Source organism: Acomys russatus, chromosome X (genome assembly GCF_903995435.1).
Source record: "Acomys russatus chromosome X, mAcoRus1.1, whole genome shotgun sequence".
In the NCBI taxonomy this organism is placed as follows: Eukaryota; Metazoa; Chordata; class Mammalia; order Rodentia; family Muridae; genus Acomys; species Acomys russatus.
In genome coordinates this window covers 93,653,219-93,725,115 of record NC_067169.1, presented here as the reverse complement: position 1 = coordinate 93,725,115, position 71,897 = coordinate 93,653,219, and the positions used below count along the sequence as shown (strand labels likewise).

The 71,897-nt window shown below is 45.4% G+C and overlaps 2 protein-coding genes and 1 pseudogene across 2 annotated transcripts; all 3 read left to right on the top strand.

Annotated features, from left to right (window-relative positions):
* The first annotated feature begins 36,780 nt into the window (after positions 1-36,780).
* LOC127185720 (rhox homeobox family member 2-like) lies at positions 36,781-40,607 on the top strand. The gene is made up of 4 exons (XM_051142243.1): positions 36,781-36,847; positions 37,010-37,427; positions 38,062-38,107; positions 40,557-40,607. Exons 1-4 carry the CDS (start codon positions 36,781-36,783, stop codon positions 40,605-40,607), a joined length of 582 nt encoding a protein of 193 aa, XP_050998200.1.
* A 6,226-nt stretch (positions 40,608-46,833) lies between these two features.
* On the top strand, positions 46,834-50,720 carry LOC127185660 (rhox homeobox family member 2-like; annotated as a pseudogene).
* Positions 50,721-57,218: 6,498 nt separating this feature from the next.
* Positions 57,219-63,130, top strand: LOC127184978 (homeobox protein Rhox5-like). The gene is made up of 4 exons (XM_051141468.1): positions 57,219-57,285; positions 57,454-57,862; positions 61,843-61,888; positions 63,080-63,130. Exons 1-4 carry the CDS (start codon positions 57,219-57,221, stop codon positions 63,128-63,130), a joined length of 573 nt encoding a protein of 190 aa, XP_050997425.1.
* The last annotated feature ends 8,767 nt before the right edge of the window (positions 63,131-71,897 follow it).

The window sequence follows — 71,897 nt, the reverse complement described above, 5'->3', positions numbered from 1 at the left end:
ATTGTTTATCCATAAAGACAGAGAAAGAAATCACATAAGGGTAGTAACATGGGAAGGAACTTTCAGGCCATAAACACGACATATATGTAAACTAAAGCTATTTGATATGTGTATGTGCAATGAGGCATTGTCCTGCATGACACTTTGACATTATATTATGAGAAATAGGATGTAGGGATGATGAAATACTTAGTGACTGAATGCTGTGATTTGTAGATTCACCTAAAAATAGTCAAAGGGTAAATGTAGGGTATTGGCAATTTTTGGTAGGGTACTGGTCCAATTTGATTGGCCATGAATGTTAAATGAATTGAACATAGACAATGGAGTTCCGCGAGAGTGCTAACATGATCACTCCTGCTTGTCCATGGGTGTGGCATCTTCTATAATGGAACAGCCATGATTCAAACCATTTGCCATTTGAGGTAAGTAGACAAGTAAGATATGAAGGAAACAAGGGGGGGGGTTGCGATGTGAGAAAGACAATGCTTCCTGCAAGCTCAGGGATGCTGGGAAAAGCAAGAGTAAGTTTGGATGATTTTCCAGGTTCTCAAGACTAGCTGGAGAGAGACGCACTTTATAAATCCTTCCAGCCATTAGATGCTAGCAGGGATGTGAGACTTTTCAGGGAGAGTGTGCTGGACATTAGAAAGACATCTGGGGACCAGAGTCAGAGGGCAGCTGCCCATGGACAATTTGTTTCTGAGACGCTGGCAAAGGGCCACCCTCTGCCTGCTGCATCCCATGTCCTGATCCGGTACATACTCTGTCCTCCAGCTCCACTTCTGCTTATGAGGCCCCTGATGCCATCCTTTACCCTCTTCACCCAGCTGTGCTGTAACCCTAGCCACCGAGTACCACCACATTGACTTTGCAATGCAGGAGCACGCAGGGCTCAGGGTGACAATTGAGGTTTTAGGGCCCCAGCTGACTTAAAAACCCCTTTCTTGCACACTTCATGATTTTTTTTGGTCAAACGGGGAGCTTGAGGGTATTTAAAAAAAAAATCACTGCAAAAGATAAAAAATAACAGGTAGCAGGCTAGGGAGAGCTAAGAATCTCAAAGAAACAAAGGATGCTTCATGGCTGCAAGATACAGTTTTCCAAGTTCACCAGTTCCTTGGATCTCCTTTTTATTTCTTCTTTTTCTTCTATTAGAAATTTTACCTTTAGTTTTTTTTTTTAATTTCAAACATATGTGGAAATTTTCTGTGTCATGCAGTTTTCTAGGCACACCTGCATCCTGTTGTTATGGGAACATGATCCAATCCAGCAAGCAAGTCACCCAAGCACTCAGAGAACACAACAGAAATTCTTTAGCCACATGACGAAGACCCTAGGTAGTGCTTAAGGGGGACAGGGTCAACCAAAAGATATCCACAGTTTAGAAAAGGAGAGCTCTAACAGTGTTCTCTTACACAGAAATGTTCACCTACAGCTGGCTCTAGGACCTCACCTCAAGTTACATTTTCTGAGCAATTTAAGCAAATTTTCCCCCATAGTGTCTTCTCCACCCCCCTGTATTGAAAATAGATTTTTTTCTCACGTAACATATCCTGATTACAATTTCCCCTCCTTCTATTCTTCCCAGTTCCTCTCCACCTTCCCGCCCATCTGGATCCACCTCCTTTCTGTCTCTCATTAGAAAACATACAGGCTTCAGGATAGAACAAAACTTACAAAAAGAAAGAAAAGACACAAGGAACAGATATAGACACAGAGGTCCATTCATTTGCACATTCAGGAACCCAATAAAATCACTAAACTGGGAAACCATAATATGTATGCAAAGGACCCGTATGGTAAAAGAGAGAGAGAGAGAGAGAGAGAGAGAGAGAGAGAGAGAGAGAGAGAGAGAGAGAGAGAGAGAGAGAGAGAATAATAAATTTTAAAAATTAAAAAGATAATTAAAAAAAAAAAACAAAGAAGAAAAAGCTCTAACATGACCTGATGAGACAAGGAACCTCCAAAGATACCTTTGAATTCCTTTTCTCTTGACCATATACTGCTGGCCATGCAGCCTACCTTTAAGAGTACCCTGCCTACATGGATAGGGGCCGGCGGGGGGGCGGGGCTGCTCAAACTACTGCACTAACCAAGGACAATACAAGTAGTAAACATCGAACCTCTACTCTGATCTACCCAATGGACAGGACGTTCTCCACAGTTATGTGGAGAGTGTGGACTGACTTTGACATGAACTCTGGTGCCCCTTATTTGACCACCTCTCCTTGGTGGGGAGGTCTGGTGGCACTCAAAGAAAGAATAAGCAGGCTACCAAGCTGAGACATGATAGCCTATGACCATATAGTAGGAGAGGAGGTCCCCCTCTGTCCTAGACCTAGGGGAGGGGAATAGGGTGAAAGCGGGAGAGAGGGAGGAACAGGTGGATACAAGTGATGGGATAACAATTGAGTTGTAATCTGAATAAATTAATTAAATAAAAAAGAGTACCCTGCCTACAAGACATGCAGGGATAAAGAGAGAGCAGACAGAGCAGAGATTGAGGGACTGTCCAAACAATGCCTGGCCCAATCCAAGATCCATCCCATGGGAGAGAGCCAAACCCTGACACTATTAATGATACTCTGCTATGTTTGCAGTCAGGAGCCTGGCAGAGTTGTTCTTTGAGAGGCTCCACCCAGCAGCACCTCAAAACACATACTGGGATTCATATCCAAACATTGGGAGAAGCATAGGGAGACTTGTGAAAAAGCGGGGCAAGGATAAAAGGACCTAGAGGTGACAGGAGCTCCACAAGAAAACCAACAGAACCAACTAACGAGGGCCCAGAGGGGCCTGTGGAATCAGAAGCACCAACCAAGGACCATGCATGGACTAGACCTAGGCCTTTTACACAGATGTAGCTGATGGGCAGCTCAGGCTTCATGTGGGTCCTCTAGTAAGGGGAACAGGAGCTGTCGCTGCCCTGGGCTCTCTTCCTTGCTTTTTAATCACTTCCCCCTGACAGGACTGCCTTTTCAGGCCCCAGGGGAAGAGGATGAACTCTGTCCTCATACAACTTGACAATCTGGGGTGGGTGGGTAGGGGGGCTCCCCTTTTCTGAGGAATAGGGGAGGGGGAAGGGAGGGAGCATGGGACTTGGAGGGGAGGAAGGAGGGGTTTACAATATGGATGTAAAGTGAATAAATAAATAATTTTTTAAAGAGTAGTTTATTTCTCCAATGATACTCCTTTAGAGAAAACTGAATTTTCATTTGCAAATGGTTATCAATTGAGGATTGATTCTAAGTTAGGGGCGGGGCACAAGTCCACTTCTCCTTTCAGCTTGAGGATCCCATGTGATGCAGACCCATGCAGGCCCTGTGCATGCTCCCTTGCTCTCTGTGAGTTCATCTATGCATTGGTCATATTTATTTAGATTGCCTTGTTTCTTTGGTGTCCTCCAACCCCTCTGGCTCTTACAGTCTTTTGACGTCCTCTTCTGCAGGGTTTCCTGAGCTCTGTGGGGAGGGATTTGATGGAGACATCCCATTTAGAACAGTGTGTTTCAAGAACGTTCTCTCTCTCTCTCTCTCTCTCTCTCTCTCTCTCTCTCTCTCTCTCTCTCTCTCCTCCCTCCCTCCCTCCCTCCCCCTCCCTCTCTCTTATTTCTGGCTGCGGGTTTCTGATTTATCCCCATATGCTACAAGAGGATACTTCTCTGAGGATGACTGGGTAAGGTACTAATACATAAGTATAGCAGACTATCATTAGAAGTCATTTCATCACTACTTTTATTTTTTACTAGTATTATTTTATGGTACCCTAGATCCCTGGGATATCTAGTCTCAGACTCTTGGACACCCAAGCAGTATTAGGTATGGGATCCATCTTGTAAAGTGAACCTTAAATCAAGATTGATATTAATAAGAATTAAATCATAAAGTTCACATGCAAATGTGAATGGATAGAACTAGAAAAAATAATTTTGAGTGACGTATCCCAGACCCAGAAAGAGAAATATGGTATGTACTAACTTATATGTGGATAGTAGTTGTTGAGGCAATGATAAGAAAGCCACAATCTCTAGAATCACAGATGTTAGGTATAGAGTAAGGGACTAGTGGGGACACACAGATCTTCATAGGAAAGGAAAATAGAATAGTTATGGATGGGGGACTAGAATAGGATGATCAAGTTGGGATGGAAGAGGCGCACTGAAGAATCTCCATATGAAGTTTGCTTCAAATGTGGCAAAGTAGCCACTGGGCAAAAACCTTCCTTTACCTTAACTGCTGACAGCATGGTGTTCAAGCTTTGGACAAGCAGGACATGGAAGAAGTCGACTGCCAAATTTTGCCATGACAAAATAGGCTAGTTCTTCATAATTCCTGCTTCACAGAAACATTTGTAAGATATTCTGGGCCTGTAGGCCAAAGATGGGTGCTCCAACCTTGTAGAGGAATCTTGGGTAACTGACCAAGCAGCCAGCAGTCTCTATCATTTTTATTGTATTGGAAGATGCTTGCTCTGCACTTCCTGTTTACTCAAGTAATATTTATCCTTCTCAGGTCTCTGGTGGGGTTGAAGACTACATACTTATAGTCTTACATACAAGCTTAAGTTGTTTAGGTTTTAAGAATATTTTACTGTCTAAAAGAAGTTTTTAGGTTGATAAATTCAAATTATGATAGAAAGTGATTTAGGTACAGAACTTTGGACTCACCATGATAGGATAATTGATTGCTTTCTCTAAGATTGTGAACGCAATTCTTACCTGATAGTTCTCATAATTATTCTTATTGTATATATTTGTTGATGTTAGAGAAAGAGCTTTTTGTTGGACTAAAAGGGGGAGATGTTAGTATAATCTCTTGTGCATGTGTAAAGATTGCCTTTGTATTATTTGAATGTTGATTTCTGTTGATTTCCACTCAACCAGAGAGTTGAATAGAGGCTGGACTTTGATAAGTGTTTATTTTATGAAGTATCACCTGTCACAATGTTCTGTAAACATCTTTTCCATCACCTTCTTATTGTTTTAATAAAGAGCTGAATGGCCTGTAACAAAGAGAAGAGGATAGATGGGACTTCTGGGCAGAAAGAAGAACTCTGGGGAAAAAATCAGGCATGGGAGATTCACCAGCCAGATGTGGAGAAAGAGACAGGTGCCAGTACTGAGGAGAGTTAACAAGCCATGTGGCCAAATAATAAATACATTAGTTTAAGTAGTAGTAGTAATAATAATAATAATAATAATAATAATAATAATGATAATAATAATAATAATAATAATAACATAAATAAATAAATAAAGCATTAGTTTAAGTTATACAAGATAGGTGGAAACAAGTCTAAGCTAAGGCAAAGCTTCCATATTAATAAAAAGTCTCCATTTTCATTACTTGGGCAGCTGGTGGGTTAAGATAGTCCAGTGATAATTGACACCCAACGTGGTGATAATTGGATCCCAATGTGAAAAAACAGGTCATAGTGTGATGTCTGTGGCACAGAACCATACAAAACAGTTTCTCCAGAGCCATTAGGCTATTCCAGTTTCCCAAAGAAAGTTTCAGTACCTACTTATATTAGCATATACACCAAAATGTTTGGTAAAGCTGGCAAATTTCAGACGATTCGGTGAATTGACCTGAGGACGATGAAATGACCCACTTGGGGGTGTATTGTATTCTGTGTATGTGATGTTGTAAGTCCTTTTCAATCTTGTCAACAATTGCCTAGAATGGACTAAAAGAGGAAATAAAAGGCAGACTTTCATCATTTATTTGCTTATGAAATGATCTGAATGATGTGTTTCTCATGTAAATACTTTTTAGCTTGTAGGCTTTGACATGCTACCTGCTTCACGCTTCCCAGTAATTGGTGCCTTGAGTGGCTTTAGTTTCTGATGTTCATAGCAAGAAAGCAGAGTGTTCTAGAAGCACTGAGGAATACATACTTCCCAAGTGATGATAATGATAATGCCTAATATTTTCCATGCCCACCTTCATCTGCGATGATAACCCACTAGTGCCACCTCGGAACTTAAGAAATTTAAAGGACATATACTCTGAAGCACAGGAAAGCACTGAGGAGACCACATGGTCTTGGAGTTGACCTGACCCTCCAGGGCTCCTGGCTGGCAGAAGAGGCAATAGGCAACTCACATCCTACTCCTCCATCCCTTTGCCTCAGCGCAGCACCTGGCCTGGTGCACGCCCTCTTGGCTTGCTCTACCTTCTAGGTACGAACGTCTCCAGTGCATTTCCTTCTGTGGCAGCTGAGCCACAGGAAAACTGACTGCTTCCCTTACTAGCCTGAGCCTGCTCAGCTTCCCTAAGGTGCCCCATGTGCTGCCTCTGTAATTGCACAGATGTTGCAGGTTTGAGAGCACAGGCTGGCCCTAATTCAGAAAGAAATCCTGTGGTCCTTGATGCTATATAGGTTGTTGAGGCTGAGTTTAAGGCGGGCCAATAGTCAAAATAGCAGTCGCTTTGTGGACTAAAGAGAATGACCAAGTCAAGTGTGCCTGTTGCCCCTCATAGACTAATAGACAAAAGGTTTGATGGGCACTATTGACTTTGTCATTTGCTTTTTGTCTACAAGGGGGCCAATAAGCTTTCTTTATTTTTTCATTCCTCTTTAGTCCTGGCTGGGGCAGACAGTCTTGGCTTTGTCAATCTCTTTTGTTCATGAGGAGGCAACAGGCATTCTTTATTTTATTTTCATTACTCTTTAATCCATGATAGGGTGACAGGCACTACTGTCATTGACAGTGCTGTTCCCATTTAATCCATGAGGGGGCGACATGCATGCTTGATTTTATCATTCCACTTTGGTCTAACAGGTGTTCTCTTGCAGCAACTGGGCTGAACTTTCACCAATAATATCTCTTGGAGTCTTCTTGGGGACTTCACCTCTGCCACACAGTGCCAAGCCTCAGCTGCTTTCCATGACCCCCACATACATTCAAAGCCACCGATACCTGGGATATCTGGCTGATTCTGACATAACAAAGTTCAACGTCAGAATGAAGTGCAACCTTGGCACCCCTGGAATGCAGCTTGCAGGTGCTGAAACATTTCCTCGTACGTTGCACTTCAATGAGGTTGGTCTCTTTTTAACCACTGCTAATTTCTCAGCTGTAACTGGCTAGCTGCAACTGTCTCCCCCCCGCCCCCGAAAAAAAAACAAAACAAATCAAAAAACCACCACCAACAACAACAAAGGTAGTGGTCTGCTATCTTCTTAATCACAGTGATTCTTTAGCCACAGCTAAACAGAACCACAGATTCTTAACTCAAAATAGCAAATGGTCCTGACTGAGTCACTAAGGGACTCTCAAATGTCACTCTGAAGCATCACAAGGCATGCCTCCACCATCTGCACTACTTTCAACATTGTTATCATCCAAGCTCATGCAGAAAAGCTCACCAAGCTTTGAAAACTCAATGGCTTTTTTTCTTTGAACCAAAAGTTCCAAAGTCCTAACACCATTGTCCCCAAAATATAGGTCAGGACGTATCACAGCAATCCCCCATTATCCTGGTCTCTGTCCTATTTAGGGTTACTATCGCTATGATGCAATGCAACACTATGACCAAAAAACTCCCACATCAGAATCCATCAGTGAAAGAAGTCAGGACAGGAACTCATGAAGGGCAGAAGCCTGGAGGCAGGAGCTGATGCAGAGGCCATGCGGGGTGGGGTGGGGGGTGGGGTGCTGCTTGCTTGCTCCTCATGGCTTAACCTGCTTTCTTAAGAACCCAGGACCACCAGCCCAGGGTGATATCATGTACAATGGGCCAGACTAAATAGGAAAGACAATGCTGAGTGGTTTTCACCCCGTCATGGACAGAAGGTGAAAGGCAAAGTCAGGAGTGCTTGTTGCCCCTTCATGAACTAAATGGGAACAGCAATGTCAAGAGTGCCTGGCATCCCCCTAGTGGAAAGGGGGAGTGACAATGTGAGGCATGCCTGTTGACTCTGGGGGGGGGGCAGTAAAAAGGAAAGGAAACATAAGTGCTCCTAGGTATGGTGGAGGAGAAGGTTTATTGTACGTAAAAGGGAGATGTAGCCAGAGTGGACATGACCAGACTGAGAAGAAGGGGGATGGGGAGGGAGATGGGAGCTAGGAGAGAAAGGGGAACCAGGGGCAGCAGCCGGAAGGCCCAAAGGTGCAGAAAGGGTGGTAACCAAAATGGTTGGATTCAAAAAAAAAAAAAAACAAAAAACAAAACAAAACAAAATGGTTGGATTCTATAGGGAAGAGCAGCCCAGCCCCCTGGACTGGACAGTTTAAGATAGGGGGCAGGGTATGCCAGCCAGGATGGCCCTATTCCAGTAGGTCCTGAGGAATACTGGGAGAACCTGGCAGGCAGGGTCCCCTTTGATATGTTTAATAGGCACTTGGGCCCTTTGTCCCAGGTTTTAAAGCCAACAGCCTTCTCCGGGATTCAAGGACAATGATGATATCCAGTGCCCAGGACAAAGGCAGAGGTGGAGCTGGGATTCTTGCGTCATAAAGGACCCAGTTTGGAGCATAACAGGCCTTAGGTGGTCACTGCTTTGTTTGCCCCTCACCCCACCTCCACAGCTCCTCTGAGCCACCTTATTAAGCGCGCACGTCCATCGGTGCCAAGTGCCTCATTGGAGAACCCCTCCCCACCTCCCAGTCAGTTACAATGTTGTAGTGGACTTAGACATAGTAGTGGAATTCTGCCCCACCCGGGATCACAATGATTCTTAGCAGGAGGTTACCCTGCCCTTCCTTGACATACAGTGGCAGGCGGCACAATGACCAAGAGACAAAGGAGAAGGTGCAGGTCAGTGGGACCCATCACCCCAATACTTGTGCACCTTCTGTGATCTGTAGGGAACACCGAAGGTGACTCAATTGTGACATGTTATGAAAGGGTACCTTTTTGTCATTCTGCTGAAAGGGCATTTCCATAATACTAGAATCACTAAGATACTTACACGACTATTTTAATCATCACAGAGGCAAGGGAGCAAGCATATTGAGAATCCACCTCTTTATTGCTGAAAGAACTGCAGAGAAGTAAGGGTTGTCCCGCCAGCAAATGTGACCTTGATGTTGGTAGCACAAGAAGCACTTGTTCTAGGACAAGGATGGCACTCAAATGCTGCTCCAATACCTTCAGAGAAAGATGTTCCTGAGACCAGATGGTGCACGTCTGATCCTCCTCCTCCTCCTCCTCTTCCTCTTCCTCCTCCTTCTCCTCCTCTACCTGCTCAATGGAGGGGTGGTCCAGGACAGCAGTGGTCAGACTGATGGAGATGGGACATGCAAATGCCTGCTCCCTTGTTTATCAGTGCTTGGTAAAGCAAGGTAATGAACGGCAGACCTGAATTTAGGTTGCCTGGTCCATCTTGCTGTGTCTTCCTGACTTATAAGGAGTCCACAGATGATGGGGGTTGCCTATAATGCCAACAGCCTGGAGGTGAAGACAGGAAGATCAAGGCCAGCCTGGGCTACGTGAGACCCTGTCTCAAGTAAAAGCACACCCACACCTCAAACTCACACATTCATGTTTTTGAAACTACCTAATGTGACCAAGCCCTTAGAAACAATGGAGCATGCATATGCACGTCCCGTTCCCATCAGTTTGTTTAAACACATGCTGGTGACACTAGTGTTAAGTTCAGCCTGTGAATTAGTCCCTTCAATGGCTAAAGATTTAAAAATTCTCTCCTTCATCCTACAATTTATGCTTACATTTACTATTGAAAAATAATGCCATAAGGTTGTAAATATATAAATTTGAGTGACTTCTACATCATACTTTACCTAAACATGGTGTTATAGGATTTGAACATTTTTAAAAAATACATCTGTGCATATACTTTATGCAAGCCTTTCATATAAGGTGTAAATGTATAATTTGCACACATGCATTTATATTTTACTAAGACAGATATGCATGTGAAATATGGATATATGTGAAGAATAAAATTAGTTCCATAATATTCTTTGTCCTTTTAGCAAGTCGTGCCTTGATATGCCAGGGATTTCTGAGCCTATTTTATACCCACAGACTTTAAAGATCCTCCAAAAACCAAGAGACTCGAGCCCAGCACACCAACTTCAAGGTATCTAGGACAAAGGTGTCCAAGACCTCAGACGAGTTTTAGAATGGCTGTCCTTCCAAATGGCTTTTTTTTTCACATTACATACCTGCACTCTGGACTGACTTATACCCATCCATCTTGCAAGATCCTTCCTAAAAGGAAAATTTGCACAAGTTCAGTATGTGGCACCATGGGTGAAATAAAATTGGCAAAGCATATTTCCTATTCATTTGTAAACCTTTGCCCCATGAACCCCTTCCTGCCCCCCGACAGTGTAACATCCACTTTGAGGCTTAATTTACCCAGAGTTCTCCCACCACCACCATCCCCATAAAAAATCACTAATCAAAACAAGTCATGGTCTGGCATAACTAAAACTACACAAAACAATCAAGAGATGAAAAGATGCAGTAAAATTTCAAACAAATCCCAGAATTCTAGCCTGCACTTTGCCAGTCAGATCTCGGGGTGCCCAAGTCTTCCCTTGCATTGCTCCAGTTTCCAACTGGACTCACTTAAATATAGCAAGAAAATAGCTGTCATTCACTGTCACACCCATTCCGTTAGAGTCTGTGTGACATGCGACCTTATCGGCTCGGAGGATGCTCGGACATCGATCAGGTGATGGGCAACCAGATTTGCGAGGGTCCCTGGCAGAAGCCCAGGGATTTGTTGAGGCGTGCATCTTGAGTCTTGGGTGTACAGAGCCTGGTTATTGGCCTACTTTTGTTTTTTTTTTTTTTCTTTTTTTGTTCTATAATCACTTATGCATTTTTATTAATTCCACCTCTAGGGCAAGGCCGTTCTTACCCTCTGAACATTTTAGTAGCTGAGAAACCTGATGTGAGCCCATGGGGAAATGAACCAATGGTGGCCATGGATGAAGTAGTTCCGCAGAAAGCTGAACGTCTCATATTAAACAGTCCCAGAAGCATGACTGTAAATGAAACTACACCTTGGGGTGAAGGTGTTTGTGCTGTTGATACAAAAAGAAAATGCAACTGTGCAGAAGGCACTTGACAAATGGCAACAGCTGGAATATAGGCTAAAGGATTCTAGGAAGAGAAGGCATATCCAGGAATGCGAGGATAGCGAGGAGAATGAAGCAGTCCCGGGAGTTCCCAGTAAAACAGAAAATGGGACAACTTAGGACTGGATTGAAGGGAAATGGTGGCAGAGACCCAAATACAGAGGAGCACAGCTCTAAGAACCACTCCCTACCCTCCATTACCATATATAGGAGTGTATGATGAGGATTTAACACGATGGGTTACTAAGGATGGTAAAAGGATAAGATATTAGGACCTGAGTCCCTGGGAAAGAATCTTGAGGGCCAGACCTCCATGGTGCACTTTAACTGTAACAGAGAAAAATGACATAACTACAGAACTCACCAGGGTGGTAGTAAAGTATGGCACCCCATGGGATTGTTTTGGTTTACAATGTATGGGACTACCAAAAATATTAAGATATGTAAAGGACTATAACAACTTTATCTAAGTATGGGCTACAGATGTGCAGACTTGTACTTCTCTCATGGGTAAAAACTGTTAATAATAACATGCCTGAGAAAGGAGCCAGCTTCGCCTGGCTGACTGCGAATTTTAAGAACAGCTCATGCCACCTTCTGAGGTGATTAACCGCGGTCTGTCTCTGGCCCTTGTGCATAGCCAGAGGACCTTGTTGTACTTTTAGTTTCTGATTATTGCTGTACTTTGCACTTTGCAATCTGATCTGTATCTCTTAAACTGTGGTTTGTAGCTAACAGAAGTTCCTGTCATGACTGTATAAACCACTGAGCTCAAGTAAAGATTTTGGCAGCAGCATTGAACCTCCCTTGTGTTCACGTCTGTCTGTTGTGCCAAATCTGTCCCCACCTGATATCCTAGGACCCTTGTTCTCCACTGCTAGAAGCCCCCTTGGTGGTCCGTGGCAATTCACAGTTGCTATGGCCTTCAGCATACCCTAGATGCCACCTACAGAAGGGGAGGCTTAGGCAGTCTAGAGTCCCCCAGTGCCTGGCTCAAGCTGCAGCCTTTCACCAGGCCTCCCCCTTGCTGGAGGCACAGATGCTGAATGAGTCTCTTTGTAAGATTTATGTATTATTATTATGTATACAATGCTCTGCCTGCATGAACAACTGCAGGCCAGAAGAGGGCACCAGATCCCATTATACATGTTCCTGGGAATTGAACTCAGGACCTCTGGAAGGAGCAGTCAGTGCTCTTAACCGCTGAGCCATCTCTCCAGCCCGAATGATTCTCTTTGTGTCTCCTCTTGTCCAGCTGGGAACGCAGTAGTGGTCTTGAAGGCCAGAGAGGAAGACAAGAAAGGTGTGCAGTATGAGCTTGTGTAAGGAGCTGGAACAGCGGCAGAAGCAGGGAGAAAAAGAAAGAGAAGAAGAGAGGAAGAAGGCCATAATGGCTCACCATTGACAACAGGAACTATGAGGACAGTGGCCCTAGCACCAGCAACCCAGAGACAGCAAAAGGAGCCAAACACTGAGGGCATAAAGAGACTATACCCTATGGACACACAGCCGCCCCATCACTATGCTGGTTTCAGCCAGTCACATCCTCAGGAGTTGGAAAAACATTCTCCAAGAAAATCACTGATCACAGCATGTGGGCACCTTTAGCAGGCGGCAATGCCTGGTACCCAGTCTGCAGAGAGCATGCGCTGGTCCACCATGGCCTTTAACTCTGTATGTATCCCTCTCCCTTGCCCTGAAATAAAACCACCCGAAGGACTCTAGGCTGCCTGCCCACCTCCTCTAGCAGTCGGGAGCTGGATTCAGAATAGGAGCCTTGTCAGCTTGGAATATGGGTGCTTTCTTTTTGTATTTTTGCCAAATCAAACTGGAAAGTCTGCTATTATGAATAATACCCTATAAAATAAACCGGCATGAGAAACCTCAGGAATGGGTAGCTGGGGAGGAGGGCGAGTAGGGTCTGACTTTGTTTTAAAGTTTTGTTAAATCTTTTAATACGCACCCCTTGGTGTGTGTGTGTGTGTGAGAGAGAGAGAGAGAGAGAGAGAGAGAGAGAGAGAGAGAGAGGAGAGACAGAGAGAGAGAGAGAGACAGAGACAGAGAGACAGAGACAGAGAGAGAGAGAGAGAGACAGAGAGAGAGAGAGAGAGAGAGAGAGAGAGAGAGAGAGAGAGAGAGAGAGAGAGAGAGATGCCCTTGGGATTAGAAGAGGGTATCAGATACCCTAAAGCTAGAGTCACAGAGAACCCCCGACCTGTATCCAGTGAGCCTACTAACTTGGATACTGGGTACCGGGAACTGAACTTGGGTCCTGTAGAATAGCAGCAACCAGTGCTCCTGACCGTGGAGATATTTCTCCAGTTCCCTGTTGCTGTTTCTAAGGGCTTCGTAACGTCCTACAGAAAACGATAGATGTACACTTTAATTGTCTGCCATATGTGTGTTGTGTGTGTTGCAGCAGAAAATGAAGGAAGGGTGTGAACTTTAGACGTCTACTAAGAAAGGCAAACAAGGCCGGCAGGATGGCTTGCTGTACAAGCCTGAGGAGCCGAGTTCAATCCCTGGAACTCATGGTAGAAGGGGAAAAAACCCCGCTCCTGAAAGTGGTCTCTAACCTCTACGTGTGCACCACAGCAGGCACGTATGTGCTTATGTGAGTGGGTGTATGCATGAACACACACACACACACACACACACACACACACACACACACACGAAGAAGAGGAAGAGGGACATTTTTTAAAAGACAAAAACTGAAAGAACAGTTTTGAGCAATTTTCTACTTTGTTTTTTAAGACAGGATTTCTCTCTTTAGCCATGGCTGTCCTGACTCAATTTTTAGACCAGACTGGCCTCTAACACACAGCGATCTACTTGCCTCTACCTCCCCGAGGGCTGGGATTACAGGTGTGCACCACTGCACTTGGCTGTTATTCCCCACTTTTAAGGAAGATAAAACTCCTTGCTAAAAATGCACCATCTCCTTGTGTGTCCCATTACATGGGGGGTAGGAGCTGCCTCTGGCCTGGACTCTGGCCCCCACGCCTTGATCACTTCCCCCTGGTGGGGCAGCCTTGCCAGGCCACAGAGGAAGAGGAAGCAGGCAGTCCAGATGAGACTTGATAGGCTGGGATGAGAGGTTAGGGTAGGAGGGCTCCCCTTTTCTGAGGACTAGGGGAAGGGATGAAAGGAGGTGAGGGAGGAAGGGTGGGACCGGGAGGCAGCGAGGCAAGGGAGGGGGGGCTACAATCAGGATGTAAAGTGACCAAATTAAAAATGTTTAAGAAAAAAAAAAGATCTGAACATTAAATATGTACTCTGAGATGAGTATGCTGTATACACTTATAACCCTGCACTCTGCACACAGACAAAGGAAGAGTTAAAGACCAGCCTGAGGTTCATGCGACCCTAAAAATTAAGAAATAAAACCACCATGTGCGCACTCCTATGTTGGAGTCTGACAAATGCCTTAGCATGGATTTCTTTTCCTGGAGTCAACAACTGCGTTCCCTTATTGTCGTACCCTATTATGAAGAACTGTGTTGCATCCCTGGTGTTGGTGTTGGGGGAGGGAGAACGAACCTCAGTTTGGGCTGTATCTTCACCTCTACTGATCTGCAATACTTTTCCATTTGCTTAGGCATAGGGGATCAATTTTTAGTGCCTTTACTCTCCAAGTTTGCTATATGAAGTGATAGACAATTCCAGGTTATATAAGAGCTGTTTGGGTGTAAAGGCAGAGCATCAGAATGATGGCCTTAGCTGTGCTTTTAAGTGCCCTCCCAAGGATGCAGTGACTGCTAGTTATTCCACTGTAAAGAAAAAAATAATCAAAGTATGAAATTTGCAAATAAATGTATGGAGGTTGAAAACCATCTTGAGGGGGCTTGAGAGATGTCTTAGAGGTTAAGAGCACTGACTGTTCTTCCAAAGGTCCTGAGTTCAATTCCCAGCAACCACATGATGCCTCAAAACCATCTATAATGTGATCTGATGCCCTCTTCTGCAGATAAAGCACTCATATACAATAAATAAATCTTTAAAAAAAAAAAAGAAAGAAAACCATCTTGAATAACGCACACCCAGAGGGTAGGGACAGATGGTAGTTGGACATGAGCCAGAGAGCAAGCTAGTCGGTAAGCTGCACTCTTCCCTGGGCCTGCCTCCAGTGCCTGCCTGCAGGTTCCTGCCTTGGCTTCCCTGGATGATGGACTGCATGTAACCTGTAAAGCAAATAAAGCCCTTCCTCCCCAAGTTGCTTCTGGTCACTGTTTTACCATAGCACCAGAGAGGCAAACACTGGATGTAGTTATCTTTCCTACAGGGATTTCTTTGCAGTGCTGAAGATGAAACCCAAGGCCCCACACACCTAAACGTGTTCTGTATACCTCTGAGATACACCGCCAATTCCTTATCCTATTAGAATCATAATAAAGTAGGTTTTCTGTAAAACAGTAAATATCAGTGGTTAATTATGGAAATCAGGATGGGGTTTTCTCAAAAAAGAAAAAAAAAACTCTAAAAGTTAAAATTAGAACAATATGACCAATCAACACCATTACTGGTGTCTACTTCAAGACCTCTATCAGAGGGATAGTTTCATGGCCTTGTTTATTGTTTTACTATTCACAATAGCAAGAAAATAGAATACATTTGGATGTCTACCAATGCAAGTGCTGCGACCCTGGGTGGGGCCAGGTGGATGGTGAGAGGGCTTCCATCCCGCTATAATAGTACGAGTGCCCATGTCCGCTGGCATACCGTGTGACATAAAAGGAGGGTCCCAGCACACTGGTAGAGCCTCAGAAGGGGCCAAGAACAGGGCCGTGGTTGCTTGCCCTGTCTGCCTGGAAGTCTCCTCTGGTGCTGGCAGCCTGGCACCTCCCCATAGTGACCGTGGGATGGTGGACTACCCCAGAGCTCACGTCGGTTCCCCATTGGTTCAAAGGCTGTATAAAAATGCTTGCTGCTGCACAATAGAATAGGTCTGCACCTCAACACTGGTCTCCAGAGTCTGTTTCCCACCTCATGACTCCATCTATCTCATCCCCTCCTGGATCCCGGTTCCCACATACCAACTAATAGATAAATAATGAAATTTTTGATGTATTGTTACAAAACTGAACTTTTATTTTAGTAATTAAATCATACAATTAGCAGGAAAAGGACAGAAATGAAAAACATGTTAAGTAACACAGGCTTAGAAACAAAAGCATTGCAGTCTGTCTGTCTGTCTGTCTGTCTGTCTGTCTGTCTCTCTCTCTCTCTCTCTCTCTCTCTCTCTCTCTCTCTCTCTCATAGATCCAATTTTTATGTGTATTTACTTATGTGGGAGTGAGTAAATATATAGATTAGAAAACAAAGGAACCAATGAGAGAAGAGCAAAATGACTTTAAAGAACACACGTGATTTGGAAAGGAAAAGAGATGCTGAGAGTGGGAGGGTTTAAGCAGGCATGGGGAGCAGGGAGATGGGCAAGAGAAAGACATGGGAGAAGGACCAACCAAATCTAAGTGTTATGAAAATGCAGACCCAGCCATGGTGGCACATACCTTTAAGGGAGGCAGAAACAGGCTGGTGTCTATGAGTCCGAGGCCAACCTGGTCTACACAGTGAGTTCCAGGTAAGCTGACACTACATACTAAGACTCTGTCTCATAAAAAATAAATGAGAAAGGAACAAAGGAAGGAAAGATAGAAAGAAGGAAGGAGGAGAGAGAGGGAAACAGGGAGGAAGGGAGAAAGAACAGAAGGAAGGAAGGAAAGAAAGGAGGAGACAAAGAGGCACAGACCCTCACTCCAGACCTTTAACCACAATGTATCACAAGATAGAACCAGAAGATCTATCTTCTTTGGGGCTGCAGAGATGGCTCAGTGGTTAAGAGCACTAGTTGCTCTTCCATATGGACCTGGGTTCAGTTCCAAGCACCCACATGGTGGCTAACAATCATCTGTAACCCCCGTTTCAGAAGATCCAATGCATTCTTCTGGCCTCTATGGGCACTACAGGCATCCTACACAGATACTTGCAGACAAAAAAAAACCCATATGCATAAAATAAAGCTAAAAAAGAAAATGTCTTCGGAGAGGGAGGAGAAGTGCTTTGCTAAGCAAACATGAGACACTGAGCTCAGGTCCACAGCAGGCACATAATAGCACATAGCTGTAACTTCAGTGCTGTGCAGTGACAGGCGCTGGCAGACCCCGAGGGTTGCATCCTCTGTGCTGTCTCAGAAACGAAAGTGGAAAGCAATGGAGAGAGGTCTGAAGTTAACTACTGAGGCACACATGCACACACAGGCACGTATATACACGAGGAAGGGGCAGGGAGGGAAAAGGAAAAAGGAGGCCGAGGGGAAAGGGAGGGAAAGAAACTTGCTACTGGGACTGGAGAGATGGCTCAGCAGTTGGGAGCACTGGTTACTCTTCCAGGGGACCTGAGTTCAGTTTCCAGAACCCACATGACAGCTTGCAGTTGCCTGTGACTTCAGTTGCAGGACATCTGGCCCCCTCACACAGACATACGTGCAGGCAGAACACCGATGCTTATGAGATAAAAAGTAAATTCTTTTTAAAAGAATTTTTAAGAAAGAAACCTGCTACCTTGCAAAGTTTTTTTGTTGTTTGTTTTTTAATATTTCTTTATTTATTATGTATACAGTGTCCCGCCTACATGTACACCTGCAGGCCAGAAGAGGGCACCAGATCTCTTTATAGATAGTTGTCAGCCACCATGTGGTTGAGGGGAATTGAACTCAGGACCTCTGGAAGAGCAGTCAGTGCTCTTAACTTCTGAGCCATCTCTCCAGGCCCCAGACCTTACTCTTAAATTAACAGCAACAGAATATAGTGCCTGCCCATCACAGATAAGGCTCTGGGATCAATCCTCAGGATCTATGAGAGAGGAAAAACCTCAGTAAATTGGTTTTGGCATATAAATTTGCGTATGTGTTTTTACATAACACTAAATGTTTATTATTCTAGACCAGTGCTTTCTCCCGATTGCATGGTACAGGGTTGGTTTAATTCTAGGAAAATCAGACACAGGAAAGACAGGAAGGAATCAGTGTTCAGTGGTACATTACCTGGTAACCAGGATACCTTTTGCTGAGTACTTTGGAATATGCCTAGGGTCCATCCTTGCCCTGGAGACAGATAAAGATTATTTTTTCACATAACTAATAAATTAGCCACCCATGCTGTCCATAAAAAGTTTTCTTCTCATGATTTCATCCAACAATTGAGGTAGATTCTACTTGCCTATCTAAAAAGATCTATATGAATTGTGTGTATGTGTGTGTGCAAGCACACATGTTTGTGTGTGTGTTGGCATAAGTGTGTGCAAGTGCATGTGCACATATGTGTAGAGACTAGAGACCAACCTTGGATATTTGGTGTTTTCAATTAGAGGCTGTTTTCCCTCTTCTTTTATTATTTGTGTTGTTTGGGTATGTGTGTGTGATGTTTTGTGTATGTGTGTGTGATGTTTTGTGTATGTGTGTGTGATGTTTTGTGTATGTGTGTGTGTTGTTTGTGTATGTGTGTGTGATGTTTTGTGTATGTGTGTGTGTTGTTTGTGTGTGTGTGTGATGTTTTGTGTATGTGTGTGTGTTGTTTGTGTATGTGTGTGTGATGTTTTGTGTGTGTGTGTGTGATGTTTTGTGTATGTGTGTGTGATGTTTTGTGTATGATGTATGTAGATGTGTGTGCTGTACGATGTCTGCGATATGTGTGGGTGTATGTGCACTTTCATGAGCGGGAGAACAGACCCACATTTGCCACAGAAAAGGCACGAATGTCAAAAGACAATTTCAGATATTGACCTCACCTTTCACCTTGTGAAAGTCAGATTCTCTCAGACTCAGTTGAACAGAGGGCCTCATCAGCAGCTACAGGAAGCACAGGGTCAGAGGTGAGAAGGCAAGAATACAGAAGGAGCAGACACATGAATGGAGGGCGGGGGGTTAGCTTTAGGGCACACTAAAGGAGTGTGAAAGCCAGAGAAGAAAGGAATGAAAGCAGCCAGAGGAAGAAGGAGGAGCAGAGCCAGAGGGGAAGGACAGGAAGTGATGTGGCCAATAAAGTGACACCTTCAGTGTCCCAAAGACCAACGTGAAAATTCACGTGACTACCTGGTGACACTCAAAAAAGAATAAGCAGGCTACCAAGAAGAGACTTGATGCCCTATGAGCATATACAGGGGGAGGAGGTCCCCCTCAGTCACAGACATAGGGGAGGGGAGTAAGGGGAAAATGGGAGGGAGGGAGGAATGGGAGGATACAAGGGATGGGATAACCATTGAGATGTAATATAAATAAATTAATAAAATAATAAAAAAAAATAAAATTTAAAAAAAAGAAAAGAAAATTCACATTACTGTCACGAACAGCAAAACAGCTTTAGAACTTCATGGAATGTGACCCACCAGTTAGCACAACCATGATAGGTGTGTGAGAGAGGCAGAGCCCCAAGGACTTCGTGTCCCGAGGACTTTATGGTGTTATGGAACATCGCTCTGCTTTTGCCCTTTGTGGTCTTCACATCCTTCGTAACTTAGAACTGTATGAAAACTCTAAGGTCTTCCAGCCCTTCCCTGGGCAGTATATTTAGCACTTGCAGTAATAGTGCTTGGTCATTTTCAAACGTTGCTGCTGGAGCAGATGAAGGACTCGACGATCACCCTTCTTCGAGGTGTAGAGTGATAGCAATGGCCACCACCCTTAGAAAGAATTTAGAGGAATAGACTGTTCGTAAAGGTGGGTTAAGATGGTTCTGTTAGGGGCTCTGATGTAGAAAAGCTTAGGAGAAAAATTGGGGTGCATAAAACATACTGTTAATGGTTGACCCAGGGACTTTTTGAAGTTAGGGAACAAGAACAATAGCAAACTCATCAGCACTGGCTGGCGTGACTCTCTTGCTGAAGCTGGGGGTAGTCAAGGGGATGATTATTATTTTTATTTTTATTTTGGGGTTTTTTTTTTAGAACGTATGTGGGTTCTTGGGAATAATTTGTTTTCTTCGCCTGTAACATGTGAACTGTTTTTCGTGTAAAGGTCTTGGGGAACATACTGTTTTTCATAATCATTCACTAAAAAATATATAATGTAATCACAGGGTAATTTTTATACTGTTTGGAATATTTTACTGGGATATATAAACTGTGGGAGAGGTGAGCACACCTCCCAATCTCCCAGATCTCACGGGGTTAACTGCAGGAATGGAACCTTCAAATAGAAGCTAAGGAGCAAGGGATGGGAGGATACAAGTGAGGGGAAAACAATTGGGTTGTAATCTGAATAAATTAATTAAATTTAAAAAAATTAGAACGGGACACTTGTAAGAAACCCAATTCTATTGTGTGTTTTCCAACTCCAAGCTCAGAGCAGTGCTACCTTATGGAGGAGCTTAACTGAATTCCTGTTGATGCAAAGGGTGCCACCTTGTGGAGTGTTCACACATACTCCGTGTAAGGCCTGCCATTTTCATCCTTCACTGCCCAAGTGTTCAAAATTTGTGGTGATTCTACCCTGGAATGTTTCTTAAGTGATCGGTGTCCTTTGCTTTCTGATGCTGTGATAAAAACACAAACTACAAGCAATTTGGAGGAGGAAAGGGTTGACTTACTTGCCTTACTTACAACTTGCTATCCATCTGCTAGGGAAGCCAAGGCAGGAAGCTGGAGGCAGGAGCTGATGCAGAGAACAGGGAAGGGGTGCTGCTCGCTAGCTTGCTCAACCTGCTTTCTTCTAGAACCTGGCATCATCAACCAAGGAGGCTTCACTCACAGTGGACTGGGACAATGGGACTGGGCACATGCCTGTGATCCCAGCACTAGTGAAGCAGAGGCAGATGGATTGCTGTGAGTTCGAAGCCAGCCTGGTTTACAAAGGAAGTCCAGGACAGCCAAGGCTGCACAGAGAAACCTTGCTTTGAAAATAAAATAAAATTAAATTAAATTAAAATAAAATAAAATAACATCCTCCCACTGGCAAGCCCACAGAAGGTGACTGCTCGGCTGAGATCCTTTCTTTCCAGGAGACTCTTTTTCTCTTCCCTTCTTTCATCATCATCATCACCATCATCATTTTATTATTATTATTATTATTATTATTATTATTATTATTATTATTATTATTATTATTATTATTATATTTTCGGTGTTTTGAGACAGGGTTTCTCTGTGTGTGACCCTGGAACTCACTCTGTAGACTTGGCCGGGGTTGGTGAATATAGATTCACCTGCCTCTGCCTCCCTAATGCTGGAATTAAAAGCATGTTCCACCACTGTCTTGCCTAAAAAAAAAAAAAAATTTTTTTTAATGGCTAGCAGGGCTGGAGCGATGGCTCAGTGGTTAAGACTGCTTTCAGAGGGTCTAAGTTTAATTCCTAGCACCCATGTCAGGTGACTCCTCACGCACCAGCACACAGAGGTGACAGAGGTGACTGCTAGGTTTTGGAGGGTGCATAGGCAGCTCAAGGTGACACTAGGGGTTACTAAGTTTACCAGAAGTTACTAATGCTATGGAGAGGAGTATGGGGGGTGGGGGAGGAGACAATGGACAATGGTGTGACAGAGATGCTGAGGAGAGTTCAGGCTCTAAAATTAGAGCCAGGCAACAAGGCTTTGTCTCTGGAGAGGATCAGAGCCCCTAAGGCAGAAATGAGTGTATCTACTTGAGAACTGGGCAGGTGGCACATAGCAGAAGCCTGCAATCAGGCTCTCTGACTCATAGGCAGGAAGCACACATTAGAATGCAGGATGTGGAAAGCCTTTAACAGCACACCTGTCCATCAGCTATTTGGGGGCTCAAGGACAGTGTTCCAGTAGGAGACCTGTCAGTATCTGAAGGAGAACGCTTAAACAGAGGCTGGCTTATAGCATTACGTTCTTATACAGTGTAAATTTGGCCAACTTGCTAAAAAAAAAAAAAAAAGATGGAACTAAACAAACAAAAACCATGAGACAAACTAAAAGAACAAATTTACACAATTTTCCACTGGCCAGAGAAAGGTGGAAGGCAAGCATTCGTGAATACTTCCTTGAGCAATTTTTATCGTGTGGAATTTTTTTGGTTTGGTTTGGTTTTTTGTTTTGTTGGGTTTGTTGTTGTTGTTATTGTTTTCTGTGTAACAGCACTGGCTGTCCTGGAAGCACTCTGTAGACCAGGCTGGCCTCAAACTTACAGGGGTCTACCTGTCTCTGCCTCCCAAGTTCTGGGAGTAAAGGTGTGCAGGTGTTTTGGGGGGTTTGTTTTTGTTTTGTTGTTGTGGTTTGGTTTGGTTTGGGGGGGTTGTTGTTGTTGTTTTTGTTTTTCCCTTAATTTGTCTGATTCTATTAGGAAGAGCTATGTGTTATGTAACTTGAAAAGTAGGGGACAGTTCTCAGGCCTAGCTACAAGCTCAAGTGGAATCTGAAGACTTTCTCATTTACTCAGTCAATAGTATCTGATTTCTGGGATTTGGGTTACAATTAAGGTCACTTTAGTCTGTAACAGTGGCTCTTCACCTTCCTAATGGTGTCACCCGTTAATATTCTGGGGACCCCAATCATAAAATTATTTCATTGCTATTTTATAACTATAATTTTGCTATGTTGGACCCTCACGCCCAACTCGGGAAGGGGGTCGCTGCGAGAGACCACTCGAAACACGGAGCACTGATGCAAAAGCAAAGGTTTATTTCTGATGCATCAGGGTCCCTCAGCACTCGGGAGGTGAAGGACCCCGAGTAGCTGTTACAAGCAACCCCACCTGCTTTGCGGTTTTTGCCTTTAAAACTAGCCTGTAACAGCTACTCGGGGCCCTGCACCTCCCGAGTGCTGAGGGGCCCTGACACATCGACAATTGGGACTTCTGATGTGTCAGTAATAAATTTTACCTATACCTCCAGCCTGTGTGACTTGAGTGGTCTCTCGCGGCGACCCCCTTCCCAAATTGGACTCCAGGATCCAACAGAAGTGCAGATGACACCAAAGTCCAGTTTGGTGAACCAAGAAGTTTTGGGGGGATTACTTACAGGAGCAGAAATGACTGAAAGACAGTTGTATGACAAAAGCCTAACCCAGCCTGGGTGACAGACAGCTTACAAAGCTGGGAACCTAGGAGCACACTGCACAGCCTGCAGGCAGCTCAACAGGTTGGAAGAGTGTCCTGGTGGTGCCTCACTTGGTCTAAACTCCCTTCCAGAAACCTCGACTGCCTTCTGCTTCTTCCAGACAGCTGATCTGCTCTCAGAGTCTTCTTTAGAGCTCAGTTTGTCTGAGTCTTCTTGGCAGCTCAGCTCCTCTGCGACTTGACTCTGCTTACTGTGGCAGGAAGAGACCCAGTGGAAAGTGTCAGTTTCTTGAAGCTGTTTTGAGTTGTTTCTCGTCCTGTTTAAGGAGTTTCCCTGCAGGGTAGTATGTTTGAATCCCAGAGGAAGCTGCTACACAGCACTCTGCCCCTTCCTCCAACTCTTACATTCTTTCTCCCCCTTATTCCACAATAATACCTGAGCCTTGGAGGGGTTGACTATAGATGTCCACCTATGACTAAGAGTAGGCCACAATGCCACAATTAACAGTCACTTGTTCTCAGGAGCTTCGCCAGTGGTTCTGAGTTGAAGCTGATAACAGGGACCTATGAATACAGACATACATTTAGAAGGCAGTTGGACAGACACAGCCTATCCATCTTTAAAAAAAAAAAATACAAATTAATTCTCTATTGGAACCTATGACCTCTTCAGCCACAGGTTTTTTTTCCCTGGATTGCAGTATCAGATATGAACTCTCTTTTGTGGAGTGGAACTTAAATCCAACTGGAAAGCTGTTGGTCTTACCTATGATAGGTACATAGGTGGAAACATAGGCAGATGCATAGGCAGATGCCTCCTGCCTGCTGTGTAAATATTTCAGCAAGTAGGGTCCATAGCCAGGCAGGAATGTTGGTGAAAAATCTCCCAGCAGCCCACATTGCCCCTTCTGGCACTATGAAAGCCAGCCAGCAGGATGACAGTTTCCAGGTCAGTCCTAGCTTAATTTCTCCATGCCTTACAGCCAAAGCACGGACTGTGGTGCTTTGAATAAGAATGACCCCTCTCCCCCATGCACTCATAGACTTGAATGCTTCGTCACCAGGGAGTGACACTTTTTGAAAGGATTAGGAGGTGTGACCTTGAAGTAGATGTGACCTTACTGGAGGAAGTGTGTCACCGGGGGTGGGCTTTGAGGTCTCAGAAGCTCAAGCCAGGCCCAATGGCTTTCTCTTCTGGCTGCCTGCAGAACCAGACGCAGAATTCTCAGCTCCTTCTCCAGCACCATGTCTGCCTGTGTGCTGCCATGCTTCTTATCACGATGACAATGGACTAAACCTCTGAACTGTGCACCAGCCCCAGTTAAATATTTTCCTGTCTAAGAGTTGCCGTGGGGCTGGAGAGATGGCTCAGTGGTTAAGAGCACTGACTGCTCGTCCAAAGGACCCAAGTTCAATTCCCAGCACCCACATGGCAGTTCACAGCTGTCTGTAACTCCAAGATCTGAGACCCTCATATAGACATATATGCAGGCATAACACCAATGTACATAAAATAAAAAAATTAAAAAAAAGAGTTTGCCGTGATCATGGTGTCTCCTCACACTAGAACACTGACTTTGACAGCCAGTGCCACTCTTTGCCACAGGCTTGAGTTGGTAGGCACAATGGGCCTAGAGAAGGCAACATGCTGGCTTCCAGAAATTGAGTTTGTCACAAAAACCTATGTGACCCCCTCGGAGATCCTTTGAGAAACCGCCTCTCAACCAGGAACTGAAGTTAATCAGAGAGTACGGGCTCCAGAACAAATGTGAGGTGAGGACGGTCAAATTTACACTGGCCAAGATCCACAAAGCTGCCCAGGAGCTGTTGATACTGGAGAAAAAGGACCCACGGCGTCTTTTTGAAGGCAAGGCTCTGCTGAGGCGACTTGTTCGTATTGGGGTATTGGATGGGGGCAAGATGAAGCTGGATTACATCCTGGGCCTAAAGATTGAGAATTTTTCAGAGGCGACTGCAGACTCAGGTTTTTTTGATTTTTTTGAGACAGGGTCTCTCTGTGTAGCCTTGACTGTCCTGGACTCACTTTGTAGACCAGGCTGGCCTCGAACTCACAGCAACCCGCCTGCCTCTGCCTCCCGAGTGCTGGGATTAAAGGCGTGCGCCACCACGCCCGGCCAAATATGATTGAATTTTAAAAACCACATCAGGCCCATTGCTCACAACTTGACAGAAAAATGAGAAATGAGAGATGGGATTTTTTTTTTTTTTTGAGACAGACTGCCACAGGTAGAACTAGATCTCACCCTGCAACCAAGAATGGCTTTGAAGTTATGGCCTTCCGGTATCACCTCTTCAGTGCTTAAGCTACAGTGCTTAAGATGAAACACCTTGCCACTTGATGCAATTTGGGGGACCCTAATGCAGGTTTTTATGCATGCTACACAGGGACTTGGCAAAATGAGCTATACTCTCAGTCCAGAAATGAATGTCTTTATAATTACAGCCAGAAACAGAAAAAAAAAATCTTAGGGTCTCGACACCTCGCCAAAAGGCGGTTCAGTTTATACAGCAAAGACGAGAGTCAGGAAATATAAATGTGTAGACTTAGTGATGAGGTAGCTATCAGAACCGTGACGTAAGTCTTATCCTGGGAGAACTCCAGGACCAGGCCTCCAGGACCTACGACAGTACAACAGGGCCCCTTCTATTTTACGAGTGGCCAGAACGTGTTGAGAATTGTGGCTGCCATAGGATCAGAGAAGCCACATGGCAGGAACACGGCTGCTTGACTGGCAGATGTGGGATGGAAACCAGGGAATAAAGATCTGTTCTTTACACTGACTATTCAGACACGATATTAGTAGCAAGTGTGCACATGCGCATGCGCATGCGCGTGCGCGTGGATGCCTGCCCGTGAGCGTGCATGCGTGCGCGCATGCGTATGCCTGCCTGGTGCGTGCACGCGTGCGTGTGCGTCCACGCGTGTGCGTGCGCATGCGTGGCTGCCTGCCTGCGTGGCTGCCTGCCTGCGTGGCTGCTTGCCTGCGTGTGTCCAAGACAAAGGTGAGGAATCTCAGCAGAGGTACGACAATTCTCACAGCTTTCCCCAGCATTTCTCAGATCATAACTAAACTCCTCCCCAGGAGCCCCGCTGAAGATGCTGCCTCTGCTCTGTCTGCTGAGAGCCAGCAGGCTCACCTCACCTTCTGTGAATGCCCGAAGGAAGAGCCTCCCAGACAAACACATTAGCTTAATATCCGTTCTGTGCCAAGTACCAGGGACCCAGCGTGGAGCACGAGGCCAAAAGGCATTGCCCACACATTTCTGCAAGGCCTGGAGAGTTACGACGCGCGGGGCGCGGGGGAGGGGCGCATATCTTTTCTTACTCCTTGCAAATGGGTTCATGTAGTTGATCGCCACATCTTCCCTAAGGAGGTGGAGTCATTTGAAATACAAAACGCAAGGCCCCCTCTACACCCTACTTGCTCGAGAGCCCAGGCCTTCACTTCAAATACATCCCTCTCATTGCAGTTCGAAACTATCCTCAGTTTTGCAGCTCCTGATCTCAGCGCATAGAAGCCCCGGGATCAACCGGAAGTGAGGATGCAGGCCCCAGAAGATAGTCCTTGCTGGTTGAGCAGCTCTCCGGACGGAACTGTAGGGGGCTCCAGCTCAGAGACTGAAGATCGGTGAACTCCAAGGCTCAAGCGATTTCGACAGTGTTCAGGTCATGGAGCATCGAAACAGCAACAATCCGCCTTTTGTGGGACCTGATGAGGAAAATTGTGAAGGTCAGTGTTTGTTAAGAGTGGTGAGTTGGCCGCATCCATGAGGACAAAGTGTCCCTCAGAGCTGACACAACATGTGCCATGCACTGCCGGCTTTGCCTGCCTTGATATCATGGTGTCTTCGCAACCCCCACCCAGGCCCTGTCACCCGATATTTTGTATGTTTCCCTCACTTTAGGTGTGAAGGCACAGATGGCCTTGCCGGCTGGAGAGGAGAAAAACGAGGGAGAGAGTGGACTGAGCCCTCTTGGGTCGGGAGCCGTAGCCTCCGAAGGGGAAGGCGCAGATTTAAATGAAGGTCCTTCTGCTGCTGGCGCTGCAGGCTTCATGGAGAACTGGAACCAAGTGGGCCAGGGTGCCGGGGCCGGTGCCAGTGGCCAGGAAAAAGAGAAGCTTCCAGAGGAGCACGTCCCCAAGAACACGAGGGGTACCGAGAGTGTGCAGTCTGCACGGCCACTGTTAACGCATGTACAGTATATGCCACATAGACTGTTTCCTGTACAGCCTATGCCAGTTAGAGTTCCCCAGGAAGTGCCTATGCCACCTATGGTGCCCCGGGCACAGTCTATGCCAAATGTGGTGCCTCGAGCACAGTCTATGCCCCCTCGGATGTCCCGGGCACAGTCTATGCCACCTGTGGTGCCCCGGGTACAGTCTATGCCACCTGTGGTGCTCCAGGCACAGTCTAGGCCACCTATGGTGCCCCGGGTACAGTCTATGCTAAATGTGGTGCCTCGAGCACAGTCTATGCCACCTGTGATGTCCCGGGCACAGTCTATGCCACCCGTGGTGCCCCAGGTACAGTCTATGCCACCTATGGCTCCCTGGGCACAGTCTATGCCACGTGCGGTGCCCCGTACACAGTCTATACCGCCCATAGTGCCCCGGGCACAGGCTGTGCCACCTGTGGTGCCCCAGGTACAGTCTATGCCAAATGTGATGGCCATGGTACAGTCTATGCCACCTATGGTGCCCCAGGCACAGTCTATGACACTTATGGCACCCCAGATACAGTCTATGCAACCTGTGGCGCCCCAGGCACAGTCTATGCTAAATGTGGTGCCCCAGGCACAGTCTATGGCAAATATTTTGCCCCAGATAAAGTCCGTGCCACCTATGACTCCCCGGGCAAAGTCTATGCCACCTATGGTGGCCCAGGAACGGTTTATGCCACCTGTGGTGCCTCGAATACAGTCTGTGCCACCTGTGGTGCCCAGGGTACAGTCCATGCCACTTATGCCCCCCCATGTACAGTCTTTGCAACCTGTGGTGCCCCAGATACAGTCTTTGCCACCTGTGATGCCCCAGATACAGTCTATATCAAATGTGGTGCCCCAGACACAGTCTATGTCACCTATGGTGCCCCAGATACAGTCTATGTCAAATGTGGTGCCCCACACACAGTCTATGCCACCTATGGTGCCCCAGATACAGTCTATGTCAAATGTGGTGCCCCAGGTACAGTCTATGCCACCTGTGAGGCCCCAGATACAGTCTATGTCAAATGTGGTGCCCCAGGTACAGTCTATGCCACCTGTGAGGCCCCAGATACAGTCTATGCCACTTGTGGTTCCATGGGCACAGTCTATGTCAAATGTGGTGCCCCAAGTACAGTCTATGCCACCTGTGAGGCCCCAGGTACAGTCTATGTCAAATGTGGTGCCCCAGGTACAGTCTATGCCACCTGTGAGGCCCCAGATACAGTCTATGTCAAATGTGGTGCCCCAGGTACAGTCTATGTCAAATGTGGTGCCCCAGGTACAGTCTATGCCACCTGTGAGGCCCCAGATACAGTCTATGTCAAATGTGGTGCCCCAGGTACAGTCTATGCCACCTGTGAGGCCCCAGATACAGTCTATGCCACCTGTGGTTCCCTGGGCACAGTCTATGTCAAATGTGGTGCCCCAAGTACAGTCTATGCCACCTGTGAGGCCCCAGATACAGTCTATGCCACCTGTGGTGCCCCAGGTACAGTCTATGTCAAATGTGATGCCCCAGGTACAGTCTATACCACCTGTGAGGCCCCAGGTACAGTCTATGTCAAATGTGGTGCCCCAGGTACAGTCTATGCCACCTGTGAGGCCCCAGATACAGTCTATGCCACTTGTGGTTCCATGGGCACAGTCTATGTCAAATGTGGTGCCCCAAGTACAGTCTATGCCACCTGTGAGGCCCCAGGTACAGTCTATGTCAAATGTGGTGCCCCAGGTACAGTCTATGCCACCTGTGAGGCCCCAGATACAGTCTATGCCACTTGTGGTTCCCTGGGCACAGTCTATGTCAAATGTGGTGCCCCAGGTACAGTCTATGCCACCTGTGAGGCCCCAGATACAGTCTATGCCACCTGTGGTTCCCTGGGCACAGTCTATGTCAAATGTGGTGCCCCAAGTACAGTCTATGCCACCTGTGAGGCCCCAGATTCAGTCTATGTCAAATGTGGTGCCCCAGGTACAGTCTATGTCAAATGTGATGCCCCAGATACAGTCTATACCACCTGTGAGGCCCCAGGCACAGTCTATGTCAAATGTGGTGCCCCAGGTACAGTCTATGCCACCTGTGGTTCCCTGGGCACAGTCTATGTCAAATGTGATGCCCCAGATACAGTCTATGCCACCTGTGGTTCCCTGGGCACAGTCTATGTCAAATGTGGTGCCCCAGATACAGTCTATACCACCTGTGAGGCCCCAGGCACAGTCTATGCCACCTGTGAGGCCTCAGATACAGTCTATGTCAAATGTGGTGCCCCAGGTACAGTCTATGTCAAATGTGGTGCCCCAGGCACAGTCTATGTCAAATGTGGTGCCCCAGGTACAGTCTATGTCAAATGTGGTGCCCCAGGTACAGTCTATGCCACCTGTGAGGCCCCAGATACAGTCTATGCCACTTGTGGTTCCCTGGGCACAGTCTATGTCAAATGTGGTGCCCCAGGTACAGTCTATGCCACCTGTGAGGCCCCAGATACAGTCTATGCCACCTGTGGTTCCCTGGGCACAGTCTATGTCAAATGTGGTGCCCCAAGTACAGTCTATGCCACCTGTGAGGCCCCAGATTCAGTCTATGTCAAATGTGGTGCCCCAGGTACAGTCTATGTCAAATGTGATGCCCCAGATACAGTCTATACCACCTGTGAGGCCCCAGGCACAGTCTATGTCAAATGTGGTGCCCCAGGTACAGTCTATGCCACCTGTGGTTCCCTGGGCACAGTCTATGTCAAATGTGATGCCCCAGATACAGTCTATGCCACCTGTGGTTCCCTGGGCACAGTCTATGTCAAATGTGGTGCCCCAGATACAGTCTATGCCACCTGTGAGGCCCCAGGTACAGTCTATGTCAAATGTGATGCCCCAGGTACAGTCTATGCCACCTGTGAGGCCCCAGGTACAGTCTATGTCAAATGTGGTGCCCCAGGTACAGTCTATGTCAAATGTGGTGCCCCAGGTACAGTCTATGCCACCTGTGAGGCCCCAGATACAGTCTATGCCACCTGTGGTTCCCTGGGCACAGTCTATGTCAAATGTGATGCCCCAGATACAGTCTATGCCACCTGTGGTTCCCTGGGCACAGTCTATGTCAAATGTGGTGCCCCAGATACAGTCTATACCACCTGTGAGGCCCCAGGCACAGTCTATGTCAAATGTGGTGCCCCAGGTACAGTCTATGCCACCTGTGAGGCCCCAGATACAGTCTATGCCACCTGTGGTTCCCTGGGCACAGTCTATGTCAAATGTGGTGCCCCAGGTACAGTCTATGCCACCTGTGAGGCCCCAGATTCAGTCTATGTCAAATGTGGTGCCCCATATACAGCCTATGTTATCTATGGTTCCCCGGGCACAGTCTATGTCAAATATGGTGCCCCAGGTACAGTCTATGCCACCTACAGTGCCCCAGATACAATCTGTGCCACCAGTAGTGCCCCGGGCACAGTCTATGCCACTTATGCCCCCCCAGATACAGTCTTTGCTACCTATGGTGCCCCAGATACAGTCTGTGCCACCTGTAGTGCACCAGGTACACTCTATGCCACCTGTGGTGCCCCAGGCACACTCTATGCCACCTGTGGTGCCCCAGTTACAGTCTATGCTACCTATGGTGCCCCGGGCACAGTATATGCCACTTATACCCCCCCAGGTACAGTCTTTGAAACCTGTGGTGCCCCAGATACAATCTATGCCACCTGTAGTGCCCCAGATACAGTCTGTGCCACCAGTGGTGCCCTGGGCACAGTCTATGCCACTTATGCCCCCCCAGATGCAATCCTTGCAACCTATTGTGCCCCAGATACAGTCTATACCCCCTGTGGTACACCGGGCACGTTCTATGCCACTTACAACCCCCCAGATACAGTCTTTGCTACCTATAGTGCCCCAGATACAGTCTATGCCACCTGTGGTACAAAGGGCACAATCTATGCCACTTATGCCCCGCCAGGTACAGTCTTTGCTACCTGTGGTGCCCCAGACACAGGCTATGCCACCTATAGTACCCCTGGCACAGTCTATGCCACCTGTGGTGCCCCAGGCACAGTCTATGCCACCTGTGATGCCCCAGATACAATCTATGTCAAATGTGGTGCCCCAGACACAGGCTATGCCACCTATAGTACCCCTGGCACTGTCTATGCCACCTGTGATGCCCCAGATACAGTCTATGTCAAATGTGGTGCCCCGGGCACAGGCTATGCCACCTATAGTACCCCTGGCACAGTCTATGCCACCTGTGGTGCCCCGGGTACAGTCTGTGCCACCTGTGGTGCACCGGGAACAATCTATGCCACTTATGCCCCCCCAGGTACAGTCTTTGCAACGTATGGTGCCCCAGATACAGTCTATGCCACCTGTGGTGCCCCGGGCACAGTCTATGCCTAATGTGGTGCCCCAGATACAGTCTATGCCACCTATGGGGCCCCAGATACAGTCTATGTCAAATGTGGTGCCCCAGATACACTCTGTGCCAAATGTGCCCCAGGTACAGCCTATCCCACCTATGGTGCCCCAAGTACAGTCTATGCCACCTGTGATGTCCCAGTCACAGTCTTTGCCACCTAGGGCACCACAGATACAGGTTATGCCACCTATGGTGCCCCGAGTGCAGTCTTTTCCACCTATGGTACCCCAAAGACAGCCTATGCCACCTATGGTGCCCCAGGTACAGTCTTTGCCCAGAGTCCAGCTTATGCAACATTCAGTACACCATGTACAGCTTACTTCAGTAATGGGGCCTGGTATACAATCTATGCCCATTCCTGTGTCCCATGCACAACATATGCAAATCATTATGCCCTGGGGACAGCCTGTGTCCATTTTTATGCCCCATATACAGCCTATGCCAGCCACTGTGTCCTGGACACAACCTATGCCCATTCCTGTGCCCCATGCACAGCATATGACAGTCACTGTGACCTGGGTACAGCCTATACCAGTTAAGGTGTCTAGCATCCCTCATATGCTAGTTCCTGGTGCACAGCCAGTACCAGTCAGGGTGATCTGTGTGCAGCTTGTAACACTTATATTGCCCAGTGTACAGTTCATGCCCATTGTGCAGCCTGTGCCAGTTACAGGACACTGTGTACAGCCAGTGCCAGTTATAATGCCTTGTGTACAGCCTATGGCAATTACAATGACCTGTGTATGGCCTATGCCAGTTACGCTGCCCTGTGTATGGCCTATGTCAGTTACCATGCCTCATATTCAGCCTGTGCCAGTTAGATTGCCTCCTGTACAGCTGATGCCATTTTCAGTGTCCAATGCACGCCCTGTGCCAGTGCTGTTGCCCTGCAACTGCCACCTCCAGCGCTGCCACCAATGCCACCGTGACTGCCACTGCCACGACCACCACAACAGGTTTACAGGACGGTGAATCACTACGTCAGTGCTGAAGAAGGGTAAGCAGGTTGCGTGGCCACAAGTCCTTTGTGGATCGAACAAGCTCGTGTAGAGAGGCCTCTGGGTGTCTGGCAGCTGTCCTGGTCTTCATTGACTTCACAGGATAAATGACATGTTCAAGATTGCTTTTTATTTTAAATCTGGGGGTTTCTTCTTAGGGCAGGATCTGTGCCTCATGTTTGGAGGTAGAGGACAGCTTTGAATGACTCGGTTCTCTCCTCCCAAGGTGTGTGGCCTGGGATGGAAACCAAGCTAGCAGGAAACACGTCTATCTGCTGAGCCATTTGCCTGCCTCTGCTTTGCCCTCTAGAACAAAAAGCCACCCACAAAATCCCGCCTGCCAGACCCCTGCCTTGCTGTCCTGGGCTTCTGGGATGGGAGTGGGAGCCATGAAAATTGGACGGGGAACACTTGTTCATGTAGTGACTAGGTAGACCAAGTAAACATCTCTGTCAGTGTCTGTAGCTCTAAGGCAGGTTCTCATAGGACAGGCCTGAGAAGCTGAGGTGCGGTTGGGATAACAGCGGTGACATTCTGTCTTTGCTTAAAACTTTGATTAATTTGTACCTGGCAAATAGTGTTGCTTTACGTTTCCTAACTGTAAACATGTGAGCACATTTCTCTTAATTGCTGTTTTTGGCATTTTCTGAACATCTGACAACACAGACACTTGAGAACTTCCTTCAGGTTTTGGATGTGTCTTGTTTTGGCCATGACATATCTCAAAATGACATTTTAAGTGGTGTGTGTGTGTGTGTGTGAGAGAGAGAGAGAGAGAGAGCGAGAGAGAGAGAGAGAGAGAGAGAGAGAGAGAGAGAGAGAGAGAGAGAGAGAGAGAGAGAATTCCAGGTGTGTGTGAATTCCAGATGCGAATGATGCACACATACCTTTGATGCGGCTTTGCTGGAGTCACAGGTGATTGTGAGCCACGAACGAGGTGTGGGTGCCGGGAACCTAATTCAGGCCCTCAAGAGTAGCAAATGCTCATAAGCCTTGGGGTGTCTCTGCAGTTTCCTCAAAGTAATTTTCAAGCTTCAGGGTCACTGTGAGTAGAAAATAAAATCCAAGGGCTCACTGAGCAGAATGGGCACATGTTGCATGGACCATAACTCACAGAGACAGTTGGAGTGTGTGGTGGTTGACAGGCAGAACTCATAACGCTGGTGTAGTCTTGGTTAAACAGAGACTGGTGGGGTCGGAAATCCTAGAGTCCAAATGCGCAGTCCTGCTGGCATTTTCATGTGCCCAGTGAAGCCACACAGATAACGGCACCCAGCATTTTAATTCTCTGGAGTGCACAGGGGCCTCTGCCTAAAAATGCTGCTGATGCTCTCCAGACTGTGGTATGGGATGCAGTGCGATGGGATGGGATGGGATGGGATGGTAGGGTAGGGTAGGGTATCTTATGGGATGGTATAGCATGGTTTATAGAGAGAAAAAAGAGTTACAGTGCTGTACATCTGCCCAGCGACTATTTGGCAGTGTTGGGGACACAAGCCCTGTGGCCCCCACATTCTAGACACACACTGGGTCCTATGACAACAGTCAGCCCCTCACAGAGTTAGAGCAGTGAGTCCCCAGGCTCTTCTGGGCAAGATAATGTTAATATAAAGTATATCGAGATAAATTACAGAGGGCAACTAATGTGACACCGTGTGTTTTCTGGTCCTAATCCCGATCCCTGACACTGCACAAATCGGTCTTCCCTCTCATTGTAGAGATGGTTTAAGAAGAGGAGACAATACTTCTGGCAAGAACAGGGTCTGCCAGCGCGTAGTGGCGGTGCTCCTCCTGGGAAGAACTCCACCTCTCCTGAAGATTGAGCAGGAACCCTAGCGCCACCCTTGACCAGGAGCCACTTGTAGATGCAGGTGTTCTTCAACCAGCATGTTATTCTGCCTTTATCCCCTAAGAACCTGTGTCTGAAATAAATGCGTTGTCTGCCTGCCTCGTGTGTCACTGGATTCCTATGCTATGTGTGGCAGTCGTCAAGGGAATTGCCACTGAAGTACAATGACAAGGTCTCCCCTCCTGTGGGGTGACATCCATCCCTGAGCGGCCACCGGTAGGCTTTAACTATCACGGAAGCTCGTCAAGTGACACGGTAGAGTTGTGTTGACCATGCGTTCCTCTCTCCCCCACCCCCGCCCCCTTGTATTTTGACAGCCTTCACCCTGGCCCTGACCATACTGCACTACCGATGTGCATGGCAGACATGGAAAATATCTAGGGAAAGACAGCCTTTATCCAGACAAAGCTGGTTCCAGCCACACTTGGGACTTCATACTCAACATGCAAAACTACACTCGGGGTTTTTGGGAAACAACAGAGTGCACTGGTTTGTTTACTGCCCTCCATTTCTGTGGAAAGTACAAGGCATTGGCAACCACTGTGTCAGCGGTCCTTGTTGCTTCAACGGGGAACAAGGACCTACTCAGACCAAAAAGAAGCTTCTTTCTTTTGTCTCCTATTCCCAGAACAATTTCTCCTTCTAAGGAGCTGACACTTTAAAAGCTGTTTTTGTTGTCTTTTTTTCTTTCTTTCTTTTTTGTGTTTTTTTGTTTGTTTGGTTGGTTTGGTTTTTTTTGGTTTTTTGTTTTTGTTTTTGTTTTTTGGTATTTTTTGTTCCTTCCTTTGTTTGTTTGAGACAGGGATTCTCTGTGTAACCTTGCCTGTCCCGGACTGCTTTGTAAACCTGGCTGGCCTCGAACTCAAAGCAACTGGCCTGCTTCTGCCTCCCAAGTGCTGGGATTACAAGCGTGAGCCACTGCACCCTGCTAAGAGTTGTATTTATTTTATTTTATTGTTTTTGTTTTTCGAGGCAGGGTTTCTCTGTGTAGCCTTGACTATCCTAGACTCACTTTGTAGACCAGGGTGGCCTTGAACTCACAGCGACCTGCCTGCCTCTGCCTTCCAAATGCTGAGATTAAAGGAGTGTTCTCAAGGTATCAGAAACAGACTAATACTTAAAACATTTTTCCACTCTTGTAATTTGTTAAAACAATTCCTGATTAAGCTAGACAACACTTAAATATTTCAAGAAACACCCAGTGCACTACACTATTGTACCCATGCTTCTGGCTTTGGGTGGCATTGTTTAGGGTTACCAATGGTGCAGAGGGACTGGATGTCTTCTGATCCTATCTCATAGCCCTCAAGAGATTGAATTAATTATACAATGAACATGCTCCCCCCCCCCATGCAGAACTGGCATGGGACAGGAGCTGCCCCATCAGACTTATGCCCCTGCCATGTACACTTACTTCTCTGCTTAGATCCCTTACTTAGGACACTCTCACCTCACCTTCTGTAAATGCCCGAAGGAAGAGCCTCCCAGATAAACACATTAGCTTAATATCCATTCTGTGCCAAGTACCAGGGACCCATGTGGAACCAAGAGGTATTGCCCACACATTTCTGCAAGGCCTGGAGAGCTACTGGAGGGGACAAGAGGGAGGGGAGAGGCAGAGGCAAGGGGGTGGGGAGGAAGGAGGACAGGGAAAGAGTGGAGATAGGGCAGGGGGTGGAAAGGCAGCGGTGTGGGGGGCGAGGGGCGGGGCAGGGGGCGGGGCAGGGGGCGGGGCAGGGCAGAGGGTGGGGGTGGGGGACTCGGAGCGTGAGGTTGGGAAGGGGGAGTGGGACCAGGCGGAGTTATATTCTTATTCCTTGCAAAGGGGTTCACTTGTAATTTGTGGCCACACCTTCTGTAGGAAGATAATTGAACAAGGCCAGAGGACTCATTTAAGTTGCAAAATGGAAGGCCCTTTCTTTTACCCTACTTGCCCACGGGCCACCCATGCCTTCCCTTCAAACATATCCTTTCTCACTTAAGCTCTCAATTTGGCACCTTGGGGGCTCTGCGCATAGAAACAGGACATCAAGCGCAAGCCAGGATGCAGGCCTGTGATTGGATACATGCTAATGTAGACAGACTATGGGACCCCGGAGGCGGAAGAGAGCCTTCGGTGGGTGAGAAGCTCTACTTCCGGGACTGTAGGGTGCTCCAGCTCAGAGAGTCTGCGGAAGTACTGCGGACAGAGACCCGCGAGTGACTTCGAGGTCTTTCCCAACATGGAGCGTCAAAACATCAATTACCTGCTTTGTGTGGGTCCTGAGGAGGATGACCAATTTTTGAATGGTCAGTGAGTGCTGGGAAGGGTGGGTTGGCGCTGTCCACGAGGGGGAGCGGTGTCCGGGAGGGGCCGTTGGTCATGCGCTGTGTGCGGCCCGGCCCGCTTCGCGCGACTTCGCACCACGCTAGGCCCTGAAGCCTGGCTGTGTCTGTTTCCCCCACTTCCAGATGAGAAAGCACAGATGGCCTTGCTGGCTGGAGAGGAAAGAAATGAGGGAGAGAGTGTACGGGGACAGCCTGGGTCGGGAGCCGCAGCCGCTGAAGGGAAAGGAGCAGAATTAAGTGGAGAAGGTCCTTCTACTTGTGGCTCCGCAGGCCTCGTGGCTAACTGGAGCCAAGAGGACCAGGGCGCCAGTGGCATTGGCCAGGAGAGTGACAAGCAGCCAGAGGAGCCAGTCCGCGGGAGAGAGAGTGTGAGGGGTTCAGAAAATGTGAGCCCTGGGCCATCACGCTGGACCTGTACTCATCCTGTGAGAGTGCTGGTGCCTGAGTGCCGCGCCAACCGCCGCTACAGGTTCACCCTACTGCAACTACAAGAGCTAGAGGGTGCTTTTCAGAGAAGTCACTACCTCACCACTGCAGAAACGTAAGTCGAGTGCCTAGAATGGTGTTCTCTTTGTTAAGGAAGTGAAATAGTGTAGGGAGTGCTTTTGCTCCATCCAGGTCCCCTTTCTTATCTGCTTTTTATTATATTTTTAAATATTTTATTTAAGCCCTCAGTGCGTGTGTGTGTGTGTGTGTGTGTGTTATGCTTGTGTGTGCATATGGAGGCCAGATGACAACTTAATGGGAGTTGTTTCTTTCCTTCCATCATGTGGGTCCCTGGTTTTGAACTCAAATACGCAGGCAAGCACCTTTTCCTCTGAGCCATCTTACTACAGTGGTGAGTGCCAGGCTAGCCTCAGCTACAAAGTGGAAGGCTATCTTTAAAACATTAAAAACTGCCGGGCGTGGTGGCGCACGCCTTTAATCCCAGCACTCGGGAGGCGGAGGCAGAGGCAGGCGGATCGCTGTGAGTTGGAGGCCAGCCTGGTCTACAAAGCAAGTGCAGGACAGCCAGGGCTACATAGAGAGACCCTGTCTCGGGAAAAAACAAACAAACAAACAAACAAACAGGCAGACAAGCCTTTCAAAACACATATAAAATATCTTCTCATATTTTATTTCACATATCCATAATTCCAAATACTGAGCTGAATGTCTTCCATTTTTACCCTTAGAAGACGTCTGGCAAGATCCATTGGTGTGTCTGAAGCAAGAGTACAGGTCAGTAAGCAGAGAAAAGCCATTTGGTGGGACAGCCATTCTAGAACTTACTTTGTCTGTAGGTCCTATTGGTTCTCTGAGTCAAATTGTGTTGCTTTTTTTTTTATATATACTTTCACTTTATTACACGTGTATAAAACAAACTACATACAGCAGGGAGAACCATGTGACAATCATGAGAATAATGAGTTCTATACATGTTACATTCACAGTGGCTTGGCCATCTGCATTTGTCCCGTTTGAAGTAAATGTCTTTCCTGTCTTGTTGGATCTAAAGTCCTCAATAGTTCCTGCCCTGCTAACAAGTCTGGCAGAGATATTAGGCCAGAAAGCTGAAGTTGAGACTCCAACGTTATAGAGTGTATTGGCTGAGTGGTCAGGCAGTAAACTGTCTTAAGTCAATTTGTACATTTTGGAAGCTGCTAAACCCACATTGCTGGTTCACTCAGGAATTTTAAGTTTTATTCCTTCTCAAGTCTCTGAGGGGCATTGAAGACAAGATAGTATAGTGTTGCTTTTTTTAATTTTCCATGTTTCAAAATGACTTTTAAAAGATTTCTCTCTAAGTGTTTGTGTGCATGTGTGTGTGTGTACACACATGTGCACATATGTGCACACATGCATGCATGCCATGTGTGTGGCAGCTCATGGAAGCCAGGAGAGGGCATAAATTTCATGGAGCTGGAGTTATAGGTATTTATAAGCAGCCCAAATGGGTCCTAGGAACTAAACTCAAGTCCTCTACAAGATCAGCAAGCATTAAACACTAAACAATCATTCTAGACCACTCAAAATGGCTTTTGAGCTGAGTGGTCCTTGTGGGTAGAAAATGTAATGAGAAAGCCGTACTAATCAGGAATTGCTCATTTTCAGAGGACGCATAACTTTCTGAGGAACAAATAATTGTACCAAATTATTTTCACTACCTAAGTATATAGATAATACACATACGTGTGTCCTGTGGCTAGGTCATTATATGCACTTTACCTTAGAAATTATGTACATGTTATATATAAAATACTTGTATTATTTATACAGAGATAGGAAGGATATATGCATACAGACATATATATGTTTATATATAAACACTGTAAGGCTGGTATTCTCTTTTTTTTTTTCTTTCTTTCTTTCTTTCTTTCTTTTCTTTTGGTTTTTTGAGACAGGATTTCTCTGTGTAGCCTTGGCTGTCCTGAACTCACTTTGTAAACCAGTCTGGTCTGGAACTCACAGAGATCCACCTGCCTCTGCTTCCCCAGTGCTGGGATTAAAGGCATGTGCCACCACTGTCTGGCCAAGGCTAGTTAGTATTCTTTAGAAAGCATTTCTGTGGGGAGTCATACTGTGGTTGTGACACATGAATTGTTCAAATTAATCACAAAATTTATCCTTACAGGAGAATTGGACTAAGATAATAATTCACAGGCTGAACCCATATAATTAATGCAAACTTAGCTAAACAGAGACTTACAGGAATGGAGAAAGCATCAAACCAAAATACCTAATCTTCCTGGTTTTTTGTTTAGTTTTTTGTTTTGTTTTGCTTCTATTTTCTGTTTTTTAAGGCAGGGTTTCTCTTTTAGTCCTGGCTGGCTGTCCTGGACTCACTATGTAGACCAGGCTGGCCTCGAACTCACAGAGATCTGCCTGCCTCTGCCTCCCAAGTGCTAGGATTAAAGGCATGCGCCACCGCGCCCGGCCCTCCTGGGTTATTAAAAAAGGTTTTATTAGTTCTTTGAAAATGCTGTATGTGTTTGGCCATAGGAGCCTCCCCCAACTCGTCCCCATCCACCCAACTTTGTGTCCCTACTTTTTATAACCCATCAAGACTGCTGATCAAATATTCTCAGACATGTGTGTGTGTGTGTGTGTGTGTGTGTGTGTGTGTGTGTGTCTGTGTGTTGATGCCCCAAGAAAAAGCTGTTTCCTTGTGGTCATGCACAGCTTCTGGCTCTTATACTCTTTCCATCCTCTCTCCTAAAATTATCTCTGTGCTTTGGAGGAGGTGGTGTGGTATTTATATTCTATTTGGGGATGAGAATTCTTCAATCTTTTGTTTTCTATGCTTTGGTCAGTTGTAGGTCTCTATGTTAATCGCTTTCTACTGAAAAATAGAAGTTTCTCTAATAAGGACTAGTTCGAGCAATAAGCCATTAGGAGTCAGTTTAATGTTATCCTGATTTAGCAGAGTAATAGTAATACAGTCTCCCCTTAGACCTAGGACCTTTCTAGCCACAGGATCTTGGCCTTAATAATGGTGGCAGGTCTGGGTTTCAAAGTGTGGGGTAGGACTAAATCCAATTGGAAAGTATTGGTTACTCCAAATAGGAAAGGACAAAGTCAACGTATCTTTTAGTAGGTAATAGAATTTTGTAGATTCTTGCTGGTTTTTTTTTAAGTAGTTCAATTGTGATCCTACACTGAACAAGTTCCTTTTCCCCAATCATTGTAGAAATGGTTTCGGAAGAGGAGAGAACAGTACAGGAATTATAAGAGGCTGTAAATGCTCAGCAATCCTCCTCCTGCTTCTTAGAAAATCTTTCTCGGAAGGCTGTGGAGGATCCCCGGAGAGCCACCTTCGCTCAGGAGCCACATGCAGATGAGATTTTGTTGTTGCCAAAACCGTGTTACTTCACACTTATTTCCTCAGTATTTGTATTTGCAATAAAGATGTGACTTCGCAATGTATTTGTTTTGTGTGTCTTCTGAGAGTGTTAAGATACATGTCTGTTAGCAAGGAAATGTTTAAACAGAGTGACAAGGTCTCTTTCCAGGAAGTGTCACATCTACACTGCAGTCAGTAAGCCCTGTATGTCACAGGGACTTTCCAGCTTCCATAGCAGGGTTGCAGTGACCCACATGTTTTTTTTTTGTTTTTTTCGTTTTTTTGTTTTTTTTTTTGTTGTTGTTGTTGTTGTTAGCCCTCAGATTGTCCTCACTCCACAGTGTTAATCACAGAGGACTGCACATCTACACAACAGACAAGGCAAGACCCTTGTGAGAAGCCATGCTTTTTTCCCCAACTGGGATGTCTGCGCCCCCCCAACACACACACACTACCTAGGATTTCATTCCAGCCCTGAACTCTGACAGAAACTGTGTATACAGAGGCCACCTGCGGAGTTCACAGGACAGAAGCAATGAAATGGTTACTAGACTCCTCCCAATTATCTCCCCTGCCCCCCCCCCCACTTTCTGTGTGGAAAATTTTGTGGACATACATGGCATGGGCCAGCAGCCGATTCTGTCATAGGTCTTGGGTTTTGCTGCCACCAAAATCCAGTTATTACAGCCCTTGTATTTATAAGAAAGAGCTAAAATCTCAATATCTGTTTCAAGTGTCATCTGAGACGGTTAGGTATGTGTCCAGAGTATCAAGGAAACGTCATTCAAACAGACTGTGCAGACGCGACTTTTCTTGGTTCTGGCAGCTCAGAGGACCTCCACCTTCCTTACAAATGTTTCCTCTCTCCTCATTCTCCCTCTGCTGCAGCTGCTCCAGACTCGCATTGGATACCCAACTGGGTTTCTCTTCATCAGCTCCGGCTACAATCTCCACATGATGGGAGATTTCACATGTGGAAAGAAGGAAGGGAAACTGCATGGCTGAGGGCATGTAAGTGCAAGGTGGTCGGGGGCACTCAGATAACAAAAATGCACTGTCTCAGAGCAACTGGGGTGCAGGGAGCAGCTATAGACCATCTCATTCTATCAGGAATCCGGAGCAGCTTTACTTCAAGTTCTCGAAGCACCTCCCTGTTAGGCCCTGGCAGTGCAGTTCTACTCCCACTCACACCTACAAAGCCGCACACTGCAGGAGCCCTCAGGCCCACGTGCTGTCTGCATAATGAGAAGGCATCCTGAGATATCCTGCCACTCCCAAGTCCGGGTTACAGATTTCCACAAGGTGGTCCCATGCAACCTTCCTGTGCTGTCTTCCTTTGTCCATGTTACATTGCTTATGTTTCATGTTCAAGTGGCATATAATTAGACTTAAATAGTTACTCCTAATTGTCATGAGGAGGGGATGCATTCTTATCCATAGGACACCATGCCGTTTTCAAGAAAATTGTCAAGCCAGACCTGAACAAGGACAGCACTGGTAGTTTTGCTAACATGTAAGAAGGCGGTTTCACAGGGCCCCACCCTAGACAAAGAACCACAATGGAATGCTGAAAGATGGGGTGAGCTCCTTGATTGGTTATACAGTACCAATAGGTCAGCACTGTGGAGGTGAGGGAATGCGCGCGCGCGCGCACACACACACACACACACACACACACACACACACACACACACACCTATCAAAAAGAGGGAGGCCATGATTTCAAAAGGGAGTGAAATATGGTAAATATGGGGGGGAGAGGTTGGAGGAAAGAAAGGAAAGGAGTATCGATGCAATTATATTTTAATTTTGAATTTTTAAAGTCGAAAATTGTTAAATGAAAAGGAAAGCTGTCATGCAGCGATACAGACAATGGGGTCCATTTTTTAAGGAAAGAGTAGGTAGAAACAGTAAGAGCTGAACACAGTGGCTAGGCCCTGTAATCACAACACTTGAGAAATATATTTCTGAGGATCAGAATGTCATGATCATCCTTGGCTACACAGGCATTTCAAGGACATCCTGCACTACATGAAGTCACCATCTCACTTTTTAAAAGTGGGGCAGGGGAATGGCTGAATATGGAAAGTGGTTGCCAAGCAAGCACAAAGATCTGACTCTGACCCCCGAACGTAGATGTAAAAGCAGTGGCAAATGTTTAACCCTGGGTTCCACGAGAGACAGGAAGGTGGAGAGATCCCCAGGGCTTGATGGCTGGCCTGTTCAGATACCACTGTGGTCTTGAGGGTTAGAGACAGATTCTGTCCCAGAGAACCTAAGGTGGGGGGGTGGCTAGAGGGGTGTTTCAGCAGCCACAACAGGCAGCTCACAATGGCATGGAGCTCACGCTCTATGGGACCTGACACTCTCTTCTGCTTTGTACAGCCAGCCACACACGTGTGCACAAAGCACATTCAGGCACACTTACACAGACATAATTTAAAAATAGCAATTAAGAGTCTGGAGAGGTGAATCAGCAATTGAGGATATGCAGAGCTCTTCCAGAGGACTCAGGTGGATTTTTAACCACCCTGCCTGACCAGGTGGCTCATAGCCACCTATAACTCCAGCTACAGGGGGAAAAGACACTCTGCCTCTGTAGGCACTCATATGTACACACAGAGTAAAAATGATAAAAAAAAATACATTTAAAACAAAATTTACAATACTGTGGAAAGTGCTAGAGGGGGACAAACTATACATAAATAAAATTGTAAAACGTTTTAAGTAAAAGAGAGAAGTTGGGCTGGAGAGATGGCCCAGCGGTTAAGAGCACTGACTGTTCTTCCAAAGGACCGGAGTTCAATTCCCAACACTCATATGGCAGCTCACAGCTGTCTGTAACTCTAAGATCTAACATCCTCAGACAGACAGACATGCAGGCAAAACACCATTGAGCATAAAATAAAAATTAATGTAAAAAAAAAGACAATTATAAAAATAGAGAAGTCAGCCAGGTATTGGGATAGATACACTATCCCAATAGCTGTGTAGTCCTAATGGCCTGATTTCTAGACCCAGGACTCACATGTCCGGAGGAGAGAGCCAATTCAGCAAAGTTATCCTGGTCATATGCATATGCAGCATGGCAAGCACTGGCCCCATTCCCTCACCAGTAAATAAGGGAATTAAAAGATCTACTCAAGCCGGGCAGTGGTGGCGCACACCTTTAAGCCCAGCAGTCGGGTGGCAGAGGCAGGTGGATCACTGTGAGTCTAAGGCCAGCTTGGTCTACACAGCGAGTCCAGGACAGCCAGGGCTACACAGAGAAACCCTGTCTCAAACAACAACAACAATAATAACAACAATAACAACAAAAGATCTACTCAAACACCATTATTTGTAAAGTAAATAAATAACATAATTGAATAAAAATCACTGGAGGGAGGGTCTAGCATGTGTAAGTAGAAAAAGAGAGAATTGGGTAACCTTGAAGAAAGGTCCATTGAGATTCTTCAGTCAGAGGAATGGGAAAGAAAATATTGAAAGTATTGGAAGGTGCAAACGGGGATGGGTGAGGAGTTGGGGGAGCGTCCAGGGGAAATGAGGGAGGCAAAACTGTGATTAGAATACATTGTATAGAAAAATATTTTCAACAACAGCAAAAATACATAGCAGAAAGAAAAAGATTGTAGGGGTTCACAAGATGGCTCCATGGGTAAAGACACTTGCTGCCGAGATTGACATCCTGAGCTTTGTGCCCAGGGCACACATGATAAGAAAGAACTGACTCCCACAAGTTGTCTTACAGATATTGGGGTATCTATATAATGAATAGCACACTCACAAAACATGGAGGCCAGAAACCACCATGAACAGGGTATTTAGAGCAGTGAAGGGAATGTTTAAAACCCTGTTGACGAATAATTCCATATCTGACCAAAACAATTATTCCAAAAAGGAAAAGAGAATGCTATTATCCCAGGAAAGGGGAGGCAGAGGCAGGACGAACAGATTAAGGCTACCCTTTGCTATAGAGAATTCTGGGACTGCCTAGACCACATGAAATACTGTCTCAAAATACATTTTTTAAAAACACCTGGGCTAATAATAGGGAGTGAGAGATGGGCAGTTCTAAAACAACATAGATTTCAATATATTGGGGTTTTTTTATGTATAATGAAAATAGAGCATCCTAAGGGAAGGGGAGCTCACTATAATAAAGTATATTAGATGGGCCTGATATTCTAACACACGCAGTAATAGACACATATTTTTTCAAACATACAGCGACTATCCTCCAGGGAGATTACATAGTAAGACAAAAGTCACGCTAGGAAATTTTTAAAAATTAAACCAGGCCCCTTGCTCACTTCATTATAGTAAATGTAATATCGTGATTGGAGGAAAGAAATGGTTGTCTTTTCTTTTTATAGACAGCGTGTCATTTTCTATTTTTAGACAGTCTCATGTGTCCTTCACTGAGCACAAACTCAGTTTATAAACTAGAGTGCCTCTGGCATCTACCTCCTCACTCGGCTAGCATTACAGGACAGCCACACACCATGTTGGCTTTATGCAGCTCATAGGGATCCTGTGCTTTTAAGCATGCTAGGTAAGGACAATGCAATCTGAGCTACAACCCCAGCCCAGAAACATATGTCTTTACTGTTTTGGCCACACTAGAGAGAAAAATATTCTCATGTTGTTGACTTCTTAACAAGAGGAATGTCAGGATTCAGAGCAAAGAGGGAAGAAAAACCAGGAAAGATAAGTGTGTAGACTTAGTGATGAGGTAGCTATCAGAACTGTGAGGTAAGTCTTATCCTGGGAGAACTCCAGCACCAGGGCTCAAGAATATTCCCACGCCAAAGCAGGAGCTTCCTGGACCCACGACAGTACGTCAGGGCCCCTTCTATTTTAAGAGTGACCAGAATGTATTGGGAAATGTGGCTGCCATAGGATCAGAGAAGCCACATGCCAGGAACACGGCTGCTTGACTGACAGATCTGGGATGGAGACCAGGGCCTAAAGGCCTGCTCTTGACAATTTGACTGCTCAGAGAAGACACTAGTGGGGGGGGGGAGCGAGAGAGCAAGTCTCTCTCTCTCTCTCTCTCTCTCTCTCTCTCTCTCTCTCTCTCTGTGTGTGTGTGTGTGTGTGTGTGTGTGTGTGTGTGTGTGTGTGTGTGTGTGTCGTCCAAGACAAAGGTGAGGAACCCCATCAGAGGTATGACAGTTCTCACAGCTTTCCCCAGCATTTCTCAGATCACAACAGGACTACTAAACTCCTCCCCAGCAGCCCTGGTGAAGATGCTGCCTCTGCTCTGCCTGCTGAGAGGCATCAGGCCCTGCAACTCTGTCCAAGCGCCCATAAAGGCAGAACAAGGAAGCACAAGAGGCTTTATCTTAGCTACTTTCCTATTGCTTGAAGAGAGACCATCATGAAGGCAACTTATAAAAGCATTAATGCGTGGCTTGCTTATTACAGTTTCAGAGGATGAATCCATGGCCAACATGGCAGAAAGCATGTCAGCAGGTAGGCAGGCCTGGCACTGGAGCAATGGCTGGGAGCTTTTATCTTGATCAACAAGCTCTCAGCAGAGGGGAGGGGTGCTACCTGGGGAAGGTGTGGGCCTTTGAAAGCTCAAAGTCCACTCCTGATAACATGCCTCTTAAGGCCACAACTCCTCTAACAGGGCTATAGCTTCCAATCCTTCCCAAATACTTCCACCAACTGAGGACCAAGCACTCAAATATCTGTTCCTATGAGGGGCATTCTCGTTCAAACCTCCACAGTATCTAACTCCACTTTCTGTGACAGTCCGAAGGAAGAGGCCTCCTAGATAATCACATTGATTTGATTTCTTTTCTCAGCCAACTACCAAGGACTCAAAATGAAGCACTAGACCAAGAAGTATTTCTCCAATCACTTCCCCCCAAGACCTCCAGAGTCACTTTTCTTATTCCCTGCAAATCGGCTCCTATAGTTGACCAGCACCCCTTCCCTAGGAAGGTAGTTCACCAAGGCCAGAGGACTCAGCTGTGATGAGCTTAAAGGGCTCTTTCTGCCTTTCCACTTGCCCAAGGACTGTGCCCTCCCTGCAAACACATCCTGTTCATCGCAACAGCACCAAACTGCTCTCACTCGAGCACCTCAGAGCTCAACCCATTAACAACAGGTGATGAGCATGAAGCCAGGATAGTACATCCGTTACTGGACATAGTAGTATGGAATGGGCTGGAAGAATTCTCTTCCGGGTCAAGGGTCACTACTTTGTTCTGTTACCAGAATTACAACAGAACTATCAGAGGTTTCAGTTCAGTTTTCAGATGTAGAGCCGAAATGGACAGTACCCAAGGTGTGGAGCATTAAAAACATCAACTACTTGTTAAGTCTGGGGGTTGATGAGGATGAGGGTATAGGGAATGGCTGTATGTAGTTTGGAATGTTGATTTAACAATCTCCATGGGAGTAACAGCCGTGGTTCCAGGGAGACGGCTGGACAGGGGCCGTGAACTGCCGGCATCACTGCGACTTCACACCGATGCCAATCTCCGACCCCTGACCTTTCTGTTTCCCCACTTCCAGGTTCAAAGGTTTTACTACTCGAAGAGGGAAGAAATGAGGAAGATAGAGGACAGGGCGAGCTGGCACGGGAAGTCGCGGCAGCAGAAGGGAGAGGAGGGAAAGAATTCAGTGGCGACGGTCCCTCCGCGGCTGGTGCTGCAGGCCATGTAGATGAAGGCACGTACAAAAAAGATAATGGTGCCGAAGGTGGCCAGGCGAATGAGCAGCAACCAAACCAGCCAACTCCTGAGGGCGCGGAGGGCAAAAGTATACAGCCTGTGCCCAGGCAGGTGCCTCGATTTCGCTTGCGCCAAAGATTTACCCAGTGGCAGCTGGAGGAACTGGAGCGAATTTTCCGGATTAATCACTTCATCAGTGGAGAAGCAAGGTGAGGAGACTGCCTGGCCTAAATTCCTATTTGAGAGGAGCACGTACTGACCTACAGTGACCGTTGAGTTTCTCCCTGGTCCCCGACACGTACTTGTTTTTTTTTTTTTTTATTACAAATAATTTATTTAATTTTATTTGTTTGGTGGTGGGGGTTGGATGGTAGTGGCGTGTGTGGAGGGGTTGTATGTGTTTGTGCTCGAGTGTGTACGTGCCTCGTGGCACACGTGGAGGTGAGAGGAAACTCGCAGGGTTATGGTAGATGAGCCGTCATGTAGACATCACACTCAGGTCACCAGGCTTTCAGGCAACCACAGTGTCCCCCTTAGCCATCCTGTCAGTCCCCACAAACACTTGCCTTTTGAAATAAGTCTCTTGGAGAGTTCAGGCTGCCAGACCCTGACCCCTGCACTACGGGTCTAGGGTAAGGGTAAGAGGCATGCAAAAATGAGAACGAAGGTGTTTTCATACAATGCCTAACTGAAACAAAGTGGAAAGCTCCAGCCGATGTCTGCTAGGTTAGTAAGGTCCTTTTTCAAGGGAGATCAGGGCTGAGGTAACGTTGGGAGAGTAGAGGGACATCCTGCTCCTGTTAAAATGTTTGATAAATCCATACATCGTTTATTTTCCTTTTAATTTCTTATATAACTATAAACCCATTGGCACACTTTTTTTTCCCTTAACTGCCACCTCCAGGGTCTCTCTATGAGTCCCTTCCGGGCCTGGAAGTCACAGAGTGGTTCACACTGGGTCAAACTCAAGAGATCCACCCACCTCTGCCTACCAAATGCTGGTATTAAATGCACCGTCAAGCCTGGCCCCCAACGTTCTTTTGTTGGCATTCCTTTTTGTCACCCTTTCCACAGGAAATGGTCCATAAAAACCAGATTATAAATTGGGCAGTATGGCTCCATAGGAACTTTTTTGCAGCTGAAATCTAAGGGATGTTCAGCTTATTGGGCTTTCTTTTGCTGTTTATTCTTGTTTTCTGACACAAGATCATAGTCTGTGGTCCACGCTGGCCTGGAACTTGCCAGAACCAGTTGCTCAAGCCTCCCTCATTTTAGGAATTCAGGAAGAGACTGCCAGTACTGTGGAGAGGTTTCTTTCCTTCAGAATTCCCTCTTCTGTCTGCTGTGCTTTTAATATTTTCTTTCCCAGGGCTAGTGATAATGGTTCAGTGGGTAAAAAAACTTGGTGAAAGGCTGGGGAACCAACGCTCCATCCTCAGGATCCACAGGCACATGGTGGAAAAGGGAAACTAACTTCTATCAGGCATCCTCTAAGCTACACAGGTGCATGAGAGCACAGGGGTGTGCGTGTTTGCATGTGTGTGTTCTGGTGCATGCGTGCACACACACACACACCAAATAATTAAAATGAATGTAATATTTCATTCCGCCCAAGATCAGCACATTGAATGTCCTCATCCAGTTGAACATTTGATATCCTCATGGGCTGTCTATTAATCCATCTTCTTTTGAGTTTATCTTTCTATCCGGACAAAGGACCTCACACAGGTTTTTTCCTATATACATTAGTTTTGTGGATTTTGCTTAGTTTTGTTTTCTTTTATTTTATAATTGGAGAGACAGAATCTCCTACCCCATACCCACTGTTAGGAGCATTTCTTTTGAGGTTGTTGGTGCCTTATGTTGTTGACTTTTAAATTGCTTAAAAGGGATATGCATGGGTTTCCATTTTAAAGTAAATATAAAATGTCTTTCACATGTTTTCTTTCCTCTAAAATGCTAAATATTGAACATCTGCCTTTTTACCACCAGAAAACAACTGGCCAGATGGATGGGTGTGACTGAAACACTAGTGAAGGTCAGTAAGCAAAGGAAGCCATTTGGCAGGACAGCCATTCCAGAACTTGCTTTAGGGTTTGGACTCTTTTATGTTATCCATGAAATTGTTTTGTTGTTGACATGACTCTGTTTGAAGACTTTTTAACTTCATGTTTTTTCTTGGTGTTGTTGTTTTCAGTGTGTGTGTGTGTGTGTGTGTGTGTGTGTGTGTGTGTGTGTGTGTGTGTGTGTGCTTCTATATAAAGCATGTGCTGGTGTCCAAAGCATCCAGAAGAGAGTGTAAATCTCCTGGAGCTGGAGGTGCAGGTGGTGGTGATCCACCCAAGATAGATCCTGGGAACTGAACCCAGGTCTTCCTACAAGAGCCGCAAGTGCTCCTAACCACTGAACCATCTCTGCAGCCCCTCAGGGTGACTTTTGAGCTTTATGGTCTTTGTAAGTAGAAATGGAGTAAGGAAGCCTCATGTACAAAGGGGATATTTCAAAATGGAACCTAACTTGTTAAAGAAACAAAGAATAGTGTAAACTACCTTTTATCTTCTTAGACACCTATACGTTACACATGCAGATAAATTACATGCACCTTTTAACTTATAAAATAGGTATTTTTATATATACACAGTTTTTTGCTTACATACAGGTGAATAGATGTATGCACACAGAGAGATGTATATATGCATGTGCTCCATATACAGCTGTGTGCAACTCCTTGTAATGCTGGCATCTTTTAGGTATGGTTTCTCTGTGGAGTCATCCTGGGGTTGTGACATACAAATCATTCAAATTATTGCAGCTAGGGACTTCATGATCCTAAACTAGTTGAAAGACTCAAAACTAAGCCTGAATTCTATCCTTCCAGGAGGAATTTCAGTTAGGTATAGCTCACAGGCTGAACTCAGTACTCGCAAACAAAGCTGATGTAAACACTGCTGTCACTGCCTGAAAATGCTAACAACTTCCATTGTGGGTTACAGTAGAACAGGAAACGAGGCATGCAAACTCTGAACACTTTCCGAGCTATTTGACAATGCTTGGATGGAAACCAGGGACCCCACAGTTTATGCAAGCACTGGATCCTGTGCCTGCCCCTCATCCCCTTACAGAATTATATATCCATCAGACTCCAGGTTCATCTTTGAAAGATAAATTATCGATAAATTATCACTGAACAATAAAGTTACATGATATGTTTTCAAGTATGATCGTGAAAATGTGCCGCGCTAAACCAATCCCTTTCTCACACCCATTGTAGAGATGGTTTCACAAAAGGAGAGAACAACACAGGAGATATAAGAGGCTTTAAACACTCAAAGGCTACTTTCCTGCTTCCCGGAACATCTTTCTTTGAAGACTTCGGAGGAGCCCTGAGTACCGCTTAAGCACCAAACCCGGATAATTTGTTTTTCGACCAGTAACAGTATGCTATTATGCTGTGATCTCCAGAGTGATTGTATTTCAATAAAGAAATGAAATGTTAATGTTTATTTCTTGTGACTGCTGGTATAGTAAAATATATGTGTAAGCTATCAAAGAAAAGCTCTTTAAATTAAGAAATAAAGTCGGCTTGCTTGAGAGAATGCTGCTCTACCACCATAGACAGGCCCTTTATATCACAAGAGCTTTTCATGTTACTAGTAGGTTTTCACTGACACATACTTTCTCTTGTGTTCACCTGTCCTGCTGGGCTCAGCCCTGCTCCTGCTCCATAGGACCAAAACTATACGAGAGAGGCAGGGCAAGACTCTAGGCAGAGACAGTGCTTTTTCAGTGGGAGCTGATTCTGGCCATCGTGAGGGGTCAACCTTGGTCTCTGAGGAATTTCCTTATAGCCATCCATAGGAGTCTTGCGCAGCACCCTTTCATTTAGGCTGTTCCCCAAACTCTTCTCTTCCCGCCTTTTCCATGGCATACACAGGAGAATGCAGGCACCTTGCCTGAAGTCCTGTTGCCTCAAAGGGAAGAGAAGAACCCATCCTCTCCTCCTCAGGAAGTCTTCTCCAATAGCCCCCCACCCAAACCCAGGAACATAGTGACCCTATTCCCCAGTGCCCAAGCTGACTGGCGCTTCTTAAAGTTTCTTTTCAAAGTATACATTTCTAGGGATTTCAGAACCAGACTAATACTGAAAATATTTTTTTGATATTGTATCTTCTCAAATAGTTCCTAGTAATTCAAATACCACTTAAAAGTTCAAGAGACACACAGGATGTACTACATTATTGTATCCACTGTGTGCCTGGGGTCTTCCAGAGTCCCGCGTGAGTCAGAGAGACACTAAGTAGAGACTACTCCCAAAGCCCATAGTCACCAATGACCTCATTGCTGATGTAGAAGCTGACACTGGCCCCACCCCATGCAGGGCTGCGATTCCTCAGTCAGACTCAGACCCCTGCCACTTGGACTTACTGATAGCCTGTGCCCCTCACTTCCTATCCAGGAGACACCAGGCTAATGATCCCAAGGGATGCAAGAGAAGCATCCTTCACTTGAGGGAGAAGAGGGGCTTGGAGTGATGTTTGTTCTCAGGACCTAGAGCACAGAGCTAACATATAGGCAGCCAGCAGAAAGACTCAATTTCAAAAGTGACTTTTATGATGCTAATGTGCCAACCAAAGGTTATGCTTTCAGAGATCTTTTCTATAGCTGCTACTAGAAAACAAGTACCCAAAACAACAAATAGAGCCAAAAAAAGAAACTCCCTAGGGCACATCATAGCTAAAACACTAAATATACAGAACGGAGAAAGACTATTGAAAGCTGCAAGACAAAAAAATACAAGTTGTTTCCTGTGCCAACAACTCCAAGGTTCTTCCCCACTTTTTCCTCTCTCAGATTTAGTGTGTCTGTTGTTATGTTGAGGTCTTTGGTCCACTTGTACTTTAGTTTTGTGCAGGGTGATGAATTGGGGTCTTTTTACATTTTTTAACACGTGGACATCCAGTTAGACCAGCACCATTCGTTGAAGATGCTATCCTTTTTCCATTGTATGATTTTGGCAGCTTTGTCAAAAATTAAATGTCCGTAAGTGTATAGGTTTACTTTCTGGGTTCAAAAATCTTTGCAAGCCTCTGGAAGGGCAGCAAGTGCTCTCAAGCACTAAGCCATCGTATTAGTCTCCACTTTTCTGCCTTTTTTAAGAGTGGGGGCTTTCAATACAGGGTCTCTCTGTGTAGCCTTGACAGTCCTGGACTCACTTTGTAGACCAGGCTGGCCTCAAAGTCACAGCGACCAGCCTGCCTCTGCCTCCTGAGTGCTGGGAGTAAAGGCCTGTGCTACCACCACCCAGACAGTTTCCTGCTTTAAAAAAAAAAAAAAGATGTCTTTATTCAGAAAAGTTTATTGAGTAGATGTCGTTTATTTATTTGGTTGAAAGGGCTAGTCTATCCCACCTATGATAAGAAAGCATGCTCTTGATTGGGTAGCCTACTTTATATTAAGACTTGTATTATCTTGGTTTGGGAGTAGAAGTTGTTGAGACAAGTTCCGACTGTGTAGCCCAGGCTGGCTTTACACTTCCCACTCCCTACGTCTCCTGGGTGTTGCAATTTCAGGTGTGTTCCTGCATGCTGGCCTCTTTCTTCGATTTTTTTTGTTATTTGTTTGTTTGCTTTTGACACATTAGCACGCACTCACAGAGTTATACAACCCCACACATGTGCACACATATTATTACTCTAAACACATAGACATGCTCACATACACACTCTCAGTCACACACAAAAGCCACACATGCACTCATATTTATATTAACACTCGAAAAGACAGTAGCAAAAACACACACTAACACCTAAAACTCTATCATACACACAAACACTCATATATATGCACATGTTCACATAATCACACATACAGTCACAGGCCCCGACATCATCACAAATGTTAACAGATTTATACACATTCACACACTCACACACAGATGCAAAACCCTCATTCATAAAATGAATTAATATATCTAAAATATATCTTTCTGTTGTCCATTTTTAAATTTTATGCATACCGGTGCATTCCCTACACGTGTGTATATGCACTCTGTGCATGTAGTGCCCACCAAGGCCAAAGAAGCTGCCAGAGCCCAAAGAATGGAAGTTACAGGCAATTGTGAGCTGCCATGGGAGCGCTGGGAACCAGACATGGATCCTCTCGATGAGCCATCAGTACTCTTCACCACAAAGCCATCTCTCCAACCCCTATAAGTATTTCTTTTCCAACTTGTAAATATTCTTCTAGATGGTAAGACAAAATGTTGAGGTGCCAAATGAACTAAAGAACTAAAGGACTCAGTGTGAAACTTGAAATACTGATATTGAAGGGTGAAAACATAGGCAACACCCTATAAGATATACAGGTAGCCCCCACCCAGATCTGGCCAAGGGACAGGACATTCTCCACAGTTGAGTGGAGAGTGGGGTTTGACTTTCACATGAACTCCGGTGCCCCATATTTGACCACATCCCCTGCATATGAAGGCCTGGTGGCACTCAGAGGAAGGATAGCAGGCTACCAAGAAGAGACTTGATACCCTATGAGCATATACAGGGGGAGGAGGTCCCCCTCAGTCACAGTCATAGGGGCGGGGAGTAAGAGGAAAATGGCAGGGAGGGAGGAATTGGAGGATACAAGGGAGGGGATAACCATTGAGATGTGATATGAATTAATTAATAAAATATATTTTTTAAAACAGGGGAGGGGAAGAAAAAGAAAAAAGTATTCTCATAGCAAAGGGTTCTTTTGTTTTTGTTTGTTTGTTTGTTTTTTTACATTTGTAGAGACAGGGTTTCTCTGTGTAGCCTTGGCTGTCCTGGACTCAAGTTGTGGACCGGGCTAGGCTCGAACTCACAGCGATTCAGCTGCGTCTGCCTCCAGATTGCTGTCATTAAAGGCATATGCCACAATGCCTTGGCAAAAGTTTTTTCTTTTTGTTTGTTTGTTTGTTTTGTTTTCTTATTTGGAAAGGTTTTTCTAAATAAGACTCCATAGGTCAAGAATGAGGAGGAACAATTAACAAATAGAAACTCATAAAACCTTCCTACAGCAAAAGAAACAATTGTTGTTGTTGTTGCTGTTGTTGTTGTTGTTAATGTTGGTGTTTTAATTCTTTCAGTGATGTGGGAATTTGGATTTGGACTTCATTGAACCAATAAATTGCTTTTGGAAGCCCTTAAAGTAGATAGGAATGCTTGCCAGCAGCACAACTGATAAATGGATAATATCCATAATCTACAAGCACTCAATCAAACAGAACCACTAAAATCAAGAAAACAAATGACTCAATTTAAAAGGGGAGGTGGCAGCTATGGAGCTGAACAGGGAGTTCTCAGAATACGAGATATACAAAAAATGACTAAGGAAAAGTCTCAAAAGTGTTAAATGTCCTGAGCAATTAGAAAACTCCAAATGAAAAACTACTTTTTTAAAGATGTATTGATTTATTCATTATGTATACAATGTTCTGCCTGTTTGTACCCCTGTCGGCCAGAAGAGGGCACCAGATCACATTATACATGGTTGTCAGCCACTATGTGGTTGAGGGGAATTGAACTCAGGACCTCTGGAAGAGCAGTCAGTGCTCTTAACCTCTGAGCCATCTCTCCAGCCCTTTAACACTCATCTCACCCCAGTCAGAATGGTTAAACTCCAGACGGCTGTGACAACAACGCTGGCAAGGATGTGGGAAAACAGAGCCCTTGTTCTGTAGGGGAGGCTGCAAACTAATGGCATTACTCTGAAAATCACTGTGGAGAATCTGCAAAAAGCTAAAATACATCTATCAGATGACCCAGCTAGACCACTCCTTGGCATCTACCCAAACAACTCAACGTCCTCTTCCCCACAGTTTTGCTCATCTGTGTTCATTGCTGCCCTATGATAAGAGCTGAGGAGTGGAAACTGCCTAAATGCCCTTCAACTAATGAATGGATAATGAAAATGTGGCACACATACAGTATTCAATACCATTCAGCTGTAAAGAAAAATGAAATCTGCAGGCAAGTGGATAGAACTAGAAAATATTATATTGAGGGAGATAAGCCAGATCCGGAAAGACAAGCATAGATTAATCTCTCTCATGTAAAGTTCCTAGCTCCAAATCTTCAGATGTTAGGACATATCCTGGAGTGACTGCAGAAACCAGGTGAGTATGCTACATGTGGTGGCACAGGCCTTTAATCCCAGCACTCAGGAGACAAGGAGGCATAGGCAGCTGGAGCTCTGAGACTTCGAGGACACCCTGAACTACAAAGTGAGTCCAGGACAGCCAGGGCTACACAGAGAGACCCTGTCTCGAAAAAAATAAAAAGAAAGAAAGAAATTTTAAAAACCATCTTTCAGTGAGTTTAGAATTCAGTGAGATTCACTGTGCCCTACTTTATTTGAAAATGGAAATAATAATTTGGGAAAGCAGGCGGGTTTTCTTTTTAAAATTTTTTAAGACAGTGTGTACATATTAGTTCAACAAACTTGGTAGCTGAAGACTAAACTCTGGTGTTTCTCCCTCTGCCGCCTGAGTGCTAAGATGACAGACATTAAACCACTGAGACTGTGCTGGGCCCCATGCCTTAATCCCAGCATTTGGGAGGCAGAGGCAGCTAGATCTCTGAGTGTGAGGCCAACCATGGCTGCAGAACAGGTTCCAGGACTCTCTGCCATAGGCTACAATCTCCAAAACAAAAAAAGGCTATCTTTGCCATCTCTACCAGAAATAGGGAGAAGTAAATTAGCAGGTTCTCTGCGCCTTAACAGCAGCACTTTCAGGTTTCACAGCAAAGAACAAACACGGGCAGGAAAAATGCATATATAGATTTCATGGTAAGGTAGTTCCAGAATTCTGGGGTATGTCTTTTGGTGGGAGAAGAACACTGACTCTGTCACGAGGACTGCAAAATATCCACAGTTAAGAAAAAGAATTGCCTGAAATTACACAGCCTAGGTCTTTGGGAGGCTCTTTGCAGTCTCAGAGTGGCCAGAACCTGTTGGGGGGAAGAAAAAAAAACACTGGCTGAGCTGGGACCAGTGTGACCACATGCCAAGGGAGGGTGCTGCCTAACAGTTCCTGGGTGGGGACCCGGGTCTACTCTTGACACTTGGATCATCCAGAGAAACCATAAGAAGGGCCAGTTCAAGAGAAATGTCGGGAACCTCAGCACAGATAGGACAATGCCCACACTTGTGATGAGTCCTAACAGTATTAGCACACCCCAGTCCACACCCGAGCCCCCTAGTGAAGCACAAGGCTCTGACTCAAAAGACTCTTTTTCCTTTTTGAGAGGGGATTATCTCATTTTGCTTCTGGCCGCTCTGTAAACCAAACTGGCCTGGAACACAGACATCCACTTTCTTCTGTGCCCTGAGCTCTGGGTTTAAAGCCATGGAAAAGAACCCACAGCTAGCCAAGAGGGGTTCTCAAAACACTTCTCCAAGGACCCCAGAGCTTTGCTACCTCACTACAAGTCAGTTAGCACGGTTGATCATGACCCCTTGCCTAGGAAGTTAATTCACCAAGGTGAAACTGCGACTTGGAGGGCCACGTGTGCATCCCTACAAGCCTAAGCACCACGCCCTTACTGCAGCTGTATCCTACTCCTTCCGGCATCTGCTCTGCTTTGTCCCTCCAGGGCTCAACCCCCATCAGCAGGTCAAATGTAAGCTGGGATAGCGCACCCATGATTGGATACTTGGTTACCTGCGCTACGGCCCCCAAGGGCTTGAAGAGAAACTCTTCCTGGTTTAAGGAGCTAGGCTTTCCTAACTGCTGGGACTCCTACGCAGACTCCGCTGAGGCAGGCTGCAAGTGAGCATTCAGGACATGGAGCGTGGAAACACCAATTCCCTGCTTCACGAAGGGCTTCAAGAGGATGAGGAAAAGTTGAATGGTCAGTGAGTGCTTGGAATGGAGGGTTGGCGATGTCCAGGAAGGGAGAGGTGTTCGGGAGGGGCGATTCCATTCGCGCTGTGCGTGGCCTGCTTCTAGGCCACTTCAGGGCACCTTGGCACTAAGCTAAGCCCTGAAGCCTGGCTGTGTCTGTTTCCCCCACTTCCAGGTGTGAAGGCACAGATGGCCTTGCCAGCTGGAGAGGAAATAAGTGAAGGAGAGAGTGGACAGGGCCAGCCTGGGTCCGGAGCCACAGCCGCTAAAGCGGAAGGCATAGAATTGAATGGAGACCTTCCCTCTGCTGCTGCCGCTGCTGCAGACCGCGCAGATAATTGTAACCAAGAGGACCAGGGCACCAGAGGCACTGGCCAGGAGAGTGAGAAGCAGCCAGTGAAGCCAGCCCCCAAGGACTTGGAGGGCTCAGGAAATGTGATGCAGGAGCCAGTGCCTAAGTCCAGGGTGCAACCTGTCTCAGTGCTGGGACGCCACTGTTGCTTCCACTGCAAGTTCGCTCCATGGCAGTTGCGGGAGCTGGAGCGAATTTTCAAGCGGAATCATTTCATCAGTGCCTTAGAAAGGTAAGCCTATAGCCTGGCCTGATGTCCTGTTGGGAGCACATGGCAGTTCAGGGTGGCTGGGGGCTCTCACCCTGGCCCTCCTCCTGCCACTCCTTTTAAATTGCATATTATGTATTTGTTCTGTTTTATTTGTGGCTGTGGAGATGAGTTTCTCTGGGTGTAGGTTGTAACTCCACCCTTGGGGACTTCAGAATACAGCTTGTTCTACTCTGTTCTCTCCTTCCAACATGTGAGTCCCAGGATCGAACGCGATTCATTATCAGGCTTGTTAGCAACCACCTTTCCCTCCTGAGCTCTCTCCTCAACCTATCTCTTATCCCAAATAATGACCACTTCCAAAATCAAGGCTGCCAGAATCCTGCATCCTAAACTAGTGTGCTGGGGTAAGTGTGAGAATCCTGTAAAATGGTTGGCTGGATAGTTTGGGGTCAACTTGACACAAGCTAGAGTCATCAGACAGGAGGGCACCTCAGTCAAGAAAATGTTTCTGTAAGATCAGCCTGTAGGAAGCCTGTATGTAGGGCATCTTCATAATTAGTGATGGATGGGAGAGGGCCCAGCCCATTGTAGGGGATCCCATCCCTGGGCTGGTGTTTCTGGGGTCTATAAGAAAGCAGGCTGAACCAGGCAAAGGGTGGCTCAAGACTTTAATCCCAGCATTTGGGAGGCAGAGGCAGGCAGATCGCTGTGAGTTCGAGACGCGCATGGTCTACAAATTAAGTCCAGGACAGCCAAAGCTACACAGAGAAACCCTGTCTCAAAAAACAAAAATAAAAACATAAATAACAACAAAATAGAAAAAGAAAGCAGGCTGAGAAAGCCATGGGGTGTCAGCCAGTAAGCAGCCCTGCTCAGTGGTCTCTGCATTGTCAGCTCCTGCCTCCAGGCTTGAGTTTCTGACCTCAGTGCTTATGATAAACTGTGATATGGAACTGCGAGCAAAATAAACCCTTTCCTGTCCAAGTTGGTTTTGGTCACGGTGTTTCATCACAGCATTAGTAACCCTAACTAGGACAATGGGAATGAACGTATTGTCATAGAGTACTGTAATGAGTCAGAGTGGTAAACTTTGGGCAATGTCTTCCATATAAGTAAGGTCGTGTTAAGTGACCTGAGAAAGTTTGAGTGGTTGAAATAACAGAAAATAACATTCTATCTTTATTTAGAAATGTCATAAATCTGTCCCTAATATGTTTTTAAGGTTTTTTACTTATGGATGCATTGGTGCACACACCCTGTCTCTCCAGGGTCTCACTATGTACCATCCCATGTGGTCATGGAACTCACTGAGTGCTACCTGCCTTTGCCTCCCACAGACTAGTATTAAGGCAAGCACCACAGAACCTGGTGGCACCTTTCTCTCAGCTGCCGGTGGGGTATTTGTTCTTGTTTGGGGGATTTTTTTTGTGCTGGGTGTGTTCTATTTTGTGTTTCCCTTCCCATAGAAACATGGTCAATAAAAACAAGACTCAACACTGGGTATGCTGGCACCTTCCAGTCATCCTAGTTCTGGGTATGTCAAGCCTGGGCTACGGGGGAGAGTTCCCATGTCTTAGGGACTTTTCTTTTGTTGTGAAAAGACACCATGACCAAGGCAACTTACTTAAAAACAAGCGTTTATTTGGGGCTTACAGTTTCAGAGGGTGAGTCCATGACCCTCCTGGTGGGAAGTATGGCATCAGGTGGGAAAATAAGGTGTTAGAAAAGGAGCTGAGAGTTCATACCTTGAGACACAACCATGAGGCAGAGAGAGAGAGAGAGAGACACAGACTCAGAACCTCATGAATTTTGAAAAGTCAAACCCTCCTCTCCCCTCCAACAAGGTCACAACTCCTAATTCTTTCCAAACCCTTCTGCCAACTGGGGATTGTTTGATACCCTAAAGATTCAAATATGTGAACCTGTGGGGTCCTTTCTCTTTCAAACTGCCACAGCTGCAAAGAGAAACACTCTTTCAAAACATTAAAAATCAAACAGACTCGCCCGCGTGTGTTAGTGCATCTCCGGTTTCACTGGGAAGTGGAGGCAGGGAGAGCAGTTACACAGTGAGTTCCAGGCCAACCCTGTCTCCAGGGAACCTCTATCAGGGTTTAGGGCATGTTCCACTTGCTTGAGATTGTTTTGTTTCTGCTCTTGGTTTTTCTGCTTCTCTGCTATGGGCTCTCAACTCTGTAGCCCAAGCTGGGCTGGATCTTCCATGGCCTCTTCATTGAACCTCCCTCATGACAGAGAGTCCAAGCTGCACAGCCAGTATTGCGAAGTGCATGCTGCTTTTGTCGTTATTTTACATTTAATTTTATTTATTTAGTGATGGTGGGATGGTAGTAGTCTGATTGAGGCCGAGTTGTATGTGTTTGTGCGCGAGTGTGTACGTGCCTCATGGCACTCGTGGAGATGGGAGGAAACTCACAGGGTTATGGTAGATGAGCCATCACGTAGGCATCACACTCAGGTTACCAGGCTTTCAGGCAACTACAGTGTCCCCCTTTGCCATCCTGTCTGTCCCCACAAACACTTGCCTTTTGAAATAATAGTCTCTTGGAGAGTTCAGGCTGCAGACCCTGAGCCCTGCCCTGCACTATGGGTCTAGGGTAAGGGTAAGAGGCATGCAAAAATGAGAATGAAGGTGTTTTCATACAATGCCTAACTGAAACAAAGTGGAAAGCTTCAGCCGATGTCTGCTAGGTTAGTAAGGTCCTTTTTCAAGAGAGATCAGGGCTGAGGTAATGTTGGGACAGTAGAGGGACATCCTGCTCCTGTTAAAATGTTTGATAAATCCATACATCGTTTATTTTCCTTTTAATTCCTTATATAACTATAAACCCATTGGCACGCTGTTTTTCCTTAGCTGCCACCTCCAGGGTCTTTCTTTGACTCTTATCCTGGCCTGGAAATCACAGAGTGGTTCACACTGGGTCAAACTCAAGAGATCCACCCACCTCTGCCTACCAAATGCTGGTATTAAATGCACTGTCAAGCCTGGGCCCCAACGTTCTTTTTTTTTTTTTTTTTTTTTGCATCACTTTTTGTCACCCTTTCCACAGGAAATGGTCCATAAAAACCAGATTATAAATTGGGCAGTATGGCTCCATAGGAGCTTGTGTGCAGCTGAAATCTAAGGCATGTTCAGCTTATCGGGCTTTCTTTTGCTGTTTATTCTTGTTTTCTGACACATGATCATAGTCTGTGGTCCACGCTGGCCTGGAACTTGCCAGAACCAGTTCCTAAAGCCCCCCTCATTTTAGAAATTCAGGAAAAGACTGCCAGTACTGTGGAGAGGTTTCTTTCCTTCAGAATTTCCTCTTCTGTCTGCTGTGCTTTTAATATTTTCTTTCCCAGGGCTAGTGATAATGGTTCAATGGGTAAAACCACTTGCTGTCAGGCTGGGGAACCAACGCTCCATCCTCAAAATCCAAAGGCACATGGAGGAAAAGGGAAACTAACTTCTATCAGGCATCCTCTAAGCTGCACAGGTGCACGAGGGCGCAGGGGTGTGCATGTGTGCATGTGCGTGCACATACACACACACACACACACACACACACATGTGCACACCAAATAATTAAAATAAATGTAATATTTCATTCCCCACATGATCAGCTCATTGAATGTCCTCATCCTGCTGAACATTTGGAATCCTCTTGTGCTGTCTATTAATCCACCTTCTTTTGAGTTTATCTTTCTATCCTGACAAAGGACCTCACCCTGGTTGTTTTCCTGTTTGCATTAGTTTTCTGGATTTTGCTCTGTTTTGTTTTCTTTATTTTAGAGGCAGAATCTCCTACACCATACCCACTGTTGGGAGCATATCTTTTGAGGTTCTTGGTGCCTTATGTTGTTGGTTTTTAAATTGCTTGTTAGGTGTATGCATGGGTTGTTTTTTTTTTTTTTTTTTTTTTTTTAAGAAAATATAAAATGTCTCTCACTCATTTTCTTTCCTCTATAATGCTAAATATTCAACATCTGATTTTTACCCCCAGAAAACAACTGGCCAGATGGATGGGTGTGACTCAAGCAGTAGTGAAGGTCAGTAAACCAAAGGAAGCCATTTGGCATGACAGCCATTCTAGAACTCCCTTTAGGTTTCGACTCCTTTATGCTATCCATGAAAGTGTTTTGTTGTTGACATGACTCTGCTTGAAGACTTTTTAGCTTTATTTTTGTTGTTGTTGTTGTTTTCATTATGTGTGTGTGTGTGCTTGTATATAAAGCATGTGCTGGTGCCCAAAGCATCCAGAAGAGGGTGTAAATCTCCTGGAGCTGGAGGTGCAGGTGGTGGTGATCCACCCAAGATAGATCCTGGGAACCGAACCCAGGTCCTCCTGCAAGAGCCGCAAGTGCTCCTAACCACTGAGCCATCTCTGCAGCCCCTCAGGGTGACTTTTGAGCTTTATGGTCTTTGTAAGTAGAAATGGAGTAAGGAAGCCTCATGTACAAAGGGGATATTTCAAAATAGAACCTAACTTGTTAAAGAAACAAAGAATAGTGTAAACTACCTTTTATCTTCTTAGACACCTATACGTTACACATGCAGATAAATTACATGCACCTTTTAACTTATAAAATAGGTATTTTTATATATACACAGTTTTTTGCTTACATACAGGTGAATAGATGTATGCACACAGAGAGATGTATATATGCATGTGCTCCATATACAGCTGTGTGCAACTCCTTGTAATGCTGGCATCTTTTAGGTATGGTTTCTCTGTGGAGTCATCCTGGGGTTGTGACATACAAATCATTCAAATTATTGCAGCTAGGGACTTCATGATCCTAACCTATTTGAAAGACTCAAAACTAAGCCAGAATTCTATCCTTATAGGAGGAGTTTCAGTTAGGTATAGCTCACAGGCTGAACTCAGCACTCACAAACCAAGCTGATTTAAACACTGCTGCCTCTGCCTAAAACTGCTAACATCTTCCATTGTTGATAACAGTAGAGCAGGAAACGAGACATGTAATCTTTGAACAATTTCAAGGCTTTTTGACAGTGCTTGGATGGAAACCAGGGGCCCCACATTTTAGGGAAGCACTGGAACTTGGCCAGCCCCTCATCCCAATATAAAATTATGTATTCATCAGACCTCAGGTTTATCTCTACAAGATAACTTACTGATAACTTATCACTGAAATATAAAGTTACATGATAAGTTTTCAAGTATGATCGTGAAAATGTGCCGCGCTAAACCAATTCCTTTCTCACACCCATTGTAGAGATGGTTTCACAAAAGGAGACAGCAACACAGGAGATGTAAGAAGCTTTAAACACTCAGAAGCTATTTTCCTGCCTCCCTGAACATCTTTCTCTGAAGACTTCGGAAGATACCTGAGTACCGCTCAAGCACCAAATACAGATGAATATTTTTTCTGCGAGTAATAATACACTAATGTGCTTTGATCTCCAGAGCATTTGTATTTCAATAAAGAAATGAAGTGTTAATGTTTATTTCTTGAGCCTGCTGGTATAGTAAAATATAAATGTAAGCTATCAAGGAAATTCCCTTTAAACAGAATAACAAGGTCTGCTTGCTTGAGAGAATACTGCTCTATCACCATAGACAGGCCCTTTATATCACAAGAGCTTTCCAAGTTACTAGTAGGTTTTCACTGACACACACTTTCCCTTTTGTCTCAGCCCTGCTTCTGCTGGGCTCAGCCCTGCCCCTGCTCCATAGGACCAAAACTATACGAGAGAGGCAGGGCAAGACTCTAGGCAGAGACAGTGCTTATTCAGTGGGAGCTGATTCTGGCCATCGTGAGGGGTCAACCTTGGTCTCTGAGGAATTTCCTTATAGCCATCCATAGGAGTCTTGGGCAGCAGTATCCTTTCATTTAGGCTGTTCCCCAAACTCTTCTCTTCCCACCTTTTCCATGGCATACACAGGAGACTGCAGCCACCTTGCCAGAAATCCTGATGCCTCAAAGGGAACAGAAGAACCCAACCTCTCCTCCTCAGAAGGCTTCTCCCATAGTCCCTCAACCCAAACCCAGGAGCATAGTGACCCTCTCCCAAGCTGACTGTCAGTTCTTAAGGTATCTTTTCAAAGTATACCTTTCTTGTGAATTCAGAACCAGACTAATACTGTAAATATTTTTTCAATATTGTATTTTCTTATATAGTTCCTAGTAAATCGAATACCACTGAAAAGTTCAAGAAACACACAGTATGTACTACATTGGTATGCCCATTGTGCGGCTCTGTGTGCCTGGGGTCTTCCAGAGTCCCGCATGAGTCAGAGAAACACTAAGTAGAGACTACTCCCAAAGCCCATAGTCACCAATGACCTCATTGCTGACATAGAAGCTGACACTGGCCCCACCCCATGCAAGGCTTGGATTCCTCAGTCACATTCAGACCCCTGCCACTTGGGCCTACTGATAGGCTCTGCCCCTCAATTCCTGTCCAGGAAAAAACAGGCTAATGATCCCAAGAGATGCAAGAGTGGCATCCTTCACTTGAGGGAGAAGAGGGGCTTGGAGTGATGTTTGTTCTCAGGACCTAGAGCACAGAGCTAACATATAGGCAGCCAGCAGAAAGACTCAATTTCAAAAGTGACTTTTATGATGCTAATGTGCCAACCAAAGGTTAGGCTTTCAGAGATCTTTTCTATAGCTGCTCCTAGAAAACAAGTACCCAAAACAACAAATAGAGCCAAAAAAAGAAACTCCCTAGGGCACATCATAGCTAAAACACTAAATATACAGAGCAGAGAAAGACTATTGAAGGCTGCAAGAGGAAAAAATACAAGTTGTCTCTTTTGTCAACGACTTCAAGGTTCTTCCCCACTTTTCCTCTCTCAGATTTAGTGTGTCTGTTGTTATGTTGAAGTCTTTGGTCCATTTGTACTTTAGTTTTGTGCAGGGTGATGAATATGGGTCTTTTCACATTTTTCAACATGCAGACATCTAGTTAGACCAGCACCATTCGTTGAAGATGCTATCCTTTTTCCATTGTATGATTTTGGCAGCTTTGTCAAAAGTCAAATGTTCGTAAGTGTATAGGTTTACTTTCTGGGCTCAAAAATCTTTGCAAGCCTCTGGAAGGGCAGCAAGTGCTCTCAACCACTAAGCCATCTTACTAGTCTCCAACTTTCTGCCTTTTTAAGAGTGGGTGCATTAAATACAAGGTCTCTCTGTGTAGCCTTGACTGTCCTGGACTCACTTTGTAGACCAGGGTGGCTTCAACCTCACAGCGAGCAGCCTGCCTCTGCCTCCTGAGTACTGGGAGTAAAGGTGTGTGCAACCACCACCCGGACAATTTTCTGCTTTTAAAACAAGATGTCTTTATTCAGAAAAATTTATTAAGCAAATGTCGTTTATTTATTTGGTTAAAAGGGCTAGTGCATCTCACCTATACTAAAGCATGCTCTTGATTGGGTAGCCTACTTTATATTAAGTCTTGTATTATCTTGGCTTGGGAGGAGAGGTTGTTGAGACAAGTTCCGACTGTGTAGCCCAGGCTGGCTTTACACTTCCCACTCCCTACGTCTCCTGGGTGTTGCAATTTCAGGTGTGTTCCTGCATGCTGGCCTCTTTCCTCGATATTTTCTTGTTGTTTTTTGTTTGTTTGCTTTTGACACATATGCACACACTCACACACATACACAACCCCACACATGTGCAAACATATTAGCACTCTAAACACAGACATGCTCACATACACACTCACACTCTCAGTCACACACAAAAGCCCACACATGCACTCACACTTACATTAACACTCGAAAACACAGTAGCAAAAACACACACTGACACCTACAACTCTGTCATACACACAAACACTCATATATATGCACATGTTCACATAATCACACATACAGTCACAGGCCCCGACATTATCACAAACTTTAACAGACTTATACACCTTCACACACTCACACACAGATGCAAAACACTCATTCATAAAATGAATGTCTAAAATATATTTTTTTGTTGTCCATTTTTTAATGTTATGCATACCAGTGTTTTCTCTACATGTGTGTATTTGCACTGTGTGCATGTAGTGCCCACCAAGGCCAAAGAAGCTGCCAGAGCCCCTAGAATGGGAGTTCCAGGCAGTTGTAAGATGACATGGGAGCGCTGGGAACCAGGCACGAATCCTCTGGAGGAGGCGTCAGTACTCTTCACCACAGAGCCATCTCTCCAACCCCTATAAGTATTTCTTTTTCATTTTGTAAATATCCTTCTAGAAGGTAAAACAAAATGTTGAGGTGCCAAATGAACTAAAGAACTAAAGGACTCAGTGTGAAACTTGAAATACTGATCCTAACAGGTGAAAACATAGGCAACACCCTATAAGATATACAGGTAGCCCCTCCCCAGATCTGGCCAAGGGACAGGACATTCTCCACAGTTGAGTGGAGAGTGGGGTCTGACTTTCACACGAACTCTGGTGCTCCATTTTTGACCACGTCCCCAGGATGGGGAGGGGTGATGGTATACAGAGGAAGGATAGCAGGCCACCAAGAAGAGACTTGACAGCCTATGAGCATATATAGGGAGAGGCGGTCCCCCTCAGTCACAGTCATAGGGGAGGGGAGTAAGAGGAAAATGGGAGGGAGGGAGGAATGGGAGGATACAAGGGATGGGATAACCATTGAGATGTAATATGAATAAATTAATAAAATGTATTTTTAAAATGGGAATAAAGAAAAAGGAAAAAAGGTATTCAGGTAGGAAAGATCTTCTTTCTTTTTTTTTTTTTTTTAAGTTTTTTGAGACAGGGTTTCTCTGTGTAACCTTGGCTGTCCTGGAATCACTTTGTTGACTGGGCTGGCCTCAAACTCATAGACATCCACATGTCTCTGCTCTTTTCCTGAGTGCTGGGATTAAATGCATGTGCCACCATGCCCGGTGGAAAGGTTTTCCTTTTTTAGTTTCTTTGGTTTGGAATTTTGGAAGGGCTTTTCTTAATAAGACTTCATTTGTTCAAGAATTAAGAGGAAGAGGATCCAGGATGGCGGTGAGCAGTGTGGCCCGTGTGTGGAGGCTCCAGTGAACATATCAGGGTATTGCGCAGATTTCTGAGCCAGGAGCACCGAGGTCCCCACACCACGGCAGCAGGAGTGCTCCGCGGATCGGAGGGACCAGGATGTGGAGGACCTGCATGCCCCTGCACATGGGAGGAGTGCGGATTTTCTTGGATCGGAGCAGCAGTGGCAGCGGCTCCAGCGGCTCCAGCGGCACCAGCGGCAGCAGTGGCGGCAGTGGCTGAGGTTTGCAGCTCATAGCCTTCCGGTGGAGGCGATTGGTGTGGTGGCCGGTGGGAGTTGCTCCGGGAGAGGGTACCCTGGGCAGGATTTGGGTTGCGTGGTGCCTTGGGACCCAGACTGGACTCGGCAGACAGTTCAGCCCCAGAGCCCTGGGTTCTGGCCCAGCCCAGAAAGCAATTCTGCCCGAGGTACTAACTCAGGGCAGTCACAGCTCCCCTGCTGTGACGCAGGCTTGGCAGAGCCCTCAGTTCCACCCTAGGCATCACATCAGCTCAGCGGCAGCTCCCCTGCAGTAACGCAGTCTGTGCGAAGCGCTTGGTTCCACCACCGATGCTACCTCAGCGCAGCCGCAGATCTCCTGCTGTGATGCAGGCTGGGCGCAGCGCTCAGCTCCACCGGAGGCCCTGGCTCGGCACAGCCGCAGTTCCCTTGCTGTGACGCAGGCTGGGCGGACCGCTCAGTTCCACCGGCTCTAAGACTCTGGTTGGACACAGTGTGAAGTTTGAATCCAGAATTCCTGGCTGAGCTTCGAGGACAGTTCGGGCCCTGAGTCATTAACTGACCACAGCACGCACTTTGGGCCAAAAGGCCCTAGCGGAGCTTGGTGCGTAGTCCCAGCCCAAAAATTCTGGCTGGACCCTGTGTGCATTTTGGGCCCAGATTCCCTAGCTGAGCTCGGCAGACTGTCCAGGCCCTGAGAATCTAGCTGAGTTCGGCCCGTGGTTCGGGCCCAGTGTTCCTGGCTGGACTTGGCAGGGGACACAGAAGGCTGTGGATAACTTGGCCTGACCCAACGCTCATTCAGAGACTCAGAACGATTGCAGGACCCACAGCACAGGGGAGCTGAAGATCACTGGCTGTGAGAGACCAGAACGACAGGGCTAACCTCCTAACATCCACACCAGTGAAGCATTAGAGCTCCCAGCCTAGGGAAATCGTGAGAAAACAAGTGAGTCTATCATCAGACTCCCTCCATCTAACTCTGGAAGCTACCCAACAAAAACAAAGACAGCAAGATGTCTAAAGGACAGTGAAAAAGCATACGCAAAAAAACCCAAAACAACATGGCGTCTCCAGTTTCCAGCTATCCCAAAGAAAACAACCCAGAGAACTCAAATACAATGGAAATACAAGAAAATGACCTCAAATCCTTAGTAATGAGGATGGTAATGGAGGAAACAAATAAAATTCATAATCAAATGCAGGAAGACGCAGACAAACAGGTGAGAGACATAAAAGAAGCACATAGAGTGGAACTGGAAAAATTGCAGGAAAATGCAAACAACCAGATGAAATAAATAAATAAAGCGGTTCAAGCTCTGAAGACCTATAAAGAGGCAATGGAAGAAACTCAGGAATATACAAAAAATCAGATGAAAGAAATCAAAAAGTCAGTTCAAGATCTGAAAATGAAAATGGATTCAATGATAAACACACAGACAGAAGAAAAACGAGAACGTGTGACCTCAGAGAAGAAGGCGAGCAACACAGAGGTGAGCTTTTCTAACAGAATCCAAGAGATGGAAGAACGAATCTCAGGTCTAGAAGATACAATCACAGATCTTGAAGCAACCATTAAAGAAAATGTCAAATGTGGAAAACTCCTGACACAAAGCATCCAAGAAATTAAGGACACCATGAAAAGAAGAAATTTGAGGATAATAGGCATTGAAGAAAGAGAAGATGTCAGACTCCAAGGCCCAGAAACTATTCTCAACAAAATCATAGAAGAAAATTTCCCCAATCTAGAGAAAGAGATGCTTATAAACATACAAGAGGCCTACAGAACACCAAATAGAATTGACCAGAAAAGAAAAACTGCCCATCACATAATAATCAAAACACAAAACATACAGAACAAAGAAAAAATATTAAAAGCTGCAAGGGAAAAGGGCCAAATAACATTTAATGCCGAACCTATCAAAATTACTCCCGACTTCTCAGCAGAGACCATAAAAGCCAGAAGGGCCTGGACAGAGATCCTGCAAACCCAAAGAGAACACAGATGCCGGGCCAAACTATTTTACCCAGCAAAACTATCAATAACCATTGATGGCGAAAACAAAATATTCCATTACAAAAACAAATTCAAACAGTACCTATCCACAAATCCAGCTTTACAGAAGGTACTAGAAGGAAAACTCCACCCCAAAGGGGCAATCTACAACCAAAACTACTCAGGAAATAGATAACTATCCCATGGCAAAAACACAACTACACAAACACTTGACTGGAAACAACATCAAAATTAAGACTCTGAACAGTCACTGGTCATTAATATCTCTCAACATCAATGGTCTCAATTCTCCAATAAAAAGACACAGACTAACTGAATGGGTGCATAAACAAGATCCAACATTCTTCTGCATTCAAGAAACATATCTCACCCATAATGATAGGCATTACCTCAGGGTAAAAGGTTGGAAAAAAATATTCCAAGCAAATGGTCACAGAAGCAAGCAGGCGTCGCCATTTTAGTATCGAACAAAATAGACTTTCAACCAAAATTAATCAAAAGGGATGAGGAAGGACACTTCATACTCATCAAAGGTAAAGTCAACCAAGATGATATCACAATTCTGAACTTCTATGCTCCCAAAACAAGGGCACCCACATTTGTAAAAGATATGCTCAAAAAGCTTAAACCACACATCGATCCCCACACAGTAATAGTGGGAGACCTCAACACCCCACTCTCACTGAAGAATAAGTCATTGAAACAGAAACTAAGCCGAGAAATAACATCATTAACCAATGCCATGGGTCAAATGGATCTAACAGATATCTATAGAACTTTTCACCCAAACAAGAAAGAATATACCTTCTTCTTTGCACCTCATGGACCCTTCTCCAAAATCGATCACATCATAGGTCACAAAGCAAGCCTCAATAGATACAAGAGGATTGAAATAATACCTTGTATCCTATCAGATCACCATGCTCTTAGGCTGCAATTCAACAACAACAGAAATAACAAAAAGCCTACACGTACGTGGAAACTAAACAACTCTCTGCTAAATGACACCAGGGTCAGGGAAGAAATAAAGGAAGAAATCAAGGAGTTTCTGAAATTCAATGAAAATGAAGGAACAACATACCCAAATTTGTGGGATACATTGAAAGCAGTGCTAAGAGGAAAATTCATAGCACTAAGTGCCTTTAAAAAGAAATTGGAAACATCGCACATAAGCATCTTAACAACACAACTGGAAGCCCTAGAAAAAAAAAAGAAGCAGAAACACCCAAGAGGAGTAGGCGTCTGGAAATAATCAAACTCAGGGCAGAAATTAACAAGTTAGAAACTAAGAAAACAGTCCAAAGAATCAAAAAACCAAGAACTGGTTCTTTGAGAAAATCAACAAGATAGACAGACCGTTAGCCAAAGTAACTAAAAAGCAGAGAGACAGTATTGAAATCAACAAAATCAGAAATGAAAAGGGAGACATAACAACAGACACTGAAGAAATACAAAGAATCATAAGATCCTACTTTGAAGGCATATAAGCCACAAAATTTGAAAATCTAAGGGAAATGGATGACTTTCTTGATCAAGTTCACTTGCCAAAGTTGAGTGAAGAACAGATAAACAAGCTAAATAGTCCCATTTCCCCTACAGAAATAGAAGCAATCATCGATAGTCTCCCAACCAAAAAAAGCCCAGGGCCAGATGGTTTCAGTGCAGAATTCTACCAGATCTTCAAGGGCGAGCTAATACCGATACTCTTCAAGCTACTCCAAAAGATAGAAATGGATGGAAAACTACCAAATTCATTCTATGAGGCCATAGTCTCATTGATACCTAAACCTCACAAAGACTCAACAAAGAAAGAGAATTTCAGACCAATTTCTCTTATGAACATCAATGCAAAAATAAGAATAAAATATTTGCAAAATGAATACAAGAACACATCAAAGATATCATCCATCATGACCAAGTAGGCTTCATTCCAGGCATACAGGGATGGTTTACTATATGGAAATCCATCAATGTAATCCACCATATAAACAAACTGAAAATTAAAAACCACAAGATCATCTATTTAGATGCAGAGAAAGCATTTGATAAAATCCAACACCCATTCATGTTTAAAGTTTTAGAGAGATCAGGAATACAAGGCACTTTCCTCAACATAATAAAGGCTATATACAGCAAGCCAATAGCCAAAATCAAAGTAAATGGTGAGATACTCAAGGAAATTCCTCTAAAATCGGGAACAAGGCAAGGCTGCCCACTCTCTCCATATCTCTTCAATACAGTCCACGAAGTTCTAGCCAGAGCAATAAGACAACAAAAGGAGATCAAGGGTATCTAAATGGGAAAGGAGGAAGTCAAATTATCCCTATTTGCAGATGATATGATAGTGTACATGAGTGACCCTCAAAATTCTACCAGAGAACTCCCACAGCTGAAAAACACCTTCAGCAAATTAGCTGGATACAAAATTAACTCAAAAAAGTCTGTAGCCTTCCTATACACAAATGACAAGCTTACAGAGGAAGAAATTAGGAAAACCAGACCCTTCACATTAGCCAAAAACAATATAAAATATCTAGGAGATAATCTAATTAGGCAAGTGAAGGACTTGTTCGAAAAAAAATTTCAAAACTCTGAAAAAAGATATTGAAGATGACTTGAGAAGTTAGAATGATCTTCCTTGCTCATGGATTGGGGGAATTAAGATAATAAAAATGGCCATGTTACCAAAAGCAATCTACAGATTCAATGCAATCCCTATCAAAATACCTACACAATTTTTTAAAGACATTGTAAGTTTAATTCTGAACTTCATATGGAAACACAAAACACCCAGAATAGCTAA

Excerpts from the sequence above, each read along its gene's own strand:
- LOC127184978 (XM_051141468.1), top strand. The coding sequence starts at position 57,219 with ATGGAGCGTGGAAACACCAATTCCCTGCTTCACGAAGGGCTTCAAGAG. Across the intron at positions 57,286-57,453 it reads GGATGAGGAAAAGTTGAATG|GTGTGAAGGCACAGATGGCC; the intron begins GTCAGTGAGTGC and ends CCCCACTTCCAG. Across the intron at positions 61,889-63,079 it reads TGACTCAAGCAGTAGTGAAG|AGATGGTTTCACAAAAGGAG; the intron begins GTCAGTAAACCA and ends CACCCATTGTAG.
- LOC127185720 (XM_051142243.1), top strand. The coding sequence starts at position 36,781 with ATGGAGCGTCAAAACATCAATTACCTGCTTTGTGTGGGTCCTGAGGAG. Across the intron at positions 36,848-37,009 it reads GGATGACCAATTTTTGAATG|ATGAGAAAGCACAGATGGCC; the intron begins GTCAGTGAGTGC and ends CCCCACTTCCAG. Across the intron at positions 38,108-40,556 it reads TGTCTGAAGCAAGAGTACAG|AAATGGTTTCGGAAGAGGAG; the intron begins GTCAGTAAGCAG and ends CAATCATTGTAG.